Source organism: Punica granatum, chromosome 5 (assembly GCF_007655135.1).
Source record: "Punica granatum isolate Tunisia-2019 chromosome 5, ASM765513v2, whole genome shotgun sequence".
NCBI lineage: Eukaryota > Viridiplantae > Streptophyta > Magnoliopsida > Myrtales > Lythraceae > Punica > Punica granatum.
This window is the reverse complement of record NC_045131.1, coordinates 10,629,537-10,690,356: the sequence shown is the minus strand read 5'-3', so window position 1 is coordinate 10,690,356 and position 60,820 is coordinate 10,629,537. Positions and strand designations below refer to the sequence as shown.

The 60,820-nt window shown below is 39.3% G+C and overlaps 7 protein-coding genes, 1 long non-coding RNA gene and 1 other non-coding gene across 10 annotated transcripts; 4 read left to right on the top strand and 5 right to left on the bottom strand.

Moving 5' to 3' along the window:
- The first annotated feature begins 324 nt into the window (after positions 1 to 324).
- On the top strand, positions 325 to 5,959 carry LOC116207653 (kinase suppressor of Ras 2-like). The gene is made up of 13 exons (XM_031540698.1): positions 325 to 1,200; positions 1,549 to 1,963; positions 2,043 to 2,685; positions 2,988 to 3,028; positions 3,214 to 3,282; positions 3,416 to 3,516; positions 3,649 to 3,727; positions 3,828 to 3,926; positions 4,051 to 4,119; positions 4,199 to 4,248; positions 4,335 to 4,416; positions 4,644 to 4,738; positions 5,198 to 5,959. The coding sequence occupies exons 1-13, from the start codon at positions 785 to 787 to the stop codon at positions 5,325 to 5,327; spliced, it is 2,289 nt and encodes a 762-aa protein (XP_031396558.1). The 5' UTR covers positions 325 to 784; the 3' UTR covers positions 5,328 to 5,959.
- Positions 5,960 to 6,449: 490 nt separating this feature from the next.
- Positions 6,450 to 8,128, bottom strand: LOC116207654 (huntingtin-interacting protein K). Its single transcript, XM_031540699.1, has 4 exons — positions 7,873 to 8,128; positions 7,596 to 7,651; positions 6,889 to 6,955; positions 6,450 to 6,787 (listed from the first exon to the last, which is right to left on the bottom strand). Exons 1-4 carry the CDS (start codon positions 8,002 to 8,004, stop codon positions 6,707 to 6,709), a joined length of 336 nt encoding a protein of 111 aa, XP_031396559.1. The 5' UTR covers positions 8,005 to 8,128; the 3' UTR covers positions 6,450 to 6,706.
- A 971-nt stretch (positions 8,129 to 9,099) lies between these two features.
- LOC116207398 (probable pectinesterase 67) lies at positions 9,100 to 11,105 on the bottom strand. Its single transcript, XM_031540312.1, has 4 exons — positions 10,511 to 11,105; positions 10,000 to 10,206; positions 9,669 to 9,916; positions 9,100 to 9,516 (listed from the first exon to the last, which is right to left on the bottom strand). The coding sequence occupies exons 1-4, from the start codon at positions 10,955 to 10,957 to the stop codon at positions 9,363 to 9,365; spliced, it is 1,056 nt and encodes a 351-aa protein (XP_031396172.1). The 5' UTR covers positions 10,958 to 11,105; the 3' UTR covers positions 9,100 to 9,362.
- Positions 11,106 to 13,666: 2,561 nt separating this feature from the next.
- On the top strand, positions 13,667 to 15,564 carry LOC116209643 (putative ubiquitin-conjugating enzyme E2 38). The gene is made up of 2 exons (XM_031543352.1): positions 13,667 to 14,430; positions 14,678 to 15,564. Exons 1-2 carry the CDS (start codon positions 13,903 to 13,905, stop codon positions 15,311 to 15,313), a joined length of 1,164 nt encoding a protein of 387 aa, XP_031399212.1. The 5' UTR covers positions 13,667 to 13,902; the 3' UTR covers positions 15,314 to 15,564.
- Positions 15,565 to 20,404: 4,840 nt separating this feature from the next.
- Positions 20,405 to 20,476, bottom strand: TRNAD-GUC. Its single transcript has one exon. It is a non-coding gene; the product is annotated as a tRNA-Asp (tRNA).
- An 84-nt stretch (positions 20,477 to 20,560) lies between these two features.
- On the top strand, positions 20,561 to 27,656 carry LOC116208657. 2 transcript variants are annotated; one of them, XM_031542194.1, is made up of 17 exons: positions 20,561 to 20,853; positions 21,456 to 21,650; positions 22,092 to 22,166; positions 22,265 to 22,432; positions 22,793 to 22,956; positions 23,243 to 23,461; positions 23,704 to 23,830; positions 24,127 to 24,315; positions 24,536 to 24,622; positions 24,777 to 24,931; positions 25,473 to 25,592; positions 25,725 to 25,950; positions 26,415 to 26,474; positions 26,568 to 26,741; positions 26,829 to 26,938; positions 27,041 to 27,227; positions 27,329 to 27,656. In XM_031542194.1, the coding sequence occupies exons 1-16, from the start codon at positions 20,659 to 20,661 to the stop codon at positions 27,204 to 27,206; spliced, it is 2,430 nt and encodes an 809-aa protein (XP_031398054.1). In that variant the 5' UTR covers positions 20,561 to 20,658; the 3' UTR covers positions 27,207 to 27,227; positions 27,329 to 27,656. The 2 variants fall into 2 exon arrangements, with proteins under 2 accessions (XP_031398054.1, XP_031398053.1); XM_031542193.1 differs by having other exon boundaries at positions 20,562 to 20,853; positions 27,041 to 27,656.
- Positions 27,657 to 29,829: 2,173 nt separating this feature from the next.
- Positions 29,830 to 30,776, top strand: LOC116206834 (calcium-binding protein CP1). Its single transcript, XM_031539651.1, has one exon. It carries the CDS (start codon positions 29,955 to 29,957, stop codon positions 30,453 to 30,455), a length of 501 nt encoding a protein of 166 aa, XP_031395511.1. The 5' UTR covers positions 29,830 to 29,954; the 3' UTR covers positions 30,456 to 30,776.
- Positions 30,777 to 38,431: 7,655 nt separating this feature from the next.
- LOC116208809 lies at positions 38,432 to 39,557 on the bottom strand. Its single transcript, XR_004157127.1, has 2 exons — positions 39,486 to 39,557; positions 38,432 to 39,150 (listed from the first exon to the last, which is right to left on the bottom strand). It is a non-coding gene; the product is annotated as an uncharacterized LOC116208809 (long non-coding RNA).
- Positions 39,558 to 54,672: 15,115 nt separating this feature from the next.
- Positions 54,673 to 59,470, bottom strand: LOC116207334 (2-isopropylmalate synthase 2, chloroplastic-like). The gene is made up of 11 exons (XM_031540239.1): positions 58,481 to 59,470; positions 58,280 to 58,360; positions 58,073 to 58,162; positions 56,803 to 56,889; positions 56,593 to 56,693; positions 56,433 to 56,466; positions 56,246 to 56,320; positions 56,070 to 56,153; positions 55,768 to 55,902; positions 55,378 to 55,511; positions 54,673 to 55,272 (listed from the first exon to the last, which is right to left on the bottom strand). The coding sequence occupies exons 1-11, from the start codon at positions 59,369 to 59,371 to the stop codon at positions 55,158 to 55,160; spliced, it is 1,827 nt and encodes a 608-aa protein (XP_031396099.1). The 5' UTR covers positions 59,372 to 59,470; the 3' UTR covers positions 54,673 to 55,157.
- Positions 59,471 to 60,820: the final 1,350 nt, after the last annotated feature.

Genomic DNA, 60,820 nt, shown 5'->3' with positions numbered 1-60,820 from the left:
AGTATCACACTGTACTGAATTTAGTAGCGTTTCGATTTATATCTTCATTTTAGAAAAAGACAGATAATGATGAGATTAGAGAGAGGAGGGAAGGAACAAACCGCCATAAGTGGGCAGAGAAGGAAGACAATATATATAACCATTAAATAAACATCAATAATATCAAGGGCAATAATCATAAATAATATTAAGAAATTTTAAATTCGATATACAATAAGTGAAAAATAAACATAAATATCACATGGTTCCCTAAATTCAAAAAAAAAAAAAAAAGTCATTCTTTTCGAGAGAGAGAGAGAAGAGAGAGAGAGAGTTGTTGTAGGTGTCCTTGACTCCCAATCAATCCTCATCTCTCTCTTTCTCTCTCTTCGGCCTGTCGTTTTCATTCGGCAAATTGGGACTGCGTCTGCTTTTGGAGGAAAAGCGTTGGTCTTTGTGTTTGTGGTGATTCAGATATGCACATTCCATCACCTCCCCGGCATAACCCCGTACCCTCCATATTAGTATACCCTTTGAGGAGGAGGAGGAATCGCCATTAAATGAATCTTCCCCTCATCTTATCTTCATCCGTACTCTGAGCCCTAATCTCTGTCTGTCGCAGTTTCAAGCTCTACTCCCTTCCCTGCTCATTGCCGGAGCTCTGTTCTGAGCTTGCAGGGCGGATAAAGAGAACCGTTTTGATCCATGTCGGTGCCAGGAGCTTGGCCTAATCAGTCCCGCAGCGCCCGATAGCATTTCCTACTGATTGCCCGCCTGATTTGGCTGCCGTAAAACCCTACTACAGATGGACACCCCGCCAGCGGAGGAGCTCCTTAAGAAGATCCAGGAGCTCGAAGCTGGCCAAGCTCAGCTCAAGCAGGAAATGTCGAGTCTCAGGCTGTCCGATCCCAGGCCCCACCACCACACCCGCCAGAGGTCCCACTCGATATCCCCCCAGCGGACGAGGCTGGCAGCGGCTGCTATCACGCGGCGGAGGAGCGGTGGAATCGAGACCCGGACGGCTTGGCGGCAGGGCTCGGCCTCGTTCTCCCACTCCTCGCCGCTGCAGAGAGAGAGCCGCAGCCTCGATCCTCCGAATGAGGAAGGCGGCGACGACGGTCCGTCGGCGACCAAGTTCACGGATAAGCAGTATTTGAATATCTTGGAGTGTATGGGACAATCTGTCCATATATTCGATCTCAGCGGTCGCATAATCTACTGGTGAGTCGGGTCGTTGCTTGCGTTTTCCAAATCACTGAACGTGTGGTCCTGTTTATTCACTGTTCAGCTCGTGATATCTCTTTGCCTTTGGTCCAACAGATATGCTTGTATTATTGTTTGTGGAAGTTATCGTACATAGGTTTGGTTGTGGGGACTTTTCATTACTGACAATGACAATGATGCGTAGATTGCCACCATGAAGTTGGGTTCCCTCCCCCCCCCCCCCCACCTTCTCCCTTTCTCGAGCATTTCAACTCTTATGAAACTGAAGTTGGGTTCAGCAGGTTTTGTTCCGGTTGTTACTCCTTTTCAGCCCTCTTGAGGTCATTCAGAATGCTAATTATGCAGGAACCGAACTGCTGAAAACCTATATGGTTACTCTGCTGCAGAAGCCCTTGGAAAGGATGCCATCGAACTTGTAGTCGATCCCCAGGACTTTGGTGTAGTTAACATGATTGTGAACCGTGTCATGATGGGGGAGCGCTGGACTGGACAGATCCCCGTCAAGAATAAGATGGGAGAAAGATTTTCAGCAGTTGCAACGAATACTCCATTTTACGATGACTATGATACTTTGGTCGGGATAATTTGTGTGTCGAGCGATTCAAGGCCTTTTCAGGAAAACAGGATTGCAGCCCCTGATTCAAGACAGATGGAAACAGATACAGGCCTTAGTCGACTCAAAAACACAGCTACAACCAAGCTCGGTCTCGATTCCCAGCAGCCTCTTCAAGCTGCAATTGCCTCTAAAATATCTAATTTGGTAAGTAAGTTCTTGCGATGTTCCGTAATTAGTTGTTTGATTTGGCTTTTCTTGAGGTTCATTGGACTCTTCCATACAGGCATTCAAGGTTAGCAACAAAGTGAAGTCAAAGATTCGGACGGCAGATAATAACACGGACCGTGAAAGTGAGGCTGGTGATGCTCCTCACTTGGATCATGGGTTTTCTGATGATCATAGGGATGATGCTGCTTCAAGTGGAGCTAGCACACCCAGGGGAGATGTACCTCCATCTTCTTTCGGTGCATACTCTCAATCGGATGAAAGGTCTCCAGGAAAACCCCAAAGAGATTCTGGTGACGAGAGTGATAAACTTGCACTTCACAAGTTACTTACATCAAAGGCAGAGGCATGGATTGGTAAACAGGGTTTAACCTGGCCATGGAAAGGAAATGACCGTGAGGCTGAGGCTAGAGCTGAACAATCTGACTTGCCTTTTTTGCATAATAGTCAAGAAAATGAGTCCATACAGCTGAGAAATTCCTCCGGTGCTAAATCAGAAAGTCATGCTGGTGAAGGTAACCGTTCTGGAAACAATGAAGCAACAGGTTCTTGGTCATCTGTTAATGTTAACAGCACGAGCAGCGCCAGTAGCTGTGGTAGCACTAGCAGCAGTGCCATTAATAAGGTGGACATGGAAACTGATTGCTTGGACTACGAGATTTTGTGGGAAGACTTGGCCATTGGAGAACAGATTGGGCAAGGTAACATTTTTTTTTTTAAAGATGTAAGTGAGATTTGCCTGTAGTAGTTTTTGAGCAGATTGATGAATTAATCTTCTTTTCTTGTGAATCATCTCTCTATTGGTTTGATGTCATCTGATAGAGGCAGGTGATTCCAGTCTTTTTTTTTTCTTTTTTCCTTCCCCGATTCAAAAGTCAGTCCAACTCTTTAGAATTTTTTATAATAGGTATGTGGAGCACTCAATAGTAAAAATGATGGGATATTATTATTTATTTATGCATTCTGTTGATAATCTTCTCATTTCCTCTTCCTCCTGTACCAGGTTCTTGTGGAACTGTCTATCATGCACTGTGGTATGGATCAGTATGTTCTTTTGCTCCTCCTTTAGATTTCCTTTGAGATGTGGTTTCTACATGCATGGATACTATAGGATTTGATATTAGTTCAATGTGCTTTATCTATTATGCGGTTATTATATTAGTATGCTTTTTTTTTTTGCCATCATTAGTATGCGGTTTTTATTTTGTCGTTTTTGAAATTTATTGCAGGATGTTGCAGTTAAAGTATTCTCCAAGCAAGAGTACTCTGAAGATGTGATCCATTCTTTTAGACAAGAGGTCTGTCTCTCTCGCTCTTTCTCTCTCTCTCTCATATACGCATGTGGTTCCTACTTCTTTTACCTAAAATGCATGTCTATTTTATTAAGATTTAGGTAAATCTGATATGACAATCTTCAAATAATTGGTGAAGGTCTCCCTCATGAAAAGACTTCGGCATCCCAATGTTTTGCTCTTTATGGGAGCAGTGACTTCTCCTCAACGACTCTGCATAGTGACGGAGTTCCTCCCACGGTTTGTCCTCAATCTTCCTTTTGTAGAAGTACATTTTAAGTTATCTGGCTAATGTTTCAAATCATTCTAACAATATAATGGGCATGAAGTTATCCTATTTTCTGATAAATTCCTCTTATTTTGTTGATGAAGTGGAAGTATGTTTCGCTTGCTACAGAGGAACATGGGCAAAATAGATTGGAGACGGCGTGTCCACATGGCTTTGGACATAGTGAGTTTAAATTTCTTGTTGTAAAGAGCTATTATGATCTCTTCTTCATTTCTTGCTTATCATTATATTTGCAATTTATGATTCTCAAACGCATTTGTAGGCAAGAGGCATGAATTATCTGCATCATTTCAACCCACCGATCATTCATCGTGATTTGAAGTCCTCAAATTTATTAGTGGACAGAAATTGGAATGTGAAGGTATACATGCCTATTTGACAGTTTGCTTGTCTGCACAAATTTCAGCTTCTTGGTTTTGCGAAAACATGGTTCTTTCACTCCATTCTTGAAGTTGATATTTATTGAATTTGTCCTGATCCCTTAGGTGGCTGATTTTGGTCTGTCACGTCTCAAACATGAAACTTTTCTCACAACCAAAACTGGAAAGGGAACGGTATGCTTATAGCATTGACATATTTGTTCTTGCGTATTTCCACACATCGACTCAATCTGATCACTTTTTTTCCGTACAGCCTCAATGGATGGCACCAGAAGTTCTTCGTCATGAGCCTTCGGATGAGAAGTATGTTCTGATCCTTCTGACCCTTGGGATTATTGAGAGGTGACCGACCCACTGACCAAATATGTTTTTCTGCTTGGATATTCCAGATCTGATGTATACAGCTTTGGAGTGATAATGTGGGAGCTTGCAACTGAGAAGATCCCTTGGGATAATCTCAACTCAATGCAGGTGAGTTCTTTTCCTATTGCATAGTGATAAACCATCTGCCTTTGAATATAGCAAGAAAAGTAGATGGTTTACATGCATGCATGTAACATATTCATATCTGATATGCAATGATGGGTTTTCCTTTGATGCTTGAAAATGCCTTGCCGCTAAAAGTATATTACACACTCTCCATGATCATTTGCCTGCTTAAAAAAACAAACAGATTTGATTAGCAAAGATCTTTTCAGGTGATTGGCGCAGTGGGGTTTATGAACCAGCGGCTTGACATCCCAAAAGACTTGGATCCTCGGTGGGCATCAATAATGGAGAGCTGCTGGCACAAGTAAATCCTTTCTAGCAATATTACCTTTTCCTTGTACGGTTGGAGCCAGTACTAGTTTCTTTTTAATGTAAATGATAATTTATTTTAGAGTTAGAACTTCTATGCTCCTTGCGTGCAATAACTATATGGGACTATGATCCATATATATAGGCACAGAGTCAAATGCATGGACTTGAAGTTTTAGACAACAAAAGGTCTCAAACCGAACAATAGAGGGAACTTATTCCATTCTTCTGCTGCTTAAAAGTTCGAGAATTCGGTCCATTATCCAGTTATTCATTACTTCTCACAAAGAGAAATCCCAAATATCTACATTCTTGAATAGGTTCCTTAAACCGACAAGTTTAAAATTAGAGGGATGGGGAACATATGTTATTGAAGTGATTTGGTTGGTTATAGAAACTATATCATTTCCGACTTTTTGAGTGGTGTTTCCTAATTTTGACTTTATGAAATCAGTGATCCTCAGAGCCGGCCAAGCTTCCAGGAACTGTTGGAAAAGCTCAAAGATCTCCAGAGACGGTATGCCTTACAGTTCCAAGCTGCCCGCTCTGCTGCTGCAGATGCTGCCCAAAGAGATCAGCCATAAAAACATCATGTGGCATAAGGCGCTTGGTACGGGTCTGATCTTTTCACCAGAGATTCTTAGGGAGCCATTACCCTTATGGTATCCTAGCAAGTCTTTGATTGCATTGGCGGGATCAGAATTTGGATTAAGCCATGACGAGTTCAGTCGTGGAGTTTGGAGGTTCTGGCCTATAGGTTCCTTTGGGCCAAATCAATCCCAGCCATTGATGACTAATGATTCGCGGTGATCGATGGTTGTGATTGACCCAGTATAGAGAAATTTCTCTTCTAGGCTGGGCATAAGTTGTAAAACTTTGGCTTGGAGCCACATTTTTAGTTCAACCGAGGGAAAAGCCGGAGTAAATGCTTGCCAATTCTGAGGGCAGCACCTGTTCCGATTGGGGAGAATCAGTCGAGTTTGTGGTGTTTGTTTATTCAATTTGAGTCGCAATGATATCGTGACAATTTGTTTTGAAGTGCTGCGTGCCATTGGCATGGAGCCTCTTCTTCGATTCAGTCCATTTGTGATTTCATATGTAGGAGGTGAGTGATTTTAGGAAGGACTCAGATAGAGAACTGTACAAAGATTGAAGTAATTGCTTCAGAGGTACATTACAGAAGTAAAACAGAGTTTGAATGGTCAACTTCTCTGCATTTCCTATGGAGTCTTCAGGTTTTTTTTTTTTGAAAACGAGGGTGTCTGTATTCATCCAACTAATCCCATGGTTTACCTAAACACCCTACAAGTTCACAGGACAGGTAAATCCGAACACCTTGCAAGTTCACAGGATAGGTAAATCCGACTATTGACAAGTAAATCCGAACACTGTGAACTTCACAGGACAGGTAAATCCGACCATAAACCGTGCAGGTAGCCCAATTGAATATTCTCCTGCATGGTGTCTGAAATATGATTTGAACTTGAAATTTCCCTTTGGCTGTCACACCCAACCCCATTAGGTTATGGAGTCTTCAGCTTTATTAACTCATATTGTTGATTTAGAAGACCTTTGGTCCGAATGCAAGGAAAAGATTCGCTCGACGATCTTGTGCAACTGATATGGGTTTCCCCAACGGGAGGCAGTGAGTGAGATTTCCTTTTAAGGCCATCCGGACTATTTCTTCACACAGCATTTCTCAGGTATGGCATCAATCAAAGAAGGAATCTCACATACAAGAATCGAGAAGAATCAAATGACATACAAGGCCTATGTTTTGCAAAGAAATGGAACTATATGCTACATCCTTCCAATCACCAGCACAGCCTGTGTATATTGCATTGACTCAAACCTCGAAATTATGCATGCCCATTTCAATTTGCGTAACGTACAGTAGAAGTATCTTCTCAGAAAACATTTGAAGAGTCAAGACACATGAAATTCCGATCACCACGGTGGCTTCTCACCGAAGCAAGAAACGAATGGCAGCAACAGCATCGCCTTTGTGCTCACGCAGCGTCCTCTCGGCAACCTTCTTATCCAACTGCCAACATAGAAGCACCGTTGTACAGTAAGCTTTTCGCCCAATATAATGAAATGTACTCACCAGAGTAACAATAAAGGCAGGTGCTTCAAGAGACGAACCTCGAGTTCATTGGCAATTATATCAACGTCACCTGCATCGATCTTAACAGCCGCCAGTTCTTTCTCCCTGTCAACAATTTACTTCATACTTAGCAAAAAACATTTTACTTCATTTATTGGTGGATATTGAGCATATGTACACATCATCTTGTCCGCACTGTGTAGAACAGGTGTATTATAATCGACGACTCGTGACATTGAGATTATTGGTGGTGCCAAGTATTGATATGCTGCATGCAGCAAATGATCTAGCTCATTGGTTCATGCATGCTGCACCGTTCTCATTTACAAGGATAAAAGCTTGGCACTGACAAGGATCACCACAATTTGGGATTCCAATCTATTCTGAAGAAAAATGAATCGAAACCTCCAAAGACAATGGATGAACACAGAACAAGAAAATCCTTAAAACGCTAATGGGCCTCAGCAAAATGGGATCAAATGCAGATGTTTCTTGAGCACCAATTCCATCAGCAATTGTGAAAACATACATACAGTTAATATCATATAAACTCAAACCGCCTTAAATTGCGATTCAGGCCAAGACACTTCCCATCATTGAACTCAAAGGACCCATTAAGTGTGACGCAATGTGAAGAGAATCGGTTATTCCATTCTCAAAGGTTTTGCATTTCCTTGTGCTGAATGTGGCGAAAAGGGTATGATGCTTTGAGAAAAATGAACAGCCCGGAAAGTTCTGTTAATACCTGAGTCTCATGGCATTGCGATCTGCTTCAGTTGACGCCGAGATCGACGCCATCGCCTGGAGAATTAACAGAGCGTAAGAAGAAAGCTACCGACACATCGAAAACCAAAACTTTCAACTTGCGGAAACAGCGTCACCAAGTAACACAGAATATCTAACACCAACAAATGCATCAAATTGTCAAAAATCCAACTTGACACCCTTCACTTCAGAACAATGAAGAACGCATAGCAAATGAGAAATGGGAGCTTGAAATGAATTGGATGAAGAAGTGAGACCTCTTGAACGCGGGTGGAGTCGAGCTGTCGGTCTTCCACCCGGTCGGTGAGCTTGTCGAAGGCCTTGCTCTGCTGCTGCATGTCCTTCGAGTCCACCACCCGGTCAGCCCCCGCTTCTTCGCCGCCCTCCATCGCCGCTGCCTGCTCTAGCTCCCCACCGGGAACAGTCAACCAAGCTTGGGAAGAAGAACCTCTGCAATTCTCGAGCTTCTGAGCTAAAGCCCTAAATTACGCTGCGTCGGCGTCACCGAGAGGAGAAACAGAGCGATGCCGAGGAAGATGGAACCTCTCTGGGCCTGAGAGGAGGCAAAGCCCAATAGGACTTCGAATGGGCTTTTATGGGCCGAAGTTTCGGCCCAACTCTATAATACATTTTGGGGCTTTGACCTTCTTTTCCATCTCAAGGCAGACGTGTCTCAGGAGTTGCAACATATCACAACGATATTATTACATGGTCTCAGTCTAATAAATTTATAACAACGAGATGCCTAATCATAACGGTTCACATGCTAAGTATATGGTTTTGATTGACATAAATCGTATAATATGTTCTCAAACTGAAGGGTCTCGAGCACATACGTTTTAGTATAACGGAGTTTCGATTTTTTTTTTGTTGGATCAACTGGGCAGCAGAGTTTAGGATCAATCTTCGAATGTGTTGGCCGATAGAACTCTTTCATTTGTTCTGAACACTTTTCTCCGAAAACATCCTCATCATGTGTTTCTTTCTTTTAGGCAAGTGCACGATTATTCATTGGCCGATCCAAGAAGACTATTTATGCCGGTACGTCATATAAGCATTTCATGGTAATAAGTTCCTGCAGCTTCTCAATCAAATTCGAATTCCGGACCTCAAGGAAATGAACAAGTTCGTTCGTTATGCGATTCAAACTTTATAGTATAATTATTCAAGGGAGAAGTGCAATGGAAGTCCTATAAGTTTGGGCTTTTTTCGACTTAAGTCTTATAAGTTTCAATTTAAATTTTTTGGTCCTATATGTTTGCTCCATAGCAAACTTTTAGTCCTATCCATTAATAACTTTTAGGGATCTACTGCCGTAGACTTCACAACGTCAAATATGTCATAGATGACTGTTAATTATCCACGTGGCAATTTTCTATTGGCTGAAAATTAAAATGTTAAAAATTTTAAAAAGAAATTCAGAAATTAGCATAAGAAGTCCACGTGGCAATTTTTTTATTTGAAAGTAGGATACGAAGTGCAAATGGCAAACAATAGTTAGATTGAAATTAATCAGAAGCAATCGAGAGTGCATTACATATATTTCTCAGATCTGATCTTCCTCGAAGCCTTTCGCCCGACTTCACACAACCTCTACTGCAAGTAGAGCCCTATGATCTTAATTGAAAGACCAGAAGCTAATAAAATCACCTAACTGTTTCATCCTTATTTCCTTGGAGACATCTAATACGTCAAGTAGTTATCTTTCAGTTACGCGCATCGCAGGTGGACGGACGGAACTATATATTTACAGCCATACGGGAAGCCATTCCTTGCCACTGATGAAATCGATGGACATGAAGTGGGCAGCCTCCTCCTCGGTTAGCTGTTTAACCCAGTGTGCTCTCTCCTTAGGATCGTATCCCGGTCCATGGCAGTCGAACTCCGCATGATATAAATTCCTGATAGATCGATCACCCGCAATATTTGTTGGAACTCGATGAAAATCTTGCAACCATATATACATGATAGAAGTATACAGTTCATAACAAATTCTGGAAGTCGTGATTCGGTTAAGATGAAAAAGAAGAGGTTGAGAGTCGGGTGGGCTTACTGGGTGCTCCCATCGTAGCTCCAATTAGTCCAGCCTTTCGGGACAATCGTCTTGGAGAGGTACGTCTTAGCAAAGATCACCCGGGAGTACGCACCTTTGGCACGCCCCAAGTAGACGTCCCCAACCCCGTACACCTTCCCCTTCACAAACACGAACCCGCTGTTCTCGCTCTCGCTCTCCCTGTTGTGGGCTGTAATGGAGCCGTGTATCGTCAGCCTCTTGTCGTCTATAACGAATATTTCACAGCTCTGCAACAACACCCATAATAACCGCATATTAGACTATCCGCGAGAGAGCTGTGCATGGCAAGATGGGGACGGGAGCTACTTACATGGAAAATGGATCGGCCTCTGCCGAAGATAAAGTCGATCGAGCCCTGGATGTAGCAGTTATCGTAGTAATGCCTTCCCTTGTAATCGAATAGAGTATTGTGAGTGCTGTAGAATGCACAGTGGTAGAAGGCAGCCTTGTCCGCTGCCACAAATGCCGCCACCGACTGGTTCTGCGAGGTGTAGGCTACCCCCGTCGGAGCATCATTCTGCATTTTCCACAATTCAAGAATAAGTCAAAAAAATATTCGAATGTAAAACTTATAACAGATCATTTGTTTTCATTTTTGTTCGTTAGGGTTTTCCATTTCTGCCTCGATTGAGTGACATAGCATCCCATAGATGAGAGCTAACATTCTATGGCATTAGCAAAATCTAGTTTAGGTTCGACGCATTCCAGTCAGATGAAACGATAAGAGAGATGAATGTACTGTTTCCTTCGAATCGTTGAGGATCCCAACAATGCGACCTTATTACGTGAAGAACGAAAAAAGAAAAAGAGGACGGACAAACCTTGAAGCTGATACCGAAGGCAACAAAATTCTTGGCTTCGACCTTGAAGGTGGCAGACTCGACATTGTCTTGGGAGCTCTGGTTCCAGACAATGATCGATCTACCCTTCCCGTTCCCTCTCATGAAGATGTAGGGCTTGTCCTTCGGTATGTGAACCTTCTCCCGGTAAACTCCCTTCCTGACATGGATGATGATCCACTGGTTGTTCCCTTTAGGGACGGAATCGATTGCAGCCTGCACGGACTTGAAGTCCCCCTTGCCATTTACATCGACCTTGATAGTCCTGTTGGTGCCGATCTTCTGGGTCAGTAACGGGGAATCGATCACCGTCTGTGCAGACAGGCCGTGGACCGAGCTCGCGGCATAGATGAGGGTGACAGAAATGACCGCGAGGGCAATGTGGATTGCCCTTACGACCGAAGGCTCAGAAGAAGCAGAGAAGATCATGTCCTCTATTTTTTTTTTCCTATCTGAGGATTTTTTGTTCACTTTTTTTTTTTGTGGTTTCCCCAGCAGCTTGGGGAGAATGGTGTTGGGGTTGAGAAGATGAAATATTGGAATAGGGTCAGGTAAGTTGGTTAAGTAAGAGAGGTTTCACTATTTTGAAGGGCCTAATTTAATTGGGTTCTTTGTTTTGTGTGGTTTTCTTTTCATGCAGTTTTGCCTTTCAGTTGCAAGCAACAATAAAGGGGTTTCAAAAACAAGAAATTTGCTATTATTAAGGATTTTGCTGCTTATTTTTGTCCATTCAAATTTGGGAAATAAGGTTTTTAGGTTTTTCATTTTCTCTAGAGAATTGGACCTTATAATGTCACTACACGATATTGTCTCATATACATTGAATCATACATGAAAATGTTAGCTAGGATGAAAAAACTCTCACCATATATAAATTTAGCACTTGATTAAGAGTTGGAATTTGCCGCTCTCTGAGCTTTTGAAATAAAAAATGACTCCTCAAGCTATTACCTTTAACAGATATCTCTTACCATGAGTGTCTCCCCACACTGATGGTTGACCAGTCCCCAATATTATTTAACTTTTCCCCAACGAAATATGCAATATTTTCTTTTTATCTTCTTTTTTGGGGCTCAGCATTGATTGTTCATCGAGATATTTTGATATACTATACTTCCGGTTCCCTTAACTTGTACGCTAAAAATCATACAATCTGAACCGCCCACGATGGCAATACACTTCAAGAAATGCAGTTAACGGCAAAAAGAATGTCAGTATTAAGCCAGCTACCGAACCTCAGACCTAGTGGACCGACAAAAAGTCGTCCCTATGGAGATAGGCCCACTAAATTTCCTTAACCTATATGTTGAGACATATTGTTCCATATCATCTTGGCGTCATTGGCATGCACAATTGTTCCTTGTAAGCTCTTATCGAGCTAGTTGAAAATCCATGAGCAGATCATCGAGTTGCTGATCTTCCACAACCGGTACTCTGGACTCATCGGGTCAGGTTGCTTCAATGATCCATCGATAAATCCAGTCTTTTTCCTAGCCTCGAGTGCTCTAACCGTGGCCTTTGTCCAGGTCTAGTAGTTATGTCCATTGAGAATCACAAGGATGAGAACTGCGTCCGAATTATCTGAGTGACTCACGAAATATGATGAAGTCACGTCTATTGACTTCTTATCTGCCATGGCTCTATTCTCTTGTTTCTCCTTCTTAATGCTCTCATACCATATTAAGTTCGACAGGAGGTCAAACTAGGGCAGAGGAACAACTGATAAAAGAGTCAAACCTCTGTATTATTCCCCTCAGCTTTCTGTTCAAGTCAGTATGCATATATATACACTCTTCCTTTCATGTACGAGGAAGAAGAACACTAAGGAAAGGTAGAACAAAAGATGAAATGGAATGATCTAGAATAAAGAGAACTTGGAAAGAGAATCTCGTCGAAATCTTTACTAAACTAGATGAATCTTCATCACTATACGAAGTTTTAAACTAATTACCGAGACCAAATGATCTGTTTCAAAATCATCAATTGGCTCCAAACACATCCATGGAAAACAGGGACAAACCTTGATTTTATGTTAGTGGACCTACGATATCTCGGGTGATAAGAGAGTCCTACACTCCTACAATGATACTAGTTGCGGCAAAATCTAACTTCAAGATTGCACCAAAACCAGTTCGAAACGTACATATATCATTGGATGATTGCGAACTAATTCTGTAAACGTCACATTTTCCTGAAGCTCATAGTCATTTCTGTGCCTCGCCGCGGCCCCAGAAAGAAAGGCGCAGTGCAATTTGCCCGAGGAAATTTGCCCATCCGGGCAATGCATGATGGAGACTGTTGACAATATTCATCACCCATCACTTAGCGCATAGTGCATTCCAACTGAGAACCTAAAAAGGTTTCACTATTTAAACTGGGAATCCATTCCACTTTATTTTCTTGACCGGCCATCGCAATGATACCCTTTTTGGATAGATCTGATCACGAAATATCTCCAGCCACTCATTTTTCGAACTTGTAAAGTGTTTTTTTGTGAGTTTCGGGTCTCTTCATAGCAAATTAGAATTCGTGTAGTGTGACCATAGAATTTGCTAATTGCATTGCGTCACATCTCCTAATTAGTGCGATGATATTTTTTTATTAATATTTCATTAAAATTATATAACTTGGTGGAGCAATATGTAGCGCGATGCATGAGAGGATTTAGATGACCAAACCACTAAATATCAATCGGCACCACTAAATAATGCAAATAATGGATAAATCAACATCTTTAATCGACCACCCACATACAAAGATGACTAAACCATAGCCATTTCCATTAACGTATTCGATGCATATACATAGATATTTATTGAGGGTGATGCTTAATGAAAAGGAAAATATGCCTAAGAATCCTTGATTCATGTATGTATATACTCTTTTTTTTTTTCTTTTTGACAAGTATTTAAGCTGAACCCCTGATTCATTTATGTAATTTAAAGTGACAATTGAATCTTTCAATATCAGGATAGTTACGGTATTTACGTATAGTACTGCTAAAATACAGCAGCATTGACTTAGCTACTCTCGGAATTTCTGTTTAACGTCATAGATATCTCTTATCCTCTTCATACCGAGAGATAGTTAACACTTATTTTTAAATAATTTATATATACATATATAATTATTATTTTGTTAGGTTATTTTTTGTCCTTCTATTTTAAGTTTTTTTGAAAAAGAAAAATTAGCAAGTGGTGACGGCAACAGCAGATAATTGCTCAAATCTGAGATCCGGGTGGGCCCGGTCCAATCCGTACCTCACCCATCTCCTTCCTCGGGAAACGCCCCAACAGAAAAATCATTCCTTCCGAAACATCCCATTTGTTAATTCTCTGCCGCAAACAAACAAACTGATAGAGCAGCCGTCAGCTATGGAGTCGGACAGTGCCACTGCGAGCAGCTCCGACGACGTCAATGGCCCCGCCGCCACCCCAACCTTCACCCCCACCATCAGTGAGATCGAGGAGGAGATGGACTCATTCCAGCGCTTCGACGTCGTCTCCGACCAGGAGACCGACCACTTCTACGACAGCTGCCAGGCCGGCATCAAGCTCGCCGACTCCTCCCCTGCCCAGAAGAAGATCATGCAGGATTGGAAGATCCTCGATAAGAACCTCCCCTCCTCCATCTACGTCCGCGTCTACGAGAACCGGATCGACCTCATGCGCGCCGCCATCGTCGGCGCCGCCGGCACCCCTTACCACGACGGCCTCTTCTTCTTCGACGTCTGCTTCCCGCCCGACTACCCCGGCAGGCCGCCCCTCGTCCACTACAGGTCATTCGGCGTCCGGATCAACCCCAACCTCTACGTGAACGGAAGGGTCTGCCTCAGCCTGCTCAACACTTGGACGGGCAAGAAGAGCGAGCGCTGGAACCCCAACGAGTCCACTGTCCTCCAGGTGATTGAATCATTGATTTCATCGATTCATTCATTCATCCCCGAGTTCTCTCCATTTTTGTTGGGCATTTCTTGATTGATCATCAATCCCATTGCTTGAAATCGATCTCGAGCGTTCGGGGTTAACAGCTATAGATTCATTCGGGATGAGCCGTAAAGGTGGAACCTTTCGTGTTCTTCGTCACTGTCTGTCCGTACAGTCATTGAGCTTCGCTCTGTTTTTTCTGTTCGTGAACATGTATGTTCAGGTTCTGCTCTCAATACAAGCGCTGGTCCTCAACGAGAAGCCGTACTTCAACGAGCCGGGTCTCGGGATGATCCCCGGCCGGGGGTTCTGGGAGAAGAAATCCTCTGCTTACACCGAGGATGTCTTCATCCTGTCTTGCAAGACGATGATCTGGCTGCTGCGCAGGCCGCCGATGGGGTTCGAGGCCTTTGTGGCAGCACATTTCCGTGAGCGGGCCCGCACCATCCTATCTGCCTGCCAGGCCTATGCCTCGGGCCTGGCCAGGGTCGGGTACTACAGCGTGGCTGCAGGAACACCGGACCGAGCGTCTGAGGCTTCGATGCGGTTCAAAGCATCGATGAGGGAGCTTTACCCAGTCCTGCTGTTGACCTTCCGGAGGGAGGGCGCCTCCGTCGGGGACTTCAGTGAACGGATAGAGGGTAACGAAGATATGCCGGCGGATGGTGTGGCAGCGGGGAAGAAGAAGAAACTCGGGGTTGCGGATAAGATATTCAGGAAGCTGGGGAAGTTGTTGGGGCTGAAGAAGAGGATGAAGAAGAAGAAGAACAGTGAAAATGGTGGCAGGAGGAAAGGGGAGTTCTACAGCAGCACCCAAGTGATCCCCAATCCTCCCGAGCTTATCACGGTCGGAGTTTAGTCGGATTTTGATTAGGAAGCCAGATTCGATTATTTCACACTTCTTGTTTATTCGAGTTTCGGTTCTTTTTTATAGTCTAGGGCTCATTGATCATCTGCAGATAGGATCAAAATGGGTGATTCGGACGGGGAACTCACACGGATTAGGAGGAAGATTAGAAACAGGACAACTGAGTTATCAATGCTGGATTAAGGATTCGGTTTTAACTATCAATGAAGCAGGCCTTTGGCGGTTTCGATATTTCGCCTTTACTTTCTTTGTTGATGATTCTCCTTCTCCTTCCCCTTTGATGACCAAATCCTTTCACTTGCTCATAATACGCATCGAATACTCATCGATAATTACTCATTGAATGCTCATCGAAATATGTACGGCCTTGTTTGGATTGTAAATTAAAAAATTTTAACTTTAACTCGATACACTAAATAATAAAAATACACATTTCTTAAATAAAAAATTTTAACTTTAACTTTAACTCAACACACTAGTCAATAAAAATACACGTTTCCCAAGTCAAATTTATAATCTAATATCATTTGTCCTTTTCCACAATCAAAATCAAAGTTATTTCAACTCTGAAACCAAACTCACCGATAAATTCATTCAAAGCAGTGCTTACCGGGAAGAACGTTCCCTATTTACGAATGTACATCTGTATGCCGACTATTATCAGATTGTATGTATAAAGTTGATCTTCGCATTTCATAAAGTCGATCTTTGCCGCGCGCTGGCACCTCGTCGGCCCACATTTGTGGTTGCAAATTTCAAGCGTATAACTACTTCTTTGGTCATTGGGCAATCATGACATCGTCACCCCTACAAAGAGAGAAGGTCGCTGCACTTTCGGTGGTGGAGTTGGCCATTTATACGTCTCTGCTTGCTTCTGTACATGTTGCACTCCGTTACGTCTTAAACCGCAGAAAGATGATGAGGTGTGGCCGTACAGTGATGTCTTCTTTCTTGCGAAAATTCCTCTCACCTTCGGGTCCAAGATCAAAAGTTTGATTTTTGGAAATTGAACTTTAATCCCTTGAGTTTAGTACAAGTTGCAATTTGCCCCTCGAATTTCGAATCAGCGTTCGGCTTTAATCCATGCTATTGCTATCTTCGAAAAGCTGTCGCTATGAGCTTACACTCCGTATGTTTCAAAGGAAAAATGGACAGGGTTTTGGTCCTTGTACTTTTAGATTTCATGCAATTTAATTCTTTAGAATTCCACTTAAATGTCTCGTGGTTATAGTCAAGCCAACAATACATGAAATGGATTGGAAATATAAAAATTTAAAAAAAAGAAAGAAAAATACTAATATAATATTTGTATGGTGCATTATTGCGAATATAAAATTCGATTTTTAGTTAAAAATATTATTTTGAGAAAATTTTAGCTTTAGAGAGTCTCTCTCTCTCTCTCTTTGCTTTAAAGGTATTCATTCATCAGTGGAAAGGATCAGAATACATCAAGGCTTGCAAACATCTCCATCTCTAATAAAAACAGACCTGAGGAGGTCAGAAATGTTAACCGGCCCAAAATGATCGGACGCAATTATTAAATTTTTATTGGACTTATACGAACTTGGACATTTATTCACTTAAAAGCTCAAGCTTATAAGTATTGATACCCAAATCTCATATAAATTCATAGTTATTCTTTCATTTTTTCCATGTGGAATTTTATAATTCCCAATACCCTCCCTCACGTGCAACATGGGTCTATTTCTGCCTAACCGTTATCACGCGCCCTTAAACACCCGCCCTTAACAATTGATATTGAGCCGGGCTCATCTTCCGTGCTCGGACGAGAGTGGATTAATATGAGGCGCTCTTTTGGCTGCTCTCGATATTAGGTCGGTGTAGTGTAAGCCCGCATGAGCACTGGAAAGCGTAACCCGCTTTGGTACCATATTGATAATCCATTGGGCTCATATGGACCTAGGCTTATATCCACTTAAAAACTCAAGTTGATAAGTTGTGAGATCCAATCTCATATAAACCATTATATTTTCTTTTATGCTTTTGATGTGGGATTAACTTTTCCCAATTGACTTTTATATTCCTAACACCCGGCCTCACATGACACCATGTGGTTTTTCTCACGATTTGCCTACACTTACCACGTGAACCTTAACCGTTCGCCTTCAACAACTTACTTCGAGTCGGTCTTTCCTTTCTTTTGGACTCGGGCCTTAACTACCTCGAGGTGGCCTTCTTCTTCCACAGTCGGGCGAGGGGGATCAATTACTACGAGTCGAGCTTCTACTTTCGGACTCGGGCTTCACTGGCGTGGTGTGGGCTCCTACGCATGCATACGCGCCCCCAAAATCATTACCATGTGCTTTAATACCATATTAAATTTTCACTAAACTTATACGGACTTGAATCCTTATTCACTTAAAAGCTCAAGCTGATAAGTGTTGGTATCCAAATCTCATATAAATCTATAGTTATTCTTTAATTTTTTCCATGTAGTATTTTATAATTCCCAATAGCAGTTGCCCATGAAGTTAAATTGTGGGCAAGAAGGTTCGAGGATCTAGGATAGAAAGATACATCCCAATGATCAAACAAGAATAAATAGTCAATAGCTGAATCAATAAGCGATGCAAAGAGAGTCATCTTGCAGTATCAAGGTTTGACGAGGATCACGGAGACCTCGAATCACGTCCATGGAATCGCCTAAAAGAAGCTACGAACTAGTCTGCATTTTTTGGGCGCACTTGATAGCTTTTAGTGCAGCTGCTGCAGAATGAAGTGAGGGGGAAATCGATTTCGTCCGCCGTAGAGTTTGGGAGCCATTCCTTGAAGATAATATGGTATCCAAATACCGACCAGGGAGCCCTTGCCAAAACATTTCTTTTGCCTGCAGATGAAGCAAAATGAAAGAGGACGGTGTTTGGTCCGACCAGAGTACCTTCAACTTCATGGAGTAAGTTCCAACAGTTAATTGTGTGAGATCTAATGGATTTGCGGATTAAATCGATGTCCGCTATAACTTTGCCATGAAAGGAAAAACGGGAAAGATTTTTGACAATGTTAGGATCAGATGTGAGCTTGAGAGTTGGAGCTTCACAGGAGAGAGAGGTTGTTTGTTCTGCTAGCCCATCCACGGAAACATTATCGGGACCGTGAGGGAAGGGTGCGAGAGGAACATATGAAAATTGAAAGGAGTTAGAGGAGGAATATGTGAGGGGACAGGTGTGAGTGGAGGTTTAGATATGGGAGGAAGGCGCGAGGATTGAAGAAGCAGTAAATGAAGGGCCATAAGTGTCGGACGGGACAGATGCTGGAGCAGCCACCAAAGGATCAGAGGGGAGAGGACGCCAGAGACAAAGCTCAGAGGATTTCGTTTTAATAAGTGGACGTGTTTAGAGAGCATCGAGTCTTCTTTTCTATTTTTTTTCAAATAATCACATTTAATGTGTAACATATAATATGATCATGCCGATGGTACTTAGAATCTAAATTGTGATAGCATATTACCTTTTTACCTAACGCGAACAAGTACCGAAATTCCTATCATTTATTAAAGATATTTATTGTACATGTAGCTTTTGTTATTATATATATAGATGATTTTATCGAAATTCAGGGGCTATCACCAAAATATATATTTTTCGGTCATCGTGTACCGTGGGTCTAATATAAATTTTTTTGGGTGAATAAAAAAAAGACAAAATTTAGTGTGGGAAAATTACCTCTCATCCTAAACTTTTGGAGTTAATTGCAAAAATTTGAACTTTAAGAATTAAGAGCCCCGTCCACTTGGACTCAGCAAGCCCACCAAACCTTATCTACCCATTATCGCTGGACCACTCAATAGTCAAAAGTCCACCTTCTCCCCCAATTTGTATATTCATTGCACGATCCCTCCATGCGCTTCCCACTTGAATATTCCCAGAAATTTCCCGCCTTTCCTTTCTTTCGTCTTCACAAAATGACTGCTTCCCGCCTCAAAATTCTGCCCGTGCTGATAAAATTCGATTCCCCTTTGCCACTGTTGACCACATCACCTGGCCCGTTATAGGTGCGAATCTGGTTTAGTCTCGGAGGGTCCGTGACAGGCGAGACCATGAAGATCCTGAAGGACAAAGCGTGCTGATAGGTTCATTTACTGCATAAAACCGGGGTTGGATCTCTGCCCATTGATGTCGCATCGGACCGAGCCGCAGAGTGATGTGGGTGAATCGTGCTTGAGATGGGCTTCTTCTAGTATCGTAGGCAGGCCTCGGACTGGTGCTCATCATGTAAGGGTACCAAATGCTCCAATCGGTCCGCCAAATGAATAGATCGTGCAGTGTCAATAGGTCGTATCGTGTAATCGACTCGTTCATCATTAGATTAGAAACTGATCGTGCAGATATCATGTCACGGAAAGAAGGTTTTTCAACTTCCAAATTCTGAGAAGGATCTTTCCATCGGAAAGGCCATCCCTATAGTGGGTGGGAAGTGCATTACATATCCAGCATAGAGTTAGCACCCTAATTATGGTCCCATTGGGCAGGACCAGTTTTACTTTTCCACTAAAAGGCCGAAGCTGTAGCATCCGTTTCTCAACTCATGTACACTTACCGGACCACCGTGAGCGTGGAATTCGGTGCACGGGTGGTCGGATGAGTTGTAATATGTCGCAATTGTTTGACAAAAATTGCCCTCGCAGTTGGGAGTTGCAGTGCACCAGTTGGACCACTACTACCGCCAATAATACATCCCAGATTCCCGATCGAATTCTCATGCAGGCCCTTCAATGTACAAGCTGTCCCCTATGCCCAATTTCAGAATTTCCGTGATCAGCTCGAATTCACACTATAATCAGTCTTTTAAAATTGTAATATTTATAATTAAATCATAATAGTCAATGATCTTGTAACTTAATCTAGGTGTCTCAGCCACGTCGTGCCGGCGTCTTCGTCATAAGTTTACAGTCGATTTGAAAAAAAATCTTGTTGGAAGGAATGTACGTATACACGAGCCTGAATGAGAGAGAGAGAGACTAGAGTAGGGAAGAAAGAATGTGGAAGGGTCTGGATGGCTGGGCTGGGCTGATTGAGAACTTCGGCCCATACAAAAAGCCCATATAAAAGAGGAAAAATGAAGCGCCGTTGCCGGGGATCGAACCCGGGTCACCCGCGTGACAGGCGGGAATACTCACCACTATACTACAACGACTTGTTGTTTCATTAGCTCACATTTTACAAGATTTTTCTGGTCTCTCTGTTCCAGCCAGACTGTATGCTGCGATTGAATTTCACGTCGGAGTCCAATTCAGGACATAGAAGAGCGGTTCTGCTTGCGAAGACGCTGAGATCCCTCTGCTGTTGACGGAATTCAGCTTACTCCGGTAGCCTCCTATGGCTATCGAGCTCAGTTCACGGCTTCTCCTTCTTCCGATCTTCGTGCTGACTCTGCTGGCCAGTCAATCCGAGTCAGCGCGGCAGCCGTTCAGGAGAGATCCCGGCCACCCCCAGTGGCACCACAATGCTTTTCACGACGTCCGGGATAGCGTCCGATCCGACGTCCGTCGGATGCTCCACTCTCGCGCCGAGGTCAAGCTTCATCTTTTTTGTTTTAGTATCTGCTGTTTCCTAGCTCGCCTCTGGTTAGGGAGAAGATCATCTGGGTTCACTTCCCAGTGGAGAATTGTCTGATTACTGTCCGTTCCAGTCTCTGCTCATGATTACAGTTCTTCTTAATCTCAGTTCGGACATTCAAAAATCAATAATTACGTCAATTTTACTGCTGGTTGGAAAATAAGGAAAACCCACTGCTGTCAATTGTCATGCATTTGATTGTGGATCATTATGCATTTTCGGTTCATCGAGCATTTGTTTCCATCTCGATTTCCGAAGCGGAAACATTGCTTCATATGCTCTTTTCGATTTCGATGTTCATATAATTCTATCTGGATAATCGTTATTTACATTGTTTCCGCATAATTTATATTCTTCCCGTGTTTTCATTTGGCGGAAAATATGAAAAGAACCTTTTTCCAGTCTTTTGTGAAGGAATGCATTCATAGCTGTTCAAAGATTCTCTGGCCAGTGGAAACAGACACACATTTCACCCGAGAATCTTTACTCTTTTGGAGTTCTCTTGCGGCATTCATGTTAACAACAAATGCATGACATGGTATATCTCTTCAATGCAGGTCCCATTTCAGGTGCCTCTTGAAGTCAACGTAGTCCTCATTGGATTCGATGGTGATGGAGGATATAGGTACAAAGTTGACGTGCATAAATTCGAAGAGTTTCTGAGAGTTGGCTTCCCTTCTCACCGGCCTTCTTGTTTGGAGACAGGCGAACCTATTGATATCGAGCACCACATTGTCTACAATGCCTATCATGTAATCTTTGCCAGACTTCGTCGCATTTATTATAAATCTATCTAAATATCTTAGTTTGTCGGTTGCTAGACTTTCTTTTCCCTTATGTATTGATATAAAGTATAGTGTGCTGACCTGGTTGATGTGCCAACACTGAGCAGTTGTCCATTGGGATCTTGCTATGGCTTGTGACTAATTTTTAAGTCAACCTAGATTCCATTTCATCAATTTTGGAAAACATAAACATAACGAATGGGGCTGCATTTAACATTTCTTTTCAAATCATTTATTGTTTGTTTGGGTTCTTAGTATGGGATATATGTAACCATCTTAGCTGTTGACAAGAGAGTAGTGCAGACTAGCTCGAGTAATAACACATATTATGGCTTTGGGCTGTCCATTCCAATTTGTCACAATCTCCTGTGAATTTATAGCTCATTTTCTCGATTTCTTAATGGCTAGGCTGCCCAACCAGAACTGATTGCACTTGAGAAGGCAATGAAAGAAGCTTTGGCTCCTGCTGGTACTGCTAGAGAGGTGACTTCCTGGTTCTTTTGATGGTTGTTGTTTCTGTCCATTGTTTTTGTCCTATTTATGTGGATCAGTGAAATTGTGAACTTCATCTTGAATAATAGAGTGACTTTGGGAGGGCGGTGCCTCTGTTTGAGGTAGATGCAACAGCTGTGGAGCCTGTATTTGACAAGCTGTATTCCTACATATTTGACATTGAAGATGGTGGATATTCTGCTCCCGAGATGGATAGACCAGTGCCAAATGTGATATTCATTGTTAACTTTGATAAAGTATGGTCCCTGATCTTACTCTTTAGTAGCTTTTCCTTTTATCTTCAGTCAGAGGAAGATAAGTGATGGTGAATGCATTCCTTCATAGAGAGAGTGGGGGGAAAAAAAGTTTGACGCGAGGAACTAGTGAGAATCCTCAGTACTAATTTGTTGCAGAATATTAAACCTATTGAACATGACTTAGATTTAACAAAGTTGAACTGTGTATTCTCTGTGCTTTAGAAGTACATTCTTTGGAAAATGCCGAGAAGAACACTTACCATGTGCATTTATTTCCCAAACGTTTCACGATTGCATCAATATCGTTGCTCATGCTGTATTGTCCTGTAACTTGGGTAGCTTACTTTTCCTGTCTCATAGGTCAGGATGGATCCTAGAAATAAGGAAATCAACCTTGATGATTTCATGTATGGGAAGCTAAGTCAATTGACTGAAGATGATATGAAGAAACAAGAGGGAGATTATGTCTATCGCTACAGATATAATGGAGGTGGAGCAACTCAGGTGTGGTTGGCGTCTAGCAGGTAAAGATGGATTTTCTTGTGTTATATATATTAAACATGGACTTGAAAGTGATATTTCCCTGTCAGCTGCAGTTATATTTTATTAGCAGAGTCACATGGAAAATCTTCTATTAAAAGGAGTTACTGGACGATGTTCTTTCTTCCTTTCAGAGGCTTTTCATTCAATCTGCACCAAAATCCGATCCACTGTTTGAGGAAATGATACATGTGTTTATCTAGTATAAAAAAAATGACCGCATAAATCTCACCGATGAGTCTGAGGTCTTATTTGTGCTATGGTTGGCAGGTTTGTTGTGGTTGATCTCTCAGCTGGCCCTTGTACATATGGAAAAATTGAAACTGAAGAGGGAAGTGTCAGTTCTAGAACACTTCCTCGCTTGAGAAATATAATGTTCCCTAGAGGTTTCTCTGTGGCTAGTGATCAGTCGTCTCATGATATATTTATTGGACAACTCGCAAGTCTGTTATCAACGACAGTTGAGCATGTTATAGCTCCAGACGTAAGGTACTTGTAGCTTCCCTTAACAATTAGTTTTTAATAGTAAAGATTGTCATTTATTCCATACAAGATTAGCCAAACTTTGCTTTGCTCTTTTTCTTTTGCTAAAAAATGCAATACAGGTGCTATGTAAGTTAATTAGTTCAGCCTCCTAATAAGATCCTACTTGATGCTTATTGTTGGTTACTCAAACTTATCATTTAGTGTTGGTTGTTATGGCTTATGGGTGCTGGTCTTTAATGATTCAGGTTTGAAACTGTCGATTTGGCATCGAGGTTGCTTATACCAATCATTATTCTTCAAAATCATAATCGGTATAATATTATGGAGAAAGGCCACAACTACAGCATCGACATTGCTGCGATTGAGGCTGAGGTAAGTTGCTTTCTCTTGATTACTACGTTTAGTATAAAACTAAGAAGGTGCTCTTCTCCCCCACCCCCCCCCCCCCCCCCCCCCCCCCCCCCCCCCCCCACAAAACTCCCTTCACAATTGAGCTTTAGCCTGAATAAATTATTCTCTCTGTAGTATTTGAGAGTGAGCTATAGCCTATAGGTAAGTTATTAGCAGGAAATTGGGGGCATAGTCCTCTGGATCATCGGGATGATTTTTTCTTGTGTACCGTTTTCTTATAAGAAAAGAAAGTAATGTTCGCAGTCTACCCCTTTCAGGTGAAGAAGATGGTCCATGATGGCCAAGAAGTTGTAATTGTTGGGGGTTCTCATGCATTACATCACCATGAGAAACTTGCTATCGCTGTTTCAAAAGCAATGCGTGGCCATTCCCTGCAAGAGACCAAAAAGGATGGTCGTTTTCATGTTCATACAAAAACTTATCTAGATGGGGCCATCCTCAAAGAAGTTAGTCATTTTCTTTCCCATTTATTAGATGATTCCTTGCCCCTACTATATGCTTCCTATTTTTCTGTTACTCTTTCCCTTCAAGCTCTTTTGTGTGCTTGTAACTTCAAAAAGTAAAAAGTAACTGCTCACATTGTACCAAATTACATAGAGAGGAAGCCCTAAATGTTTGTTATTTTGCTAGTAATCAAAATTTTCGTGTCAAATATCTTCTTTTCAGGAGATGGAACGATCAGCAGATGTGCTTGCTGCAGGTTTACTGGAGGTTGCTGATCCATCTCTTTCTAATAAATTCTTCCTCCGTCAGGTTAGTCAACTGAAATGAAGAATTCTCAATTGAATTCATGAGGATGGCTGTGGCTGTCAAAATCTACTCTTCTATGCTATCATTAAAACTTGAACTTGCTGCAGTATTATTTTTCTTTGCTTCACTGATTTCATTTTCTTTTTCCTATATCCAGAATTGGATGGATGAGTCAGACGAGTCAACTGATTCCATACTGAAGCATAAACCTATTTGGGCTACCTATGATCCCAAAGTTGGCAAGGATAAAAAAAAGAGAAAAAAGAACCAGGGGGATCTGTATCGAACTTATGGGACCAGAGTGATTCCTGTGTAAGATTGCTGCCTTAACTTTAATATCTGTTTCTTGCGTTGTGTTGGATGCCAGATGTCCATTCTGTTTTTCGTTACCATACATAGAGGCTCCACACTTTATTATTTATTATTGCAAATGAGAATTACGTGCTCATAATGGTAGTGAAACTTGTTGGATTAGATTCGTTATCAGTGAAGTTGATTCTGATTGCCTTATCTCCACAAAGGGAGGAAAAATTGATTTCGAATAGAAAATTATGAGCACTCACTTTGTATCTTGTTTGTTCAATTTTTGGTTCTTTAGGCCCTCTAGTATTCATAATACAGATTTACCAAAGAAATTCCCGTCTCAGATATGGTGCATTGAGAATGTTTAGTTTTAGTCTCTCTCTGATTGAAGGTACAGAATCAGCTGTCCATCATTTCAAAGCTTTTCCGTTACTTTCTCCTGTATTGATTCTGTTAGATAACTATGCATGTATGACTTGGCAGTATTTGATCAAATTTCAGTTTAAATCAAGATTCGTGGACATATATTGAGATGGTCTTTTCTCTACAGCTTTGTGCTTTCGCTGGCTGATGTGGATTCTGAGCTTATGATGGAAGATGAGAGTCTCGTATGGACAAGTAACGATGTTGTCATTGTTCTTCAGCATCCAAATGAAAAGATACCACTCAGGTGACTAGACACATAAATTATCTCTATCGCTTTCATCCTCAGCTAACTTTTCTCATTTATTCCAGGAAATCCTTTTGTCACACTACTCGTTCTAATCTGTCTCATATATATGGTTGAAATGTGTTGTTGCAGCTATGTTTCGGAAACTCAGAGAAGGCATGCTCTTCCTTATCAGGCTCAACGGCACATATTGGCGGGCTTGGCATCTGCTGTGGGTGGCCTTACTGCTCCATATGAGAAAGCCTCTCATGTTCATGAAAGGGCAGTGGCAAATTGGCTCTGGGCAGCAGGTTGCCACCCATTTGGACCATTCTCTAATACTTCTCAGATCAGTCAAATGCTCAAGGATGTGGCATTGGTATGGCCCTCAGATCTAATTATGGACGATGTTTAGTAGGTGTTGTCTGTAGGAAGAGTTATTATATGGTGTTACTTGTGCTGCAAAGTAGCATAGGTTATGTGAGCTAATCGGCTCAACTGTTGGCTCCTCAAGTTCAACTTGGCTATTTTAAGTTGAGCTTGGCATCTCTTTAGAGTATTGACTGGGTGCAGTTGAGCTTGACCCCATTCTCTATGATTTTGAGCCAAGTTTGATGGCAAGCCTCGAGAATTTGCTTCGTTAAGTTCGAGCCTAGTTTGAAGCTCCAGAGTTAATTCCAGTCAACTTGAACTTGGAAATTTACATCTTGACTTGACTTAATTGCACCCTGAGTACTGGCGGATTCTCTCTTGTGAAGTAATTTTTTTTTAAAAATATTTTATTAGTTGAATTGATGTTCAATTTAGCTTACTTGATGACTGATCTCCTCACTTTTCTTTCAGAGGAACACAATATATGCACGTGTAGATTCTGCACTTCACAAAGTCCGGGATACATCAGAGGTGATTTGATGTTTATTACCTTTTATCTTTTTAAGTTATATTTACACGCACATATGAATGTATATTGAATGGTCGAGTTTCATATTTGTTTAGGCTGTCCAAGCTTTTGCATCAGAACATCTGAAGACCCCACTTGGAGAACCGGTCAAGGGCAAAAAGAACAAAACGAGCACAGAGCTATGGCTGGAGAAATTCTACAAGAAGACTACTAACTTGCCCGAGCCCTTCCCACATGAGTTGGTGGATCGATTGGAGAAGTACTTGGATGTAAGAATTCTACAATCCTTAAATGTTCGTGCTGTTTTTACAAGTTAAATTTAGTAATGACCTCTCATGTTCTGATCCTATAAACAGAGCCTCGAAGAACAGTTAGTAGATTTGTCTTCCTTGTTATACGATCATCGGTTACAAGAAGCACATTTGAATAGTTCAGAGATTCTGCAGACCACCATATTTACACAGCAGTAAGTTATCTCTCCCTCTAATTGCAGAGATTAAATACTCTTATCTAAGGGCTTTCTATGAATATTCTCGATGATAATTTGTCGGTTAAAATGGACCTACAGATATGTGGATCGTGTATTGGCCCGTGAGAGGGAGAAGATGAAATGCTGCAGCATAGAGTACAAGTATCCTGTTCAGAGCTCTCAGACGTACATTTATGGGGGAATTCTGGTTGCTGGCTTTATAGTATATTTCGTGGTCATATTCTTCTCCTCTCCTGTTCGTTAATGAACAAAGATCCTGAAGCTGGTACGGAATCACGTCTCTCACCCCCAGGGCTTTTTCCGAAACTCCTCCTTGGAAGACGTACAGATGATATTGTAACCGTTAGAAAAGTATCTTTTTGACAGGACACAGTTGCGCTGCTTCTCTAGCAACTTGGGAGTGGCCTTCTCACAATCTCGCCTTAGGATCTCGTTTTTCTTTAGATGCAGAACAATAGTTCTCCTCTTACGATTACAGGACTGTACCGTGTTCGAGAGTTATCATGATTTTGTATCCAAAGAGAGCTGAACTGAAAATGTTTGGTAGTGGACAAGGCAGACGTCTTCTTTTGTAGGTTAATCAGCAGGCAGATCTCAAAATGAGATGATTTTTGGAGATGGATTTTACCTTCTCTTTCGGATTGTGCTTTTCCTTAGTAAGTTTATATGAAAAGAAAATTATTTCTGGCAAAAATCTATCTATTACGATGTCGAGTTTTTATACCATTTTAAATTTTACTTCCGAACGTCTGATGAAGTCGCCGGTGATAAGGCTTGGCTTCATATGAGTTAGAGGTACCATTGATATGTCCCAATATGTAATCATTTTTGGGATCAGTCATATTCCTTCCGTCCCTTTCAAAGATCGTTTAGTTGAGTGGGAATAAACTTTCAAGTTCGTTTAGTTGAGGAGGTATAAATTCTCTTGGTACGGTGTCCACTCGTGATAGATCCTTCGGGGAAAGCAACATATCTGGTTCTTCGAAGTCGTTAAAAAGCCGATCCATCATCCGACTTCTGTTCGCATGCCAACATACCACAAGGATTACTTATCGATCGTGGCTGTCTGCCACTGCAATTACCGTCTTGGCGGGCACCATCGAAGTGTCTCATGGAGACTTTCCTTTTCGGGAAGTGTTGAGGTATGGCGTTCTTTCCATTTCAGGAAAGATCGAGTTGCGGTTGGAGTACATCAGGGGACTCGAACCTTCCGAAAAACATTAAAAGATGGTGGGCCCAGTATGGGCTTACGCCACGGCTGGCGTAAGAGACTTGAGAGGAATTATTCGAAGGAGACCAAAGGTTTCGAGGGGCCACGGCATCTCATGGGCCACCCCACTGAATGGGCTTATTACGTGGGCCCCACTCCTCTTTTTTATTAATTGGATAAAAAATTAATAAAATGATATATGTAATTTCATTACGAAAAATGCATGACTAGACAAGATTGTGTGTCGCTGCATGAATTCCCTTTCTTCTGCATGACTAGACGAGAATGTGTGTCGCTGCATGACGCAGCGAAACTAAAGAACAATTATAATATGTTGATTCGCGCATAAATGTCAGAAAATAATATTCTATAACCTGTTGATTTACCAATAGTAAGGAATAGGCATCAAATTCGTTGAGTCAATCAATGCCGAATTTGAGAAAATAGAGAAAATATTATATCGAAATTTTATTAATCCAAAAAACTGTTTAGTCTAGGACTTATATCGCTTAAATAGGAATAAACGAAATTACAAAGAAAGAAATAAACTATTTAAGGAAATTACAACGAAAGAAATAAACATTTTATTAAAATTTATAAAAATATCTAAATAGCATAAAATTACCACGTATTCTGTCGCACCACTGCATTAATTCCCCTTCTTCTTCTGCGATAATATTAACAGGGTTTTGTCCCCCTTACAAATTAATTGTCCACGTGTCACCACACTAACGTCTTGTGAGCTGTGACATAATTTCCAAACATCTGGTTGGTGAACAGAGATGTTACACACGTTGTTTTTCTAAAATAATAGTGTTACAAAATTTAGCTACATGCAAAAGTTTCCAGGGAAAGCGATTTTGTCTCGAGAATTTTATATGATCAATTCACGAATTTCAAACACGTGGATACTCGTCAGCCTCGGGAAACCTATGCTTTACTGCGGAACAGTTGAAACTATTATTGCCCATCTCAACATCACGTTGACAGATTCTCGTGGCGATGTGATTTCCCCTGGAGAATTTTGTAACGTCGCGAAGAAATGCACGAGCAGCCTCGTTCCAAATTATTGTTATGGAGAGGAGACCACCAAAGCCGGCCAACGAATACAAACAATCTATCAGTCAGACCAAACAGCCCCTTCAATATCATAGAAAGGGAAAACTCCAAACGACGACCGACAGGTTTGACCAGTGACGTCCGGACTTAGGTGGCAAATCCTCGCGTGCCCTGAATTCCGGTGACTGTTTCCAGTGGCAAACGTGCTGCCCAAGTTAGGGAAAATTTAATAAATGATTGTTATTCATAATTCAGACGCTCAAAAGCATCGCTCCAATCTTATAATCGACGAGAAATGTTCCATTGTACGAGGTATCCGAATAATAAATCTAAGTCAGCTGCTTACTTCTCCTGTTGCAAAACAATTTACCTATGGTCATTGTGGACTTCCCGGTAATGCGACACGGAGATTTTAACCCGATGTAATAGGATTTATGGTTCATTGAAGGGAAGCAAAGCAATAAAACATACATATCGTACTTATCAAAAAATAAAACATATACGAACATACGCGAGAAATATTTAGCCGCCGACAAAATCGTGGGCCCACAAGCATTTCGGGCCCACCTATTGTAGGTTTTATATATATAATGGACCAACAGCCTACATGTTCTGTTCCGAATACACAACCTCTCTTATTTCGCGCACTTACAGGAGCTCTTCGTTTCCCCTTTTCGCCGGCGATCCTTAAGAGGAGAGAGGACTAGGCGCCATCCATTCCCTATGTGTCCCTCGGGAAGATCCCTGCCAACCAAACGTTCCGCCGATGACCTCAGGCCTGCGTTCGAGGTCCTCGACGCCGACCGTGACGGGAAGATCAGCCCGGATGACCTCCGCACGTTCTACGCCGGGAACCCTGGGGCTGCAGGAGGGGAGGATGACCTCATCGGGACGATGATCTCCGTCGCGGACGCCAACCAGGACGGGTTCGTGGAGTACGAGGAGTTCGAGCTAGTCCTCGACGGTGTCAGGGAGAGTTCGAAGGCGAGCAGGGACAAGGTTAACGGCGTTGGGAGCGTAATGGAGGATGCTTTCAGGGTGATGGACAGGGACGGCGACGGGAGGCTGAGCCGGGAGGACCTCAGGAGCTTCATGGAGTTGGCCGGGCTTGGCGCGAGCGACGATGAGATTACGGCCATGATGCGGTTGGGGGGCGGTGATGAGGCCGGCGGCGTGACTTATGAGGGCTTCATCAAGATCTTGGCCTTCGATGACATTTTCTAGCGGGTCAGTCGTCGTCAGTCAACCCAACCCGTTTTTGAACTATCCGGGTCGCTAGGTGAATCCGGTTCTGGAAAATCGTGTTTTCCTTGTAGGAGGAAATTGAAAACAAAAATTGGGAAAACATTGTTTTTCTGATTTTCCGGGAAGGGACAAAAAAGAAAAAAGGTTGATACTATTCTCTGCTGAGTAGGACAAATTAGCTGAGAAGAACAATTTTCCGGTCTGGTTAGAAGTTTCACTCAATTGTGAAAGCTGTAATTTCCGTATGTTTCTGTGAATAATTATTTAAGAAATTAATCTCATTTATTACTTGTTCTTTTATTTGTACTCGAAAAAGAAAAATTATTTACTTCACGTGCAAATGAGATATTTCAGACAATATTGTGGACCGCGATATATTCTGAGTACAAATTAGGGTTTTGTAAGGAGTTACCTTGTTTGCCTGATAGCATTATAGATTGAACCGGAAAGCTCGACCTAAAAGACTAGTCTATTAAGTGGAAGAGTCCATTTAGTCTATAAATCCACATCAATTGTCCGTACAATCAATGTAAGACAAGTCTCATACCTTACAATTGGTTCACTCCATAATAGATAGTAGGGAAGATTTAGCTTACAGTGGAAGTTGTTGCGAATCGAGAGTCGTTTGACATTGGAATGCTGCTGAGTTCCAAAAAAATTGCAACACATGCCGGTTGAAAAGAAAAAGGAAGGAAGTTGATAAATTAAGAAAAATAATTTTTCGGGGTCCTTACTTTGTCATATGTACTGAAATAATAATTAGATTTTAGCAAACAGAAGAATTGATGGTACTCGAATAATGAGCTTAAAACTTTGGTAACAATTTAATTAGCGATTCGTCGTTACATGAATAATGTGCAACATGTATTAATATAAGATTTTATCCCGACTGGAACAACCATGAAGGTTTTGCATTTTCTTTGTTAAAAACGAGAACGGCTTGTTTTCCGCTGTTTGCCAGCTGCATCCTCGTTTTATTTTCTTTTTTTAACAAGATTAATTAATTCTGGAATCAATTTAATATATCTTTTGGTTAAACAGAATATAAATTCAAATCAATTAATTAATCAGCTCCGATCGGACTCATCGGTTGCTCCAAAAGGCAAGGAACGTATATTATGATAGGTACGTGAACTCATATCAAAGAGTGCTCTGGAAGCCTTAATGTCGGATCGGGTTGCCTTGCGATTCCCCAACTATTACATTTAGGGATTTCAATTCTGTATGACGAATTCGATTCGATTCGGAGGGATGTATCGTGATAGGTCGGTGAGATTATGTTACATCTTCTCCCACGACTGACGGACTACGGTTAAGTGATGCCGAGGCTATCACTTGAGAATAATGCGATGACATGCATGGTGGGAAGAGCTACATCGAGAATTTGGCTAGAGCCTGCCGCGGGGCTGCATTCATAACAAACTAGGGAAATGTCCAAAGACTATATCTATCCCACACTTGGCATTTAAGACAGAATAAATCGACATCGCAGCATTATGCCAACCGTATTGGGCGAAAGAAGAACGAAGATTTGATGCAATTGGGCTTGGCCCGTATTTTCACCCAAAAAAAAAGAAGGAAGAATGAAGACTTGGAGTTGCATAATTAGTCCATCTGGTGGGCCGGTGGTCATGTTATTGGGCTTTCAGGCCCCAAATCTGAGGAGTTGCTGAAAGATTATGGGCTAGGGCCCAAGATGATCCAGTACCGTCTGCCGGATGAATATTACGTGGAAAAATTCAACACATACCAAGTTCAATTTGGAGAAATTCAACAAAAAAAAAAAAACGGTGAGAAATATTATGTGGTTATCACTTGTGGCTCGCTTGTCAAGCTAGCGAGCAACATCACTCGTACGATAACGATTCAGATTTTAAATGGCCTGCTGGAACGCTAAAACTGTGTATTGTTACATTATATACCCCAATATGTATTGCTAAATGTCGTGATATTAATTGTCAAAAGAATCTCACTGATATACACTCAGTGCCGCAAGCCATAGCTTGTGTGGTTAATTACTTTTCACGAAACAATGTTGTGCGCCAATGTTACAACGAGGTGAAAACCCTAGCCCATATATATATGCAGAGGGTGCCGAAATTCCATGGCAATTGACTATTTTATCGTTGGACGCGAGGGTGTGACCGGGAGGGAGGGTCTTAGTAGTTATATTAATTCCTATAGCCTCCAAATTCTTCCATAAATCGATAATGCAAGCTGAGGGCAGGTATGCAAGTCCAATATCGTTCATGGCCCTCCCCTTGTTCTATTTCGGTCAAATGTCTTGATTATGAACCCTTATTTTCCAAACTTAAAATATATATAACATAATATTATATATAGTGCTTGTATCTGCGTGTACATTTATAATAACAATGTATTAAACTAATCGTATATATATATATATATATTGTAATTTAATTTTTCCTTTAGTTTATCGGCAAAGGAAATCCGGGTAGAGCCGGTGCAAGGGGGACTCCTGCAAGATGCTTATGGAAGATGGCGGATGGGATTTAGATTTACACACAATATCGGTTCGGCCACCTCAGTCACTGCGGAGCTGTGGGTGGTTAAGTCCGGCCTCGAATTAGCCTAAGAAGAGGGGATATGAAAGATAGTACAGGAGGCCGATTCAGAGATCATGGTTCGTTCGCTGGCGTCTCAACAGGGATTGGGGGGACGAAATGGGGCGCTGCTTAAGGATATTCGAGGACGACTTCAACGAGAGTGGATGGTAGTGGCGAAGACTTGTGTTTTGTGTTGGAAAAGTAACGTGTCCGATTGGCTTGCGAATTATGTGTCATCGCTCCCTCTTAGTCTTCATAAATTTAGTTATTGCCCAATTGGACTCGATCTCTTGTTGTTTGGGGATATTTCAAGATTCACCATACCTCAATCTTGTATTGCTTTTCTTATATGCAATTGGATTGGATTTCGACTCCGTGATTGACCAAAAACAAAGAACTTTTATGTTTTCATTTATAATTAGAGCCTTATAGTAGAAAAATGAGAGGCAATGGTGAGAATTATTGCACTAAAATCCCATTCTCAATTATTATTATTTGAGAAGCCATGATCACTTTATATTTTATCGTAGGAGCTATATTAGACTCTGGTAAGTGAGCTGAGAGTAGAAAGCATCATCTACAGAGAAGAGATATTCTCATATCGAAAACAAATCACTAACATATTTGAATGTGCTTAAGTCAAATAATTAACGCCACACCAAAAACAAGAAATTTTAGCTCATCTCAAGGACCACTTGTGAGATCCCAAGTGGTATATATGAATAATATGAATACCACGTAAAGAAAGCCAGTTTAGTATGGTGGCATTGCTTCAACCTGGGACTACAAAATCATGAATTTGATTTTAAATTCATTAGTGGAATTTCTTTAATTTAATAATAAAATCATTATTTTTTTAATTTTTTTCTTCAATATAAAAATAAATTTTCTCATATATTTTTTTTAATTATCATTCAGTTCAATTTTTTAATACTAAATTCTCTTAACTGCTTATCACTTTTTGAACAATTCAATAACATAATCATTACTTTTTATCTTCTTCATCAATTTCATTATTACAATCCCACTTTTATATATATATATATATATATATATTTGGAGTGAAGCGCAGTTAAACTTCACTCCATTATTAAACGCTACAGATAACTCGTAATTTGTAAGATTTAACGGGGTTAAATATGTCCAGCATTTAATTAGGCACAAAATTGTTGCCTAATTTCTTGTTTGGGTTTTAGGGCTATGGTTTGAGGGGTGGGTTATGGAGTTATTATTATTATTATATATATATATATATATATAAATTCGTATAATAACTCTTGATAATTCAAGAAGGTACTGCATGTAACGGATATATCATATGGCACTGTGTCACTGACATATAACAAAAAATCTGTTTTTATCAACAATAAATCTTTTTTTTGTGTGATATTATAAAAAATCAAGAGGAATTGAGAACCCTATTGACTTGTGACATTGTCACGTGATATATCCGTTATATATAAGACTTTCTCTGATACACACTCCTCCATAACTATTCATAATCCTCAAGCTGAACTTGTAAGGCTTGGTTCGAGAGTGCTGTTACTGATATAAATTTAAAGTGCCGAATTGTAATTACTAATAAATCATTATCGATTTCCGAATAAGATAAAAATGTTTGGGAGATGCCATTTTAATACCACTGAAATTAAGATAAGCAGTTTTCGTAAGCAATTATTAATTTGCTAGAGAAAATCATGTTATTAGTTGCTAAAATTACTCAAATCATGATTTCAAGATAATTTACCAAACACAATTTTTTACTTAAAAATCATTAAAAATACACTTATTTAAATTCCACCGCTCTTTCAAATGAACTTTAACATGAGTAGGACCACTATCAGTGAATTTCTAGGAAGCAATGGTTTAATTTGTAATTGTGACCGTAAGTTTTATATTTTCTTGTATTTGTAATTGAATCTATAATTAAAAAAAAATTGTTTTTTAACATTTCTATATAGTCAAATAGAAAATCATATCCCGGAGATGAATCATGTTCAGCTGGAGTGCATTTTATAGCTCATTTTTAAAAGATTTGAATTAGGGATCTACTTTTAAAAGCTTTTCTTTGTGAAATGAGAACACCAATACTTATCCAGAATTTTTTTTAGCTCATCATTTCCAAGGTCACTTAGCCGAATACTGTATATTGATCTCATTGCCATGAAAAAAAAAGAGAGTAAATGTATAATATCTCGGTATCGTTCATTGCATTTATTTAATAGAAAAATAGAAGGATAAATTAGAAAAACAATAGATCTTCTTCCGATATCTTCTTCTTACGGATATCACAGTCGAGAAACCCTAGCCCTAACTTCTAATGCGTCAATCCATCATTTCACGTAAAGAGAATTAATATTTTTACAGATTTTGATCAACAATAACGTCCATATGATCTAACAATTTTCTTGCACTTCATGGGCGACCCTAACACAAGACGTTTTAACAATTTAGTGCAAAATTATTCACTTGTTTATGATCAACGGAGTGCGAAGAGACGAAAGGTATGCATGGTGATTTATGTGATCCACCGGGCCTTGATTTGGATCTACTTCTTGTAAAGTAATATATATTCGGTAAATTACAAGAGTATGCTCAACCTATTGATTAAGACTAATCAGTTTAGGCGTTGACTTGACTCTGATAATGAGGTAATACATATTAATCCTTTGTAAAGTTCTAGTTCAATTTACTTATATATGATGAAATCTTAATATGTGTAGGTGTTTAGATGAAAAATACCTAACATACATATTTTAGGTGCATATAGCTTAACTACTATGAAGTACAAGAATTATAAATAAAAAGAGCCTGATTTAGCTTTGAAAGAGCAAAATGAGGAATAAATATGACTTAAAAAGCTAGGGTTTGCAGAACAGAGGTTCTGCTGTGGGTAGATCTCTATACGAATCTCCATTGCTAATAATGGCTATGCAAATTATAGGCTATTATGGCTGCTCTATGTTAGGGTTGTAGGAAGATTATCAGATTAAATTTAGGAGCACTAACAAAGTAGAAAAACACCAATTTGGAGTGGTGGAAACATCATACTCGATGCACGTAGCACAATCAAGGGTGATGGAGGCTGGGGGTCCCTTTTTTGTTTTTGTTTTTGTTTTCTTCTTCTTCCATTTTTTTAAATTTTTTTATTTTTATATATAGTTGGTTTGATTAGGGTGAAAAGATCATCACATATGTTCAATATATATCTCACGTGTTTGTGTATCCAATAGATCGTGAAATGAGTACTTTGTAATTGTACTATATTATAAGTTTAAAATTTATTCCATATCGGTAATTTATATATACATTTAATTGTCAGTCTATGATATATGATTAATGCCGGTATATATGATAATCTTTATATATCATAAAACACGAATAGGATATACAATCAGGGTTAAGAAAAATAATTATGGCATTTTCTAGTGCGGTCATTCAAATTTATAATGACAAATGGCGTATTTGTGTTTCCTCTCTAGGGTTCATGAGTGGAGAAAAGAGAAAATTTCTCTTCCCACCCGCAATAATTACGCAGCCGTACTACGTATTTTAATTAATTTTTAGATGTTATAAGTCAAAGGTGGGGTCTATGGGCTTTAGCTATTTTTTTTTTGATAAGTTGACGGAGGAAGCCTCAAGAAATTAAAGAGTACTAAAACGGGGTGTAATAAGTTAAAATATATCGTTTAAGGGACAATGAGATAGCCGGTCTAGCAAGCTAATTAACGCACGAATTTCCTTTGCTGAGAGTGCCTCTAATCGAAATCTCCCGGTCTAGTAGAAGCAACCTTCTGATATCCTCCCCTAAGTGCCGGAGTAGAGGATTACAGCGCATACCCCCGGATTAAATTTCGGGCCACCAGAGGATCTATTTCAATAACCTTCCGACAACCTAGGTCCCAAACATGTTTAAGCCCAGTGTAAATACCCCACAGCTCCGCCATCATTGATGATGCGATACCAATATTAAGCATAAATCTATTGACCTAGTTTCCAGAAGCATCACGTAGAATACCTCCCCCTCCTGCCATGCCGGGATTGCCTTGAGAAGCTCCATCAGTATTTAGCTTTAGGAAACCTTCTGGAGGTTTCTGACAACATATCAGCTTCCAAACACGATCTGAGTCAGGGGCAGCAACTCTTTCATGAAACATGACAGATCAAAAAATTTCGACTCTTCTCCATCAGTTGATGTGGTGCATTAGCCGGTCTTACGAACCCATCCTAAAAAATCTCCTTATTTCTCCGTTTCCACATAAGCCAGCATCCTACACCAAATACAACTGACCACTCCAGCGAGTCAGCGAAACAGGATCTTGAACGGAGATTAGACAAGAGCCATTCCCCGTAGAGGTAGTGAGAAAAAGGTCGGCGGTTTGGATGCTCCAAGTGACTCTCCCAAATACCTCGAGCATAAACACAATCCCCTAACTCATGCAAAATATCCTCGATGGCCACATTGTACCAATAACAGAAAGCTGTGTTCGTGAGATGGCATTTGGACTTCTGGGTGCACACCGAAAAAAAGAAGAAGAAGAAGGAAAAGCTCCAACAAGACAACCTTAAAAATATCACATGTTGCCAGCTCAAGAGTATCACTGATCTTTTGTGTAGAACCTAAAAGAGCTCCCCAACGTTCGGCTGCAATAATGGAAGTGAAGCGGGAATTCCAATATTATTCTTTGATAAACTTGACACCTATTGACCCGTATCGTTCCTAACAGGGGCGAAGCCAAGATTTTTATCCGGGGGGACAAACTTATACTTTTGTGGCAAAATTTAAAAATTTCAAAGTTCAGGAGAGGCAAAGTACTAATTTTACATTAAAAAACACATACTTTTAGAGTAAAATTTAAAAATTTCAAAGTTCAAGAGGGGGCAATTGGCCCCCCTGCTCCTTCATTGGCTCCGCCCCTGGTTCCTAACGACACCTCCAACACTGATGAAGGCCAGATTTCCCAAAGAAGCGATATTGGTGTTGACCTTAATCCAACACCCTAGTGCAGGCGAGCCTAATAGATCAGCTGCATGACTTGATCACCAGGTTCAATTTAGAATCTCACAAGAGTCGCAACTACCCTTGGCCTTGGCAAAAAGGAGGCCGATGCTTTTGTAAGTCATCAATGTTATGATGACATATCATACAATGATTAGATATGAATGCTCGATCATGCCAACATAGATTGGTAAGACGTTAGGGATGTAACTACTCTCCCTCTCTCGAATTATTCAATCAGCAGTTTCTCCAAGTCATCAATATTATCAACTTGTATCATACTCAACGGAGATCTAACTAAATTTTTTTTGTCGCTCCTTCATGTTTTTTCTTCCAAATTATTATAGAAGTCATTCATCAAACACTGAGTTTAATTGTTACACAACCCAAATCATAAAAACCATGGACATAGACTATATTTAGACCATGCCTTCTTACATTTTTCTGAGATTTTTTAACTTAGGACACACGACAAACACGCATATACGAAAAAGTCTATCGTTAAACTTTTGCTGTGGAACCAGAAACAAATACACATACACATCACACACGGCACAACGGCATAACATATCTATGCCATCGACCTTCTCGCATGAAAACTAGATGTTCCACTTTATTTATCTAGCATTATTACACACAGTTGTCCATCAATGACCATGGTGGTCATTGATCGCCAACTTTATACGCATCTTTTATTTGGATGGCTATAGTCGAGGCACACATGGTGCGTCTGGTCTGTGGTGGGCCCGCCCCAAAAATCGACATCGTTGCTCTGGGCATGTAAATTGCCATCAGCCGTGGACTTGCTCCCTGCTTTAGAATTGGTGGACGAACGGGTCGGTGACGAGCTGGTCTTCGTGGACGGCACAGTGGAGGTTGTTGAAGATGAAGTAATAGTGGCAGGTGTCGAAGTGCTTTTCGTTGCACCCATGGCGGTGGCAGTGTTGTCTTTGTGGACCGTGTCAATAAGCTGGCGCTCCTTCGGACCCAACAAGCTCCTGGCATCAGCCCCTTGTAGGGTCTCTGAGGCAAGAGCGAGCACGACGAAGAGCATGAAAAGTGCTTTCATGATGATTGAAACAGGTCGGATTCCTTTGTTATCTTAGTCCTTGAGAAATGTGAAATATAAATACAAATGTTTAGCTGGTTTAATGATATATAAAAGTGCAGTAAAAAAAGATGCATGGTTAAGGGAGATTTATGCATGCGATCCCCATCTTCATATATACTGCTCATATGATAAAAGAAAGTCTGATAAGCTTAACGGGCACCGAAAATGCAATCTTATAATAGTTCATGTTACGTGTATGTATGCAATACAAACCACACCCATATATATATATATTCACATAAAAGTGCAACGAAATACTGACTTAGCTGTGTTAAATAGCAAAATAAGGAATGAATGTGACTAATTAGGAAGCTAGGGTTTGCTGAACATACTGGTTTCTGCTGTGTGAGTGGTAATCTCGCTATATGATCCATGGCTAATAGCTTTGCATACTTATAGGCGATGGCAGGTGAGCTTTGCTTGGGTTATAGAAAGATTATCAGATTCCATTTGAAGCACTAAACAAAGGTGAAAAACACCAAATCAGAGTGGACGAAACACTGAAATGCTCGGCGCGTGCTGCACGACCAGATATTATTGAGCCTTGCTCAGCATCAACGTTCTTAAAACATTTTTAATATATTTCATGTGTTTGTGTATCCAATAGATCATAGAAGAGTGCTTTCTAATTAATTGAGAATATAAGGTTGTCTGATATTCGTTATTTGGGATATCAACGATAAATTGATAAGTTAATTACCGACTTGTGATTATATTGGATATATCTGATAATTTTTGTAGCATGAATCACTAATAGCGTCATCATGGTTAAGATTAATAGCTAGGGCATTCTCTAGGGTTGATGATTCCAAGTTTTAATAATTAATGGTGGTGTTTCCTCTATTGGGTTTCACGAATGGATGAAATAGGGAAAAGGTAGAATACTCTTCCCACCGACAGTAATCACACTGCACTATATCTCAATTAAAATTTTTTGATGATTAATCTACCCTTTTTCTTCTGATTGAAAGTCTGTTGGGGTCAATGGGGATGGCTTAAAAGTAAATAATTACAAGGAAATAATCAGCGTATCAGTTTTCAACTGTCATTGACGGGTTATTCCAATCATGGGCATGCATTTACCGAGAAAAGGGAAAAAATATCTGGCTTTGCAATTTGTAATTTCCTGCCACTATTCATGGTGAGAACACATTTTTCTTTTTATGGTTATATATAAAAAGAGGTTTATGTATATATAATATTTAATGCTCGATGTCCCAAAATTACAATAGCAATATCTTCTATAATTTTATTTTTCATTACAAAAGGATTCAAGGTTATAATTAAGGAAAATTTAAAATTAAATAAAGATGGTACAACTAGACCTATTATTACCCCTTTCTAACTGTGGTAGTTGGTTTTTCAGCCAACTGCAGTAGTATTATCCATCACAATTAGAGTTTGTTACCACTCTTTATGTACATGGCTTGCTTCAACAAAAATCCTAGAGGATCGAAAGAGAAACAAGTGGAAGAGGCTTAACTAACAGCCAAAACTATCTTCATGTTTGATTTATTTGAACAAAAGAGGGGGAAAAAATTTACATTTGAATGATGAGATTCTGATGAATAATTACTCTGTCCCTCACAATTCATGCAGGCACACTCCATTAGAAAGCAAATGGTTGAACAAGCTACATCCGTGGCCCCGGATTTATCTAGCTATACTGAGATTTTTTTTTAAAAAAAAAGTAAAAGGGATTTGAGACTGACTAGTGTATAACTTTATAAGACATAATTATTTGGGTTGAAATCTCGTGATGAAATGTTCGATTTGATATATATATATATTGTAACTATAGAGGACCCAAGGGCCTGTTTATCACAAATGGGTTTCGACAACAAAGATAGGACACTCCCCCATAATTACTCGCATGTTTCTCAAGGTAACGACTTGGATTCTTGAGTTGGAATTTGAAATATCAGCATGTTACCAACTGAACTATTATGTCTCATTAGTAATTTGGGACATTGAATTGTTATTATATGATACATAACTAATGTCGAATGTATCTGATAATTTTTCCATATAAACCACCAATTGGATAATCATAGTTAAGATTAATAATTGGAGCATTATGAACTGTGAGCATTCAAATTTTTAATAATTAAGGTGAATTAGGTGACGTTTGAAATTTAAGTTTGATTTTAACTTGACTTTGATGTGATTTTACGGAGTATTTGGTCAAACTTGCGGGCCCACATTCATTTGAGAATATTGTAATTATGGAGTTGTATTAAAATGGAGTGATGTAAATATTTATGGGTGGGGCCCATTATTTTGACTTTGATGAGTTTAATTTGTTTTGTTATGGGTAGAGTTAAAATTAAAATCACGATTCTAAAATCAAACTCAAATTTCAAACGGGACTCGCTCCGTTTGGTTTCGGAATCACGATTTAAAATTTTAACTTTAACTTTAACTCAATATACTACACAATAAAAATATTTTTTTAAAGTCAAACTAGTGGGCCCCAAATATTATTCAATATACAATCTCATACACCACTAAATACACTACACAACAAAACTGATGGGGTCGACAGACTCTATATTTTTTTTTATCTTTTTTCATAATCAAAATCAAAATTATAAATTTAAAACTTTAACTCTAAAATCAAACGCAGTATTAGTCTTTCCGCTCTATGGTTCACCGGTGGATGAGAAGGGGAAAGGGGAAAATTTCTCTTCCCACCTGCAATGATTACGCAGTACTACTTAATTTAATTGATTAATTAATTAGCTGATGCTTATAAGTCAAAGTTGGAGTCAATGGGCTTCCGTTAAAAAGTAAAAGTGAATAGTTTCATGGGAATTAAGTTCAACGGGTCATTGACGGATTAATTATGCCACACTTGACGTGCAATTTACCGAAAAAGGAAATAAATAAGGTTTGCGTATCGTATATTCTGACCTCCACACGATAAACTGCAGTAGATAAGCAGGGCTTCAGCATTGAACAAGGAAGTAGTACGTCATTTGAAGTTTTTTTTAATTGTTTTTTTTTTGTGAATATTTTTTTTCTTATTTTCTTCTTTTGACTCGGCCTTCATTACACAGTTCCTTTTCTCCTCTATTTAGTGCCAAATTCAATGTACATTTCGGGTAATAAGAAAGGCTCGTAAATTTATTTGAGAAAAAACCAAAATAATAGAATAGAAATAGACCGAACTGGGGTTAAGGAGACATTCGTCCCTCATAATTTTGATGTTTAAAGAATATATATATATATATATATATAATTTTTTTTATATTTTGATAAAATTTCTTGTACTCACGACAATTCACTTCAAATTTTCGTCACTCTCCAAATCTGAAAAAATATTTTCTTATTTGCTCTTTTAAGAACCTTGCCCCCCTTCCCAACTCCAAATCCCTACTCCTTGAAATAGACGGTACGTCTCAAACCATCATCTCCATGGTTGAAATCACTCCAAACATGATACCAAGATTTATCTCGATAGTTTACAGTTAATTTGAAATCTATTTCAAAAAATAAATTGTTGAAAAAGAAGAAGAAAGCGCCTGTTATTTCTAATATTTACTAATGTAAGGAGATGCGAACAATCGTCTTTGAAGTAAGAAGACGAAGTTCAATAGCTGTGCAGTAGGAGAGGCCTGTCGCTGAGACTCTGGGGCTCTCTCTCTCTATTAGGAGAATCTCGTTCTTGCTTAGCCTTCATTGAAATTAATGATACGTCGCAACATAGCATTAATGGTTCAAAATTTACGGTCGTCATAAGTCACCATAGAAAAGGTACACTTCACTATTTCTTGAAGCTGAAGTCTCAAATATCGATCCACATGTATGCAGTACTATTACTATCATGAATCTAATTGATGAACATATGCTTAGCCATTTTGTGAATTGGAATGGGTTATTTTTGAATATCGGTATGTATAGAAAGGAGAAAGAGGTACAGAGAACGAAAACCAAACAGAAGCAACTAAACAAACACGTACGTATGATCATCAATCCTATCTCCTCAAATCATTCATGGAGATCTAATTGAATTTTTTGTAGATCCCACATGGAGTTTCTTCCAAATTATATACGATGCAAATTACTTATTAAACACCACAGTTAAATTGTCCTCAGGGACGGATCTAAGTGTAATTGGTCTAAGGGAGGCAAAACTCAAGAGAAGGTAAAGAAAAAGTAAAATTGTAATATCAAGGGGGGGCAAATATGATATTTCATGTAAAAAAATGATAAATTTTATAAAATATGTTATGGACTTTATAGTTTTTCCCGAGTGCCGGGGGACAACCGCCCCCGGCGCCCCCCTTAAATCCATCCCTAATTATTGTTTCACAACTCAAATACCATGATAACCTGCATGGATCCATACTATATTTAGCTAGGACCATGCCTTCTTACAATTTATGAGATCTTTTAACTTAGGACTCATACAAGACAATATAAGAAAACGAAGACATACAAATACAAGCATAAATGAAAAGGCCGATCATTCAACACTTCGGCCATGGAACCAAACCAAATCACTCACTCACTCACACACACACATCCTACCTGGCACAACAGCGTAACACACCTATGCCGTCGTCCTCCTCGGACAATAACTAGATGTTCCACTTTATTTACCTAGCACAATTACACAAAGTCGCTTCAGTGACCATTATTGATCGCCTTCTTTATGCGCTTTTTTTTGGATGGTTATAGTCAAGGGGCATATGGTGCGTCTGGCCTTCAGTAGGCGCGCCCCAGAAATCGTCATCGTTGCTCTGGTCATGTTGATTGCCATCAGCTGTGGACGTACTCCCTGCTTTCGCATCAGTGAAGGAACCGGGAGGTGACGAGTGAGTCTTCGCGGACGATGCGGTGGAGGTTGTCGATGATGAAGTAGTAGTGGAATTCGTTGTTGAAGTGCTTTTTGTTGCATCCATGGCAGTAGCGGTGTTGTCCTTGTGGACTGTGTCGCTAAGCTGGCGCTCCTTCAAACTCAACAAGCTCCTGGCATCAACCCCTTGTAGGGTTTCCGAGACAAGAGCGAGCACGAAGAAGAGTATGAACAGTGCTTTCATGATCGAAACAGGTCGGATTCCTTCTTTACCTTAGTCCTTGAGAAATGTGAAATTATAACTAAAGATGTTTAGCTGGTTTAATGATATGTAAAACTGCTGTAAAAGAGATCTATGGTTAAGGGAGATTTATGCATGCAATCCCGATCTTCATGTATACTGCTCATAGCCTCATATGATAAAAGAAAGTCAGATAAACTATAAGCTTTGCATGACCTCATAAGAATTTTCGGCTAGCGGGTTCATGGAAACTGCAATTTTATATAAATTCGTGTTACGTGTATGTATACAATACAGACAATGTCTATATATATATATATATATATTCACATAACTGTAAAATTATGTTAATGAATATACTGAATTAGCTGTGTGAAATATCGCAAAATATGAACTGGATATGACTTAGAAAGCTAGGATTTGTAGAACATAGAGGTTTGCACTGTGAGTGGGGATCTCTCTATGAATCTCCATAGCTAATAGCTTTGCATATTTATATAGGCGATTGCAGGGGCTTTGCTAGGGTTGTAGACAGATTAGCTGATTACATTCGGAGCACTTAACAAAGGTGAAAAACACCAAATCGGAGTGGAGGAAACATCATGCGCGACGCGTGTTGCACGACCAGATATAATTGAGGCTTGCTCAACATCAATATTCTTAAAACATTTTTAATATATATCACGTGTTTGTATATGCAATAGATCATAGAAGAGTGTTTTCTGAAAGTATATAAAGTTGTTTGATATCCGTGATTTGGAATATTGCCGATAAATTGATAAGTTAATTAATAATTTGTGAATATGTGGGATATATCTGTTAATTTTTATTGCATGAATCACCGATAGGGTATAAGTATAGCAATCCTTAGGGTTGATGATTCCAAGTTTTAATAATTAAGGGTGGTGTTTCCTCTATTGGGTTCAAGAATGGATGAGATGGGGAAAAGGCAGAATACTCTTCCAACCGGCAATAATTACACTGCACTAAATCTTTTTTTTTGATGATCATCTACTTTTTTTTCTTTCTTTTTTGATGATTGAAAGTCAGTTTTGGGGTCAATGGGGGTGAGTTAAAAGTAAACAATTACAAGGAAATAATCAGGGGTGCAAGTTTCAACTGTCATTGACGGGTTATTCCAATCATGGCATGCATTTACCGAGAAAAGGGAAAAAAATATATGGCTTTGCAATTTGTAATTTCCTACCACTATGCATGATGAACAGAAACCCATTAGGAGAGAAGACGGCCAATTATATTATATCCCTTTCTGATAAGACTAGATCATTTGAGTTTGGGGAGGGTAGGGGACTGCCCCATTAGTCCCCTCAATTTTTTTTGCAATGTATCCTCAATACCTCAGAAGTATTAGTTAATAATCTTCTTAAAATGGACAAATTAAATATGATTTTTGGGTTATGAAGAAAAACCTACGAGTTTAAGGGAAGATGGGAAAAAAATTATCGAAATAAATGGTATGTAAAATTCTACTAATAAAAAGATAATTTGATATATAGTGACTTGGTTTTGCCCTTTTTTTTGTATTGATGAAATACAGAGTTTTTCTAGTCTATTGCCTGATTTTAATCCTTGCTTAGGCATCGGGTTGACTCTAAACATAAGGTGCTTCTTTGTACTGAGTGTCAATCCTGCACTGCAAATAAAGTGATATATAAAATTGAGGACAATTGATATCTTTTACCTACGAAACTTATACATATAAATTGAGGCACTGCAATGAAATACAAATAATCATGTACCTTTTCTCAAGTTTTAGAATAGGATCGATGAGAGTGCAGGTTACATGGCTTTGAGGTTGGCACCGTGCATACAATCCATATGATAGTTTTAGGTTAGTGAATTCTGATGACAGTTAGTGGTTTAAACAGGTGCAACTTTGGAAAGCATTTGGATCCCATGTGCATCTGATCTTTATATACGAGATGCATTGGGTTAATTATTTCAATTATATCCAAGATAATTCGAAAATCCATACACATGCCTCGGACACGAAGTGGTGCACACAAAAACGGGAAAAAAAGAAGAAAAAAAGAACAAAGAATAAGGTTAGTAGCAAGCCCCCTGCAAGTTCTTCCAAAAGCAGTGGCTTGAAACCGTCCGCTGGAATTGATAGAAGTGAATTTCCTAAGGAAGAGTTAATGATTATCTTGTCTATCCAGTGAGTAGAAGAATTTGCTTTTGGTAAACATAACTGATATCAACCCACCAATCTCGTGGCAAGAGTAAACGGATCGCCCTGTCTAGAGGAGTAAGCTGAGAAGCTTGCACCGCACTGCTCAAAGTAAGCTGACGCGGCAACCGAGTACTGATCTCCGATAAAAGAGCTGCCCAACGTTCAGCTGCAACTGAAGTGGCAATTCCAATAATCTTTGATATAAACTTGACACCTCTTGCCCCTTAATTATCATTCCTAACGACACCTCCAACACCAAGAACCTCCATCTGTGTTACCCTTAATCCAACACCTGAGTGCAGGCGAGCCCAATAGGTCAGATATGAGATGCTAAAGAGTGAGATGCTTTCACATAAAGTCGTCAACGTTATTGACAATTCATTCAGTGGTTAGATATAGATGCTTGATTATACTAGCATATAGGTAATTGGCAAGATATATGTTAGGGATGTAACTGTCCCTCGCTCTCTTTCCAATAATTCGATCAGCAGTTTTACTAGTCATCAATATTATCTCCTTGAAAGAATTAATACGAATTCATGGAGATCTAATTGAATAATTTTTCGTATCTCCTACATGTTATGTCTCCCATATTGTGATGCAAGTTACTAATTAAACACCGGCGTTTAATTGTTTCACTACCCAAACCATAAAAACCATGGATTTAGACTATATTTATGAAATAATGATTTAGCTGTGTGAAATAGCACGATGAGAAATGAATGACCTAGGAAGCTAGGGTTTGCAGAACGTACTGGTTTCTATGGTGTGTGAATGGGATCTCTCTACATGAATCTACATAGCTAATAGCTCTGCAATTTATAGGCGATTGCAGGTGCTGTGATAGGGTTGTAGCTAGAAAACTTATCAGATTAAATTTGGAGCACTAAACATTAAAGGTGAAAAACACCAAATTCGAAGTGGAGGAAACATCACGTCCGACGCATGCTGCACGACCAGATATTATCGATGCTTGCTCAGCGCGCATTAACATTCCTTAACCATTTTTAATATATCATCATGTGTTTTTGTATCCAATAGATCATAAGAAAGAGAACTCTCTCATTAAAAAAAAAATGTAAAGTTAGTTTGATATCCGTAATTTGGGATATTAACGATTTTTTTTATAACTCCAATGAATTCCACTAGCTAATAATTCAATAGCCCTCATGGAGACCTAAGAAATCTCCGGAGGATAAAAAATGATGAGAAAAAGAAACATTATAAGAAGGTACAAGCTGACTGAACAAGGAAAAAGATTAGTGGGAAAATGAACTACATCCAAGCTATGAATGCTTCAGCTTTGTTGATTTCGGATTTAACAAATCAATTAACTCTTGAATTTTCTTCTTTAGGAGAGTATTTGTGATATTAGGGATGAATTGATGAATTAATTATTACCGTGTGATTATGTCGGATATACCTCATAATTTTTTTGCGCATTTCCAACTAATGGGATAATCGTAGTTAAGATTAATAATTAGGGCATTCTCTAGTGTTGACATTCAAATATTTAATAATTAATGGTATATTCATGTTTCCTCCCTAGGGTTCATGAGTGGATGAGATGGGGAAAGGGAGAAATTATCTTCCCACCTGCAATAATGACACAGTACCCCTCACCTTAATTAAAATTTTTGTCTTATAAGTCAAAGTCGGGTCAATGGGCATCGATTAAAAAGTAAATAAGGACAAGAGAAATAGGGTTTCAACGGGTTATGCCAATAATGGCCTTTATTTATCGGAAGGGAAATAAATTTAGCATGTATATGTAAATTCTACCACTCAGTAATCAACGTCTTAGTATAATGGTATAAAGCACTAGATTTACTATCAATGTGGATTGGTTCAAACGGTTCGACGCTTGTTCCGCTTAAGTAAGATCTCGAGTTCGAGTCTTTGTGAATGTAAAAAATTCACATTATGTTAGTTTTACCTCTTAATGGACCGACCGGTTTCGACTGAATTAGTTGGGATCCAATTGGACTTCTTTATATCAGGATTCACAAAAAAAAAAACTAGATTTGCTGACCTGTGAAATTTATGTGCCTCTTTTATTTTGTTTTATTTTTTATTTTACTAAACTCATGAACTTTTCTTATGATCGAAAAAAGATTCTAACCACCAAGATAAACCGCAATACATGAGCAGAGAGCATCAACATTCATCAATGGAGAAGTGAGTTTTTCTTTGATTTTTTTTTCATGGACCTACACACATATCTAACAGTTATTTTTCTCTTTGATTTAGTGCAAATTCAATATATATTTCTGTTATAAAGAAAGCCCTGGTGTACTCAAGAAAAGAAAGAGGGACTGGATTTTGTTAATGAGAATTAAAGCTAAAATCTCATGATTCTGAGTGGACGTTAATACCACTACACCAAAGTCCTTTTCGCTTATGCAACATCTATTCGTTATGTTTCAAACTTTCTTTTGATCTGGGTTAAAAAATAATTGTTGCATTCCTTGGTTTACTAAGGCCTAAATAATATCACCTACTAGAATAAAATGATCGCGTAGATGGGTCCATCCAAAGGCACTTTGTAGTCACACATCAAAGATAAAATTTACTGCCAACACAGATCTCAATGGAAATCTAACTTCCGGTCAATCAGTGGAAGTTCTCCCTAATTAATACTCTTTTCAATTCTTTTAGTATCAAATGCAAAGGAGAGATCCAAAATTTGTAGTTAATTTCAACGTTTGAATTGTTGAGAAGAAAAGCAAAAAAAAAAAAGCACATTTTTTTTTTCAAGATTAAAAGGAGGCCTATGAACCATATAGTACAATGGAAATTCTATATAACAAAAAGACACATGTATTCTCACATTGAGTTTCGAACTTACAATCCCTTAATTATAAAGTAAAGGCGTGCGCTAAGTGCTAAATCCTTTTTCATGGAATGCGCATCATTTCTAATCTTTGCCAATATTAGGAGTTGCAACAACTGTATTTAGAAAAGGAGGTCAGCAGCATGCATAGGAGGAGATGAGCCTAATGCTAGGTCGTTGTAAGTCCCCATAGAACGGGACCGTACATTTTACTAATTCTTGGAGCTGAACTCTCAAATGTCCACATGTATATATTACTATACTGCTAGCATGGATCTGATAATACTTCACCATTTCTATACCTGTTTCTTTTTTCCCCCCCTCCCTTTTTTAGTATAGAAACGGGCCAGGGCCCTAACTCGAGAAGCCTCTCATCATTGTTTGCCTTCTTAATCCATCACCCGAATGCATTAGATACAGCTGCTCGATCAAACCGCAAATTAAGATTGCTATGGTACTATGGATGTGTAATTCTTCCTATCTCTCGGACCATTCAATTATATGCCAATCAACGCTTTGTCCCCGATCATTCGTCCTCTCTATCTCTCGAGCCATTCAATTTTTTGTAGCTCTTCATGTTATCATCCTTACTTTGATTAATTAAATACCATGGTTTAATTATTTCACAACCCAAACCTTAAAAACCATGAATCTAGCATATTTAGCTAGGACCATGGTTTTCTTACATTTTTCTGAGATCTTTTAAACAAGGACACACACAGGACAATATGCGAAAATGAAAACATGCAAATACAACCATATACGATAAAGTGATTGGTCGTACAACTTCTGCTGTGGAACCAAAAATACACACACTTGCACATCAGAATGGCACAATGGCATAACATATCTATGCCACTGACCTCCTCCAATGATAACTAGATGTTCCACTTTATTTACCTATCGTAATTACACATGGTCGATCAGTGACCATGAATGGTCATTGATCGCCATCTTTATACGCATTTTTTTGGATGGTTATAGTCGAGGCACACATGGTGTGTCTGGCCTCTGCTAGGATCATCCCAAAAATCATCTCCGTTGCTCTCGTCAAGTTGATTGCCATTAGCTGTGGACGTGCTCCCAGCTTTAGTATTGGTAGAGGAACCGGTCGGTGACGAGTTGGCCTTCATGGATGATGCAATGGAGGTTGTTGAAGATGAAGTACTAGTGGCAGTTGTTGGTGTCGTAGTGCTTCTCTGTTCATCCACGGGGGCCGCAGCATTGCCCTTGTTGACTTTGTGGCTGAGCTGCCGCTCCTTCACACCCAGCCAGCTCCTGGCATCAGCCCCTTTTAGGGTCTCGGAGACGAGAATGAGTACGAGGAACAGTATGAGCAGTGCTTTCATGATGATCGATGATGGGATTCCTCTTGTTACCTTAGTCCTTGAGAAGATATAAATTGATATTAATATATATAACTAAAGTTTAGCTGGTTTAATGATATTTATCTATATATATTCACACACGCACTGACCCACACAACTATGGATTGATACATAAAAATGACGGATAATGAGATTTATGCATGCAATCCTGATCTTCATGTACGGTTATCATAAAATGAAGGAAAGCCGGACGACTTTAAATGAATTTTCGACTAACAGTTTAATGGAAAACGCAATTGTATTAAACATACAGACCATATATATGTACGTATATGTTCACATATAACTATAAGATTAAGTACCATGAATTAGATCCGAAGCATTGTAAATAATAAAAGCCTGGTTTAGCTGTTTAAAAAACAAAATATGGAATGAATATGTCTCAGGAAGGTATCTTGTCCCCCCCCCCAAAAAAAAAAACAAAGAATTAGGAAGTTAGGGTTTGCAGAACATACAGGTTTCTGCAGTGTGAGTGGATCTATGTATGAATCTCCCTAGCTAATAGCTTCCCAATTTATAGGCGATTGCAGGTGCTCCGCTAGGGTTGTAGAAAGATTATCAGATTAAATTTGGAGCACTAAATAAAGGCGAAAAGCACCAAATCGGAGTGGATGAGACGTCATCCCAGCGCATGCTGCACAACCAAATATTATCAAGGCTTGCTCAACATCAACATTCCTTGTATATGACGTGTTCGCGTATCCAATAGATCATAAAAGAGTGCCCTGTAATTAATTAGAAGTATAAAGTTAGTTTGATACCCATAATTCGGAATATTAGCAATAAATTGATAAGTTAATTAGTGAGATGTGATCATGTCGGATATATCTCATAATTTTTATTGCGTGAACCACTAATAGGGTAATCATGTTTAAGATTAAGAATTTTTTTCGATGTGTACCATAGTATTCGGAAGCTCATGTTGGGAGAGTTTTAACCCTTTATGGACGATCCGGCTCGAATTGGATTAATTAAGATTAATAGTTTGGCAATCTCTAGTGTTTTAAATTTTTAATAATTAATGGCTTATTAGTGTTTCATCTTCCATAATATGTCCTTTCAGGCGTTCACGATTAGATGAGATTGGGAAAAGGGAGAATTCTCTTCCCACCTGCAATAATTACATTGCACTTCATCTTAATTATTATTATTATTATTATTATTATTTATTTTTTATGATTAAGTGTCAATGTTGGGGTGTCAATGAGGGTTGGGTTAAAGTAAATACAAGGGAGAATTAGGGTTTCAACACTGCATGTCATGCATTGACAGGTTATTCCAATCATGGCATACATTTACCCGAAAGGGAAAAAGAGATCAGATCACTTGCAAATATAAATTCTGACTACTGCGCATGATGAACTGCATACATGAGCAGAGAGCATTTGGTTTACTACGACAGCTTAGCATTCCTTTTAGATGAAGTGAATTTATCTTTCCTCTTTTTTTTTTAATAGGTTATCACTGCCACTTTCTACTTATAAAATTACCACAACTTTTGTCACGGACATATTTTTATCATTAATCGTTCCGTTTATCATTTTTTCCCTCCGTCAGCTTTTTCAGCGGAACAATGACGTGGCAGCTCATGTCACGGAAACGACTTAAGAATATTATTAAAAAAATCAATATGTTCAAAACGAGATCGTTTTACATTTTTTGAATATATATATTTTTTTAATTCATGAAGTCATCAAGGGACTGTGGGAGGGGCCAGACTGGGCTACGGGGCCAACCCGCCGGCCACCGGCCCTCCTGGCGTGGTCTACGGAGTCCGAAGACGATGCCTAAATGGGTGGTGGTCGGTGTGGAGCCCCAGCCCGGTCTACCCCCTCCTGCTTTCCCTCCCAGTTTCAATGTTTCGAAACATTGAAACCGAAAGGGAGAGCCGGAGGGGTCTATCCAACGACTACGTCGAGGTCCTTGAATCGGGTCGCAGCAGAGCCTTGGCTTTCCGGAATTCTTTGCCGATGGATTCGGTTCCTTCTTGATCGGAACCGTGTCCTTCACCTTATCAGCGTCTCATAAATAGGCTATTATTGGGGCGAATCTCCTTACGAGCAGGGAGAAGTCAGAGAGAGCTTCCCTCTCCGTTTTGGAGCTCTTCACCAGCGACGCGACAGCACTGATCGATGCCTCCAGCTCCAAGACGAGTTCCAGGAAACTTCTTTCTTCCATCAAATAAAACAGAGAATCAAATTCAATGGAGCTAAATTCTTTGCCGGCGGCTGAAATTGTGTGGGAGTTTCAAGCTCGAGAATCAGAGAAGACGGAGAAGAACAGGGCAAGCGGAGGAGACACGGGTAAGCGTTCAACTTCGATCGAAGTGGGTTCGGGTTGGACGGGGAATACAATAGAATTCAATAAACCGAGTGAAAAGAAGAAAAGACCATGGTTTAGCTCGTCGCTGCGATCGCCTTCGATGCGATTCGGGAGAAAGGAAGGCTGGCATGAGAAACAGAGGAGAAGGAACTGTTATGCTCTGGTGGGTAAGATACGAATGACCATGGAGGCTGACAAGAAACGACCCCCGTTTTGGCTTATGTCACCTTTTCCGTTAGTGGTGTTGAGGGGGGCAAAAATGATAGACGGAACAATAACTTTAGGGCAAATTGATAGCAAAAATCGGTTAGTGATAAAAGTGGTGATAATTTAATAAATGGAGAATAACAGATACGATTTATTTATGGTGACCTTATGTAAAGAGTTGACAAAAATAGACCTAGGGTAAATCATTTTTAAAAGGTCGGGATAGGGATGTCTATGGCGACTATTTTTTCCGACATTTCAAGAAGGGTCGGCCAAAACATAGCCAATGCCGACACATTTTTTTGGGTCGCCTAGTCCCCATGCCCATACTTTGGGCGACGCTTTGAGAAGGGTTAGCAAAAAAGGGTCGCCTTTGGTTCTTTTCTAGTAGTGTGTCATTGGCGGTTATTCCGATCATAGCATGCATTTACCGAGAAAAAGTTAAAAGACATGGCTTTGTAAATCGTAATTTCCTACCACTATGCATGATATGAACAGCAATCCACATTAGGAGGGAGCATTTTTCTTTTTCCCGGTCATGGAAAAAAATTATGAGTTTAATAAAGGAAAATTTAAAATTAAATAAAGAGGTATGAATAGCCGTATTAACGAGAATTGGATCCGAAATTATTAATTTCCTATATAAGAATGTGTGTGATTGCACTATACCTATTTTTCACAAATGCAGACCGTTTGAGTTTGGGAAGGGTAGGAAACTGCCCCTTAGCACCCTCAACTTTCTTGCATTTTACCCTTATGAGTATTAGTTCATAATCTTCCTTAAATGGATAAATTAAGTATAACTTTTTTATTGGATATTAGTCCATAATCTTCCTTAAATGGAAATTAAGTATAATTTCTTGTTATAAAAGGAGACATGATTTTTTCCGGTGGATTTTTCATAATTTTTTTCGGTGAGTAATACAAGTTGGAAAAATATGTATCAAACTAAATGGATGTAAATCCTACTAATTAAATAGATAAATTAAATATAGGGACTTCAATTTTGCCCATGTACACTTTGATTTAGTTCTCATTTTCTTTTTTGTATTCTAATTGTTTCTCGAGGAAATACGAAGTATTCATAATCTATTAACTGAGACTAATTTTCTTTCGAGTGTCATTCACGAAATGTTTTTCTGTGAGTTTCAACCTAACATTACAAGTGAGGTGTTGATCTTTTATATTATCAAGTTGTAATCGATATCTTTTACCTACAAGCCTATGTATATATAACTCCAGGCTCAACTTAATGAAATACAAAAAAAGAAAAAAAAAACATTTCCTCTCAGATTTTGGAATAGATTTGAGGGCAGGTTATGTGATTTTGAGGTTGGGGCCGTGCATATAATCCATGTTAATATGGTTTAAACCGGTGCGACAGTGGAAAGCAATTGCTCCCTGCACATCTGATCTTCATATATGAGAGGGGGTTACTTTTAACAATATCGGCAGATAACCCGATAATCCATATATAAGCATCTTGCAGAAGAGAGGACATAAAAATTCATGTTACAATTTCTAAAGGCGCAATTTGAAGAAAATATATGGGCCAAAAAGACCTATTTAGAAATATCAGCTCGGTCCGTGGTTTTCAATCTTCTGAGAAATGTAGAAGAATGACTTTTTTTTTTGTGCTTGTCGGCGGACGTAACAAGCTCCAACTTATCTTGAGCATACACGAGGGTTCTGATATTGAAATTTTAGATGAATGCATCAGATAGGGAGCATCTCACGTGACATCTTGATCGATAATCCTTATCGTGCCGAATAAAGTCCCAGCTCTTGCTACCACTGAAATAAGAAAGTCCGGCCTATTCTTGCTATGGTTGCAAGATATAGACCGCTGAACAGGGTCTTGATCGTCTGTCCTGGTAATTGCTTTCACTGAGAACAGTGGGAGTATCTGATATTATTGCTAATGCTCCCTCCCCTGCTTCCAGGTTAAGGACTGGCCAAACCTCAGAATATCAACAACCCGGCTCGGAGTTTCAGCTCATAAAATTGCATGAAAGTGTCTAAGAAGAAGAACCAAGGCTAGGTATTTTCTTCATGAGACCTAACATCCTGTTCAATGCGGCAACGTAAGCCTTGACGCTTGATTCGACAATGTCCACGCTGGCGCCTGTTGCACTGCATTGCGTATATGGGAAACTATCAGAAGATATCTCCCTGAAAGTAGGATCAAACTTTACGGGTTACGTCGAAATTCTGAATAAGCAGTTCTTATATTAGAACCTGAATTTCAATTTTGAATCTGCAGAATCAAGAGTCTCATCACATCCTGGGCAGATCAAGACCCGTGTGGTGGCTATAGCGTCGATTCCTTCCGTGACTGCTGTCATGGAGTACTCCAAAAGTTTTACAGGAACCTGCATATATAAGAAGATCGAGCCATGTCTTACACAACTTTAAATTACTAGCAAACAAAGCAAAGATTTAGTAGCCCTCATGGAGATTGAGAGAAATTCTACAAAAATAGATTGAGAGAGCCACATATGAAGCAGACTTACTCATCGAATCGCAATTAGATACTCGAATCTAACTGTTTATTCCGAGATAAACATGACAGGGGTTTGTTCGGATCAATTGCATTTATCTATAACGATAATGTTTTTAGGCACATACTCTGATGATAAGATCGACAGCCTTATAAGCAGCATCGACAGGTCCAGTGCCAGTACAACAAGCGGTATGCTCTATCCCATCTGCATCTATCAGTTTAAGACTTGCCATGGAGTTCCCAGGAGCTCCACAACTGACCTGCATGACATAATTTGGTTGCATTTAGCCACAATCTTTAGTTGAAGGATTCTCCAAGTTTTAGAGAATTGTCAGTTTCATATGACAACTCAAATGTGGAGCAGCAACTTCAAATTAAAACCGCAACAATATATCAAGCTTGATAAATTAATCAGAGTACGGCCAACCTCAACATCCCGAAGTTTCCAAATTTCTGCCGACTTGAAGATTTCATCCAACACCAGAGTCCTAACATCAAGTTCTGTAATTTTCTGGAAAACATAAGCAACTGTGCATGAGAAAATTAAGAAATTCATACATACATAATATTATACTTATAACTAGATTAATTTTTTATATCCACCTTTTTCTGCTTGGCTATTTCCTTAAAACTCTTGAAGACATTCTCAAACTGTTCATCGTCAAGATTAAAACCTATCTGAAGAGCGATAGAGAATGTTAAAGGTATGATAATCTCTTAGAAAAGATCGAACAATAATTACTCGAACGAAAGCTAGAAGTGCAATTGAAACTATGAAAATGCGGCTCACCTTATTGACTACCGATTTCAAACCAGCACTTCCACTGAATCGAGATGACACGCATAGGTAGATCAATATTCTCAGAATAAAACAGGGATGACAGGTTCATTTAAAATTTACTCCAGATTGACCCTAAGGCGATCAATATGCATTAGGATGTAGCACATACCTTAGCCTGCCAAGCTCAATACCAGCTTGATTAGACCTCTGGCGCCCAATTTCTTCGGGGGAGAAAATTTCATATGTCCCTTTGTTTTTTAGCATCCCATCCTGTTTATATACATACAACCACGATATATATACTAAGATTGATTCACCTAATCTTTTTTAAGCTAAGCTTACCCGATTTTGATCATTAGAAGCACACAGATAAACTTACTTGATGGATGCCACTTGCATGACTATATGCATTTGACCCCACGATAGGTTTATGAGGCTGTAAGTACAAGCCAGAGTATTCCTCCACCTAATTAAAAATAATAATGAATATATAAATATAAATATAAATAAACAAAATACGAGCCGAATTCTCACGCCGCCACATTATAAAAAATAAAAAGCGGAGCTCTCTCATATTTCCACATCATCGATTTACATTCAGGAAATTTTATATTCTTATTAAGAAAATTTAATTAATTAATTATGTAGTAAATATATAAATTTTACATAAAAGGCACACAGAAATATATATACAATTAAACAAAATATGTAATAGAATATATAGATTATACATATACATATCTCAATATTTAGATTATAATAGAATATAGTTCAATAAGGGCATTACAACAATTTACATATATATATATATATATATAATATAAAAAATATAATTGCCGCAACAAAGTATATATAGATGATATATATATATATATATATATATAGTTACCGCTTCAATTAAATATGATGGTTAGTTTATATATTAAATATATAATTGTTGTTTTCTGACAAATTCAACCTCAATAAGGAGAACAACATTCTATATATAATTCCAAATCTCTTTTTTACTTTCTTCTCCGAATTGTTCCTTTTCATGGTTGAATTTTGATTCACATAAAGAATTTTTTTAATGCAAATTTCAAACTAATTGTTATGATATTTTGATATTTTTAATAATATACTTCAAAGTTTCTTTTTCTTGATTAAACTTTAATTTGCTGAATGAACTTTATTCAAGATCGATTGTTTCGATATTAATCATTTTGACATGATCTCTATTCGAGTTACATTATGGACGTTGCTTCTGTAACGGTAAGACTATTCTGATTTATATACCTTGGATATTCTTTTTTATTTTTATTTCATAATTTAATAGAAATCTTTTCTCCATTAGCTTTCAATAGTTTTATTTATTTATTCTTATTCTTTGGTTGAATTTTAGTTTGTAAAATGAATTTTTTAAACTAATATCTTTTTCAGATTAATTTTTTCAATATTGATTGTTTTAATAAAATATTTATTCCAATTTTAATTAAGAATACAAATAAGTTTTGATATTGCAAGATTTTTATGTTAAATTCCTCAAGTAATCGTCAACGTAATGCATGGGATTTCATCTAGTTTATATATATGAAAAAGAAACAAACTATGTACAGCATTTCAGTAATTTGATGTAATTAAAGATGTAAAATGGGGGCAAGAGTAAGTACCATCTTGCTTGCTGTGTCAATTTGCAACTGATTTATTCCCGTATAGATGTCTTGCGGGTGCTCTCCGGGTCCTCGTAATACCATTACAAACTACAAATTTAATACAAAATCGATCATTGTATGATTACAAAATGACCAAAATATTGCGCAATTAGTGAAAAATTAAAATTCGAAAAACTAGCTCTTTATATGTAGATGATCATTTACCTCCTCAAGAGCAGCATTCCCAGCTCTTTCACCAATGCCATTAACCGTTACTTCTACCTGTCTAGCCCCCTCATAAACTCCCTTGAATCCATGTACATATATATATTTGTAAATAATTAAGTGTAAATTATTATTGTTTCAGTCAAATGGTAAAAAAAAAAAAAGCACACACACACACACACAAAGAGGATTTAGATTTACCTCGAGAGTGTTGGCGAGGGCAAGTCCTCTATCATTATGACAGTGTATTGAGATGATTACGTTTTCGGTTCCATCGGTATTGGTTCTTATATCGCGAATCAGTTTCCTGAATCCTCGGTGTAACGACCCACCAACCGTGTCGGGTATGTTTACCGTCGTTGCACCCGCCTTGATAGCTTCACCGAGGATCTTGTACAATAGCTCTTTATTGGATCGTCCAGAGTCCTCTGGGCTGAATTCGATATCTTCACAGCCCAAGCTTCGAGCAAACCTTATCATCTTGCCTGCAATCTCAATAACGTCAGTTTCACTCTTCCTCAGCTTTTCCTTCATATGTATCTTGCTCGAACCGATGAAAACATGGATCCTTCGCCTCCTGGCGTGCCTCACCGCCTCCCACGCAACCCTGACGTCATTCTCTGTGCACCGAGCCAGTGCGCATATCACTGGGACGTAGCCGTCATCCTCCTCACTGTCACGGCGGGGCCCATAATTCCCATTTCCAACCTCCCTGGCGATCCGCTGGACGATCTTGGAATCCTCTTCTGAGGCAGCGGGGTACCCCGCCTCAATTATGTCAACCCTCAGCCTCGCCAGCTGGCGTGCGATCTCGAGCTTCTGATTGGAGGTCATGGTGGCGCCAGCAGCCTGCTCGCCATCTCTTAGGGTCGTGTCGAGCACACGGATGTAGTTTGGGTCCGGGATGTGGTTGGGCACGTACTCCGTCTGGGCCCGACTCGACAATGAGCAGCATCTGATGGCAGCTGGAGATCTTGTGGACTGTATGACCAATTGCCTGAGGTTAGGACCGATAAGACATATCGGGTGGATTTGTCCGCAGACGGTTCGAGGGGCATGGAGATGACTCGTCGTCTGCAGAACAGTCTCCATGGAACCCTAGAGGCAAGATCGACTCAGTAGAGAGATTTTACAGTTTGACAATAGCTTAACAGAATAGAGAGAGGTGATCTATATAGATTTTGACGGAAATAAAATTTTGTTGTTCCTGATTCAGAAAATATTACTAAAAATATAATATACATGGAGATATATGGATTTGGATATAAATATCTTCTTTTTGCTTCCTCCCACGGCGAGATTTTTTTAACCATTTCTTGGCAAGATTAAAAATAATCATAATTTAACCTATTATGATTTAAATTCTTTCGGCACTTATTCCCCTTAAATAATATTTTTAGTTGGAGTATTGTCAATGAAGAAATTCCATAAGTGGGTGAGAATTACTAAGAGTAACAGAACAAAGAGAGCTCATCTACGTAGATTTTGAAGGATTTTATTATGAAAAATACTGCTGATAATAAAAAATATAATATGCATTGAAAAATCACAGCATAACCTGAAAAGATAATGCTCAGTGTTTGACACTTAGCATGTGCTTATTTCAACTTAATTTTAAGTAATGAACATTTAAGCACTTAATAGATTAAGTGCTTAATAGAATAAGTCAATCTTGTTTGATGATGAAAAGTTAAATTACTTTTAGATTATTTTACATTATCTCTCACTAATGCCCCCAAACTTTTGTATTCCCAACATTTGACCCCAAACGTATAAATTATAAAGTTAAAGAAAAAGAAATATGAATATTTGGTGGCGCCTCATTGTTGGGCACCGCAGTGCATATCTCCTCCCTTCTCTCCTCTCTCTCTCTCTCTCTCTCTCTCTCTCGGATAGGAGATCTAGGAAAATCTCGACGGTGGTGGCCGGCGACGGGACTACCACTACCCCGAATCAACGGCAGTAATGTGGGGGTGCTGAGTCGCCTCTTCCCTTTCTCTCTCTCTATCGGGTGGGTGTGTGATAGGGATGGACTGATTTGCACACAAAGAAAGGTTTTGAGGGCACCGGTGTAATAAATGAAGAAAAGCCTCATGTTGAGCGAATTAGGGAAAAAAACGACTGAATGATCAAGTAACTCCCCACCTACTTAATCATTTAGTGCTTTTTTTACTTAAGTCTATTAAGTTAAGTCAATTTTTTGTGTGTTAATAAAACAATTTGAATTTCATTAAGCGTTGAATGATTAAGTTCAGTACTTATTTTGTGTTATTGAACATATACTAAGTAACTTTCCTTTTCCTCTTCCATCTATCAGAAATTGATTAGAAATCACCCCCAAGGTATCGAAATCAATCAGAAACATTGTTTTTTTTTAATAGGCTCAAAATATGTGGAATGAAAAATCTCATAAATCACAACAAAGGTCGTAAACATCAAGACTTATTAAAAGGGAAAAAAATTACAAGAAGCAATGAAATCGACTTGTCTAGTAGTAGCACCCCCATTTTTTTTTCCTTTTTTTCGGTAGTAGTACCTCCC

Coding starts and splice junctions, on each gene's coding strand:
- LOC116207653 (XM_031540698.1), top strand. CDS start 785: ATGGACACCCCGCCAGCGGAGGAGCTCCTTAAGAAGATCCAGGAGCTC. Junction 4,120..4,198: donor CCAAAACTGGAAAGGGAACG/GTATGCTTATAG, acceptor TTTTCCGTACAG/CCTCAATGGATGGCACCAGA. Junction 4,739..5,197: donor ATGGAGAGCTGCTGGCACAA/GTAAATCCTTTC, acceptor TTATGAAATCAG/TGATCCTCAGAGCCGGCCAA.
- LOC116206834 (XM_031539651.1), top strand. CDS start 29,955: ATGTGTCCCTCGGGAAGATCCCTGCCAACCAAACGTTCCGCCGATGAC.
- LOC116209643 (XM_031543352.1), top strand. CDS start 13,903: ATGGAGTCGGACAGTGCCACTGCGAGCAGCTCCGACGACGTCAATGGC. Junction 14,431..14,677: donor ACGAGTCCACTGTCCTCCAG/GTGATTGAATCA, acceptor ATGTATGTTCAG/GTTCTGCTCTCAATACAAGC.
- LOC116207654 (XM_031540699.1), bottom strand. CDS start 8,004: ATGGAGGGCGGCGAAGAAGCGGGGGCTGACCGGGTGGTGGACTCGAAG. Junction 6,956..7,595: donor CGCAATGCCATGAGACTCAG/GTATTAACAGAA, acceptor AATTGTTGACAG/GGAGAAAGAACTGGCGGCTG. Junction 6,788..6,888: donor TAATTGCCAATGAACTCGAG/GTTCGTCTCTTG, acceptor CTATGTTGGCAG/TTGGATAAGAAGGTTGCCGA.
- LOC116208657 (XM_031542194.1), top strand. CDS start 20,659: ATGGCTATCGAGCTCAGTTCACGGCTTCTCCTTCTTCCGATCTTCGTG. Junction 20,854..21,455: donor TGCTCCACTCTCGCGCCGAG/GTCAAGCTTCAT, acceptor TCTTCAATGCAG/GTCCCATTTCAGGTGCCTCT. Junction 25,593..25,724: donor AATGAAAAGATACCACTCAG/GTGACTAGACAC, acceptor GTGTTGTTGCAG/CTATGTTTCGGAAACTCAGA.
- LOC116207334 (XM_031540239.1), bottom strand. CDS start 59,371: ATGGAGACTGTTCTGCAGACGACGAGTCATCTCCATGCCCCTCGAACC. Junction 56,694..56,802: donor ATGCAAGTGGCATCCATCAA/GTAAGTTTATCT, acceptor GTATATAAACAG/GATGGGATGCTAAAAAACAA. Junction 55,512..55,767: donor CTGTCGATCTTATCATCAGA/GTATGTGCCTAA, acceptor TTATATATGCAG/GTTCCTGTAAAACTTTTGGA.
- LOC116207398 (XM_031540312.1), bottom strand. CDS start 10,957: ATGATCTTCTCTGCTTCTTCTGAGCCTTCGGTCGTAAGGGCAATCCAC. Junction 9,917..9,999: donor GAGGCCGATCCATTTTCCAT/GTAAGTAGCTCC, acceptor GTGTTGTTGCAG/AGCTGTGAAATATTCGTTAT. Junction 9,517..9,668: donor AGCTACGATGGGAGCACCCA/GTAAGCCCACCC, acceptor TCGATCTATCAG/GAATTTATATCATGCGGAGT.